Source organism: Artibeus jamaicensis, unplaced genomic scaffold (genome assembly GCF_021234435.1).
Source record: "Artibeus jamaicensis isolate MK-2021 breed Jamaican fruit bat unplaced genomic scaffold, CSHL_Jam_final contig_1410, whole genome shotgun sequence".
NCBI classification, from domain to species: Eukaryota; Metazoa; Chordata; class Mammalia; order Chiroptera; family Phyllostomidae; genus Artibeus; species Artibeus jamaicensis.
The window spans coordinates 2,032,194-2,104,282 of NW_026521281.1; the positions used below are offsets into that span (position 1 = coordinate 2,032,194).

Genomic DNA, 72,089 nt, shown 5'->3' on the forward strand with positions numbered 1-72,089 from the left:
GATTCTTAGTTCCCCACTCAGCATGCTGACATGAGGGTAAGAAAGAAGTGAAGTACTATTAGCCCTACCTCAGACAACCTCTTTCACTGATGCTAGATAAAAGTGAGGGTTCAGCTCTTCACCTGACCCTGCCGAAAGTGGTGGGAGTGTTGAGAGTACAACTTCTGACTAGCCCTGCATGACACTACCTATTTTAGTCTTCTAGCTGCTGAGAAGGTGTAGAAGTTCACCTCCTCATTGGACTTGCTGACACCATGGATGGGGGAAAAGTGGAATGCTGACTAACCCTGACTGAGACCACCCTGCTCAGAGTCATTTATGCACAGTGGAAGTGGAGTTTACCACTGAACCATGTTGACACAATCTTGGCCCAGGAATCAAAGCATCTCATAATTCTGCTGGGGGACAATCTAATATCAGATCTCTGCTTATACCTGCCAATCCAAACCTTGAAAGGTAATTGAAGAACCACCTGCTTCTGCTACTTACAGAATAGAAGATTAGCTCTCTGCCTCGCCTGCCAAAACCATCTGGCTCGGTAATCAGAGTGCTGACTGGTTCTGCAAGGGAATATAATATCAGTTTCTTAATTGTCTCTGCAATACCACCCGGAGAGAGAGAATAATGTCATCTGTGCCATGGGGAAGGAAGGAAGATCAGCCCCCCCCCCCACTTAATGCTGCTGAACCCACTGAGGAAGTGTGTCTGGCATGGGTGGTTGCCACTGGTTTTTGGATGAAGTAGGATGGTTATTGTCAAAAAGGTTTTCTGTGTGTGTGTGTGCACATACTTTAGGCCACACTTGTCTTAGGGATTTGGCTAGGGGAAATAGGATCTTCTTGGAGTTTAGTGTTATTATTGTTGTTTTTTCTCATCTCTGCCTGTTGATGGTTCCAGGTTGGAGGCTTCTGCAGAGCCCTGTTTGGTATGTGTGCTATGCAATAAGAAATCCCAGGGGGGAATTGGTACTATGTTATTCCTCAAGTCCTGAAGTCTCTGGAAATTCTATACCTTCTTGTTTCCACTTTTTTTGAGACTTCTAATGTCTGTTTGTTGTGTTCTTTCCAGGTTTTTTAAAGGGTATATATTGTAAGAAGGAAGAGAAGACCTATGAGGGATGTGGCCAGTATGTGGACAAAACCCAAAAAGTGCAATCTGTGTTTTAGCAATGCACCCAGAAGATTCTGATGCACATTAAAATTTGAGAACCACCATCATAGTCTAGAAAATGGGGCTTTTAGAGAGATGAAACACCTGAGTTAAGACAGAAATCTTATAGTCTATAGTCTATAAACTATAGACTAGTTCATAGATATTGAGGGAACAACCTGATGAGACTACAGGGTATAGAGTAAGGAGTCAGGGCAGGTACACTTCATTATAAATAATAACATATGGACAAAGAGATTAGGTTAGTTCTAGTGTTATAAAAAATAGGGCTCACTTGAAAAGTTGTAGGCAAGAACCTAGCATGCTGAGTATTTTGGTTAGATTCTAGTGCCAAATTTCCTCTGTTTAAATCCCAACTCCCCAGTTTTTAGCTGTAAGAACTTGGGCAAGTTATTTAGCTCATCTGAGCTTTTGTTTCCCAAACTATAAAACAAGGATAGTAAGGCCACCTACTTCAAAGTGTTGTGAGGATTACATGAGGCAGCAGATAAAATATTTATTCAAGCAATTTGCACATACTGTGTGGTCAATGCATGGTAGTTAATGTTTCAGGATTCATAAAGATGGTTCATTTGGATAGAATTCATATTCTTTAGCAATCAGTTCTGTGAATCTGTCTTCCAGAGGCAGGCTGTAGAAGTTGTGAAAGAGCTGTAGTGTTTGCTAAGGTGACCTTTCCATGTAAAATTTAACCAGCAGGTAGAACATTGTTCTGAGAAAAGATCTTTCGCAATTCTTTCTATACCTGACAGTTGAGTTTTATGTGTGATTTTGATTTTTTTGTTTTGTTTTGACTTGAGTTGAGGTATGGGTGGGGGAAGGGGGCAGTGTTAGGACAGCAAAGCATTATGTATCTCACCTATAGGAACATACGGTTTTTCCTCATGGAAAGCTAGGTAGGAAAGGAAAATCAGGAGATAAGCTATACATAAGCAGAGAGAATTAACATTGTTAGTAGATATATTAGGTCATTTAATCCTTATGAAAACCCATGAAGTAGATACTATTATTGACTCCAATTTGTATGTGAAGCTTAGAGGATTCACACAACTTGTTTATAGTCATAGAGGTACTAAATGATCTGGCCAAGATAGGACTTGAACTCAGGATTCTAACTCTAAAATTCATGTTTTGGTTTTTTTTTTTTTTGTACAATATCCTTCCTACAGGGAAACTTTCTCTTAATATCAGCCCTTCTTTATAAATCCTTCTTTTTCTCTACCTTCTGCAATTTTGTCCTCAAAGTGAACTGAGAGAAAATAAGAGAGAATGGATTTAAGAATTAAGATTTAGAAAGATGCTAAAAAGCATAAAATCCTACAAGACCAGAGAAAACACCTGCAGGGACTCCAAAAGTAACATCAGGGTTAATGGGATATGAGGATGGAAAGGGGGGAAATATATGATCAATACCAGTTATCAGTGAACAGATGATGGGATCCATATGCTATCTAATTTATTCCTGCACTCAACAGATATTGATTGACATACTATGTGTTAGGCTCTCTTCTAGGCATTGGTCACCTAGTGGAGGATGCAACAGAAAAGGTCCACATGGGTAGAACTTCCATTACAGTGGAAGAATACAAACAAAAAAGGCACATACTGTTAATTACTAACAAGAAATTCTAAAATAGTATAAGAGAACAGAGTGATAGGACAGGTTTTAGTTTAACTAGCGTGGTCGGAGGAAACCTCTCTGAGACATAATATCTAAGTAAAAAATTTGTAATATCTTAGAAAATTGATTCCTATTCAGTCCTCTGTTTGTCTAAGCCTTATTACCTCAACAGCACTTTAAAGTTTTAAGGAAGCTCAAGTGGCCTCAGCCATCCTTTGTTATTTTGGTTTGTCCAACAAGGCCACTAGTCAGCAATCCTTAAAGCTGCTGGACAAGATATTAACAGCCATTGGCCTATGTGACAAAAAAGTTCAGGGTTTACGTTTCATTTTTCCTGATGTTAGAGAAGCAAGCACTTTGGCAACATTATCAGGGACAATACTTCCCCTCCCACCAACAATATCACCAATGGTAACAAAAATGTCTATCTAGTCCACCTCTCCTAGGTCCCTCCAAGGCCACTGGCATCCAGGAGAAAATTTTGTTCAAAACTGAAGTAAACAGAACATGGCCTACTACCATTTGTTATTGAGACAGGTTACTAGCAAGTTACAAAAATTCCTTGGCAAGAGGAATAAGAAACTGAGACACGTAGCTGAACAAACTGGTCAAGCAATTTACAGCCAAGTGCATATGGTCACCAGGGTGGAAGGCCCCGAGTGCCTGACAGGGGGAAAAACTGGGGAAACAAGAACCTCACCCTCAGGGTAACCTCTCCTCCCCTGGCCTTTCCTCCCTGGAGATAACATCTAGGAGAAAACATCTAAGCTTCAGTTGTGTTTCAGCTCCCAGCCCAGAAAAGCTGCAAAACCAGGTGGGTGACGCCAGAACCCAGTGTGATGACTAATGATCTCCTACCCTGTCACTGACCAATCAATGGAAACCATGACCCTAAAAAGGCACACCTGGAGAACTGATTAATATTCTGTTGAAACCTTCCCCTGAGGCCTCCCCTAAGATTCCTGCCTTCAAGAAAGAGATAAAAGTCTCAAGATAAAGGTCTCAGCAGGTGTGCTCTCCCTCTGGGGAGCAGCTGCCTGTTCCCTTTCCCTTCTTCTTTCCCCACTTCTTTCTTCACAGGCATATGTCTCCTAAACTCTAAGGTAATTGGTAGTTTGCAGTTTGTCCCAGGCAAATTCCCTGAACCTGTCCACAAAGCCTCCTTTTCTCTGACTTCCCAGTGAGCTAAGGCAGCCCAGCCTAGGCTCTCCTGTTGCCTCTATGCTAAGCCCTTCCTTGTTTCATTGCCCTCCACTTTAATAAACATACCCTCATAGTCACCTGGATTCAAGTTGTATAATCTTTCGTACATGAAGTCAAGAACCCACATACTACCAGCTGTCCCTGGGCAGACTCACTCAAGGCCAGGACCCCAGTCCAGTAATATTGTCACCTGCCCTACATATTACAGGACTGACCTGGGTTTGGCCTCTGTTAGCTTTTAATGTATTTGAATAAAATTATTGAAAGATCCATATCTTATTCTAATATCTCTCATTCTTTCTTGATCTATACTTTAAAAATCATGCTCACCACATTTCCCTTGGATTAAATGTCTGAAATAAATAAGCTCCAGGAATCCACTAGTCTTGGTTGGCAGACTACAATTTTTACTTAGATATTATGTCTCAGAAAGGTTTCCTCTGACCATGCTAGTTAAACTAAAACCTGTCCTATCACTCTGTTCTCTTATACTACTTTAGAATTTCTTGTTAGTAATTAACAGTATGTGCCTTTTTTGTTTGTATTCTTCCACTGTAATGGAAGTTCTACCCATGTGGACCTTTTCTGTTGCATCCTCTACTAGGTGACCAATGCCTAGAAGAGAGCCTAACACATAGTATGTCAATCAATATCTGTTGAGTGCAGGAATAAATTAGATAGCATATGGATCCCATCATCTGTTCACTGATAACTGGTATTGATCATATATTTCCCCCCTTTCCATCCTCATATCCCATTAACCCTGATGTTACTTTTGGAGTCCCTGCAGGTGTTTTCTCTGGTCTTGTAGGATTTTATGCTTTTTAGCATTTTTCTAAATCTTAATTCTTAAATCCATTCTTTCTAAAGAATCACAATAGTGTATTCTTTAAAACAGTGAAGTATTGTGGAGTAGGAGTCATTGAGGGATGTAGGGGAAAGAAGAATATTAAAAAATGAAAGAGCTGGCTATACAATTTGATGGAGAAAACCCACACTTGAGTTCTGTACCTCTTTCTGTACAACATGCCAGCATGTTGCCAATGCCTGCATGTTCACAGCAGGGAAAGTAGCCTTCCAGGATGCTTGGTGGCCGTAGACGTGGCATAACATCTCCCAGTGTGTACTACTACCTCTGATATGCCCAGGGGCTCAGTCAGGTTGTTACTGTTTTTAGCTCTCAAATGTTCATGTGATTTCCAGGAAATTCATTGTAATAAAGATGATTCTACCTCATTTCAAGCCTCCTGCTGTCATTATAATGCAAAGTTAATCATTTTCTTTTTTTCAGAACTGGTAGGAGGTCCTGTTTTTTCCAACTGCACTCACAAACAGGTTTAATAAACATGTTAGAGTAGATTCCTAAAACAGTTAATCTCTTTAATAAATCTGTGGTCCATAAATATAGACCTATATTCATAGACCTATATCTCTATACTTACAATGCAGCATAGATAGGCATCTCTGGTTACATATGTATTAAATTATATAATGACAATGATCCAGGTGAAGTGGCTTTACTGAAATCCTGTATGGGTTTCTTTACTAATTAAATTTGCATAAACCGGCCCTGCTGGTGAGTCAGCAAATGACTTAAAGTAACAATTCCTCTTTAATCTCTAGATCTCTCAGCTTTTTGAAGATTCCCATATCTACACTTAGATGTGGAATTGTTAAAATAATTGTCACTCCTCGGGAGATTAGTTTTAAGTAAATAACAATTTAATCTCTGACTTCCTTGGCAACACATAATACTAGTAGCTTTTACTCTATATTTTGACCATTAAATTCTCATTGGGAATATTAAATATTCACGTGACAAGATAAGCCACAAAACAGAGAAAACAAGTACTATCTGTATGACTTTCAGAAGCCTCATAACCTCTCTAGCCAAGCTAGGAGAGAGTACATACCTACTGGACCTATGATTCATAAACAGGAAGGCTATGTGGTATCAGAGACTGAGTTCATTGGATAGTAATTCATTCATTCATTTACTTATTTCACTAATGCTCATTGAGCACCTACTACAAGCTGGATACTTTGCAATGTTCTGTGAACAAAATTATAAATTAGGTGACATCAGGCTTCAAAAATGTGTAGTCTAAGAGAGAGAGGGATAAATAGAAAAACAAGATCAATAATGAGTCACGGATGCCATTACAGAAATACATATGTAGCAATAATAAACTTATGGTTATGATTTATTACATTTTAGTATATAACAAGCATAGTGGAAATGCTAGCTGCTAAGGGTAATCATGTCAATAACTAAAACTTACTACATGCTATTAAATCTTCACCTCTGAATAAGTGTTATGATTATTTTTACTTATAGTTGAAAAAAACTGAATCACCAAAAAAGTTAAATAATTTTCCCTAGGTTGCAGAAATAATTTTAAGCTAAACATTGAGCTCTAGGGTCTGTGCATTTGACTGCTTACAATAGATTATAGTCTATCAGATAGTGTTTTTGAACACACTATGATTGTGGTAATTTGTTACAGTGGCGATACAAAACTGGTATGGATTCTTTGAAGTTTGCCCTGGATGAAGCAGAGAGAAAAGTAGTCATTTTCCCCTAGAATCTTGAGAGGAAATAAGACATAAAAGATCTTCTCTGAGTCTCTATGTTATTACTCTGGAAAATTATGGAGGTTGGATATTCTTAAAGATTCACTCCAGATTTAAAACCCAAATTGTTTAATTATATTCAATTTGAAATAGATTAACATATTGATGGCTTTATGTTGTTTTGGATTATTGAATCAGGATTTCAGAGCAATAGAAACCTTAAAGTTTATCTAAACCCTCCACAAATATAATTCTTGAATTCTCGCAGTAACTCCATTTGTTCATATATTCATTCTCTGGAGCTACTGCAATAAGTTAGGCCCTGTCGGTAAATGACTCCCTTCCCTTAATCAAATGGTATAACCTTTGAATACAGGGGCTGTCATGTTGAAGGTCTCTACAAAGTAATGAAAATCCGTATTGTAAGAATTTCTTGATATGAACAACAAATAGAATTCCTCTTTCCTTTCCTTGTGTACCAGGAATCAAATGCCTTCAGTGGCCAAGCGGATAATGTAAATGAGTGAAGAGGAGCAGGTACACTAAAAAAGGGAATGCTAAAGAACCCTGAGGCAAACAGGAGAACATATGTTGAATCTAAACAAGCAGATATTACCTATCTACAGTCAAATGTTGCCATGCAGATGTGAGCCCAGCATTAACCAAAGAGCAAAAATATAGCATGCATAAGAATGTAGGCTCTGAAGCCAGATTCTCTGATTTAATACCCGTGTGACCTCAGAACAGTCACTTAGCCTCTTTGTTTCAGTTTCCTCAATTCTAAAATAATAATAATAATAATAATAATGGTATGTTCCACATGGAGCTTATATGAAGCTTGAGTTAATTTGCACTAAAGGGCTTTAAAACGTAACTAGCACATTATAAATGTTCAATACATATGTTTAGAATTTTTGAGAGAAGCCAGAAACTCAAGTTTTCTTAAAACACCCCCAATTTTAAAATGTTTACAATTACCATGGCCCTGGCTGGTATAGCTCAGTGGATTGAGCACAAGCCTGCAAACCAAAGGATTGCGGTTCGATTCCCAGTCAGGGCACATATCTGGGTTTCAGGCCAGTTCCCAGCAGGGGCCAGCCCTCAGCAGGGGCCAGCCCTCAGCAAGGGCCAGTTCCCAGCAGGGGACACACAAGAAGCAACCATACATTGATATTTCGCTCCCTCTCTCCTTCCCTTCCCTTCTAAAGATAAATAAATAAAGTCTAAAAAATAAATAAATAAAATTTAAAAAATAAAATGTTTACAATTACCAATTTTTACCAAATTTCTGAAGGCCTAACAAAATATGTCAATATGCCAGATTAACTCCCTTAAGTTTTTACTTTGCACACTAAGTCCATTGGCTCTTTCCTATTTACATTGGATGATTATTCTATGCTACTGGACAATGAAAGTCTCCTATTTTGACATATCTCCCCACCATCTCCTTTCTTCTACATCAGATAGGGCATATTTCCCTTCTCCAACATCAACCTCCTATACATTGTCCTTTGCTTTTTACACCTCACCCTTCCATCTCAGATAGTCATTGCCCCATGTATAACATATCATGAAGGTGTCCTGTATGCACAGCCATGGAAGTAGTACCACTTATCTTTAACCCTCTTACTTCTTTATGTGAATCCATAATGTCTTACCAATTTATCTTGAGAAAATCTTCTGTTCTCTAATCTTCAACATCACATGGGAAGCATAAACTAGAACTGGTAAGTAAATAGTACTTATTGAAAAATATTGCCGATATTAGATCAAGAAAATGTAAGTTTTAAGATAAAATTATTCAGGCACCTAGTTCTTCCCAATGAAGGTAAGACACAGAAAGTACAGTCTTTTATACTCAACATTACATTTGGAGATAATGTGGAAATAATTTGGACATTATATTTGGAGATTAACAATAGAATAAAATAGTTATACTCCATAATAAAGTAAAAAGAGAAAAAGGACTCATGGACATGGACAACAGTGTGGTGCTTGCTGGGGGAAGGAGGGTATTAGGGGACTAATTGGTAATGGAAAAAATACAATAAAGATTAAATTTAAAAAGAAAATAAGTAAAATATTTATATTTCATAATAAAGTAAAAACATAAATACCAACTCAGAAAATATAAATAAAATCCAAAGAATAAAATCCAGAACTACATTAAAAGAATAATATTCCATGACCAAATGGGCTTAGTTTTCTACTTGTAAATAACATCATACAATTAAAATCACAAATCTCAAACTGGCACTCAACACTGCCTGGCATCTTGTTATGTTTCCCAGTAAGTTAGCTTACCCACTTTTCTCAAAGCTACTATATTCCTTCCTACTCATTATTAGCTTAGGCTACCTCATATTTCATTGAGAAAATTAAAATACTAACACATAAGATTTTCCTTATTCTCCTCAAATTGGATCTCTAAACCTATTATGCCCATCTCCTATTTCTTCTTCTACCAAAGACTAGTCCCACACTTGTATTCTGAATCCTATACACTTTCATCTTCTCAAGGACTTCACTTTACAAACTGACAAACAAACTGGAAATAGGGATGGACACATGGAACAGACTAACAGCTGTGAGAGGGGAGGGAGAGAGGAGGCTTGATGGAAGGAGGTCAAGGGATTAGCTAAAGAACACATATGCATGATTCATAGACACAGACAACAGTGTGATAATGACCAGAGGGAAGAGGACACAGAGGCTGGGTGAAGGTAGGCAAAGGAGGAATAAATGGGGCCATCTGTAATAGTGCCAACAATAAAAATAAAGTAAAAGAAAAGGGCTTCACTTTTTAAATTAATCTCCCTCTTTCTGAAATCACTATTCTGTTTCTCTCTCCTACATCATTACAAATATGACTTAACATTTCTTATCTTACCAAAAAGTAATTTTCTTCCAACTGCACAAAGTACTTTAGCTTCCATTCTATTTCTTTAAATATGAGAGAATTATTTCTACTACCTGTTCCACTTCATTGCCATAGATTCACTCTTCAGCCCACTCCAATCTGATTTCCTTGCTAATTATTCTACTCAAACCATTCTGGGCAAGGTCATTGATGACCTCTATATTGCCAAACATATTGGTGAAGCTCTTTCTTCATCTTACATGATTAGAAAACTTTCTTATAGTGCTCGCTCTCTGATTCTCAATCTTTCCTCTTTTGATTTCTGTAATAACTTACTTTACTGGTTTTCTTCCTGCCACCCTGGCGATTGCTCAGTCAGTGCTAACTCTCCTTCCTCTTCCAGACCTCTTACAATGTCCCAGGACTCAGTCCTGTGGAGTTACTTCTCTTCTATCTTCTTTACTCTCTCTCATTTTCTCCCCTTTCCTCTATATTCTTTTTCTAGGTGATCCTATCCAGTTCTATGCCTTTCGAATATTATCTACATGCTGATGCCGTCAGAGAGCAGAGAGGGGAGAATGGATGAAAAAGGTGAAGGGATTAGCTAAAGATCATACATGCATTACTCATAGACATAGAAAACAGTGTGGTGATGGCCAAAAGGAAGTGGGGGATGGGGGCTAGGTGAAAGTGGGCAAAGGAGGCGAGCTCCAGATTTGTGTATCCAAGTAGCCATAAGACTTAAATGTCTAAGAATTTAACATTCGGAATGACCATACAAAACTCTTCATTCTCACACTGTCTTCACTTTCATGTAACACCTGACATTGTATTCCTCATCTTCCTAAATCATACCATTATAAATTCAGTTACTTAGGAGTTACTCTTAATATTTTTTCATTTTCCCTTGACTCTGTATCCAATCTGTCAGTAATTCCTATCAATTTCCACCAACCTTTTAGGTTGAAAATTCAAACCTATAAAAATATCAAAAAATATAAAAAAATACACCCTGGCTGGTGTAGCTCAGTGGATTGAGTGCAGGCCTGCGAATCAGACAATCATGGTTTCATTCCCAGTCAGGGCACATGCCTGGGTTGCAGGCCAGTTCCCAGCAGGGGATACACAAAAGGCAACCATACATTGATGTTTCTCTCCCTCTCTCCTTCCCTTCCCCCCTAAAAAAAATAAAATCTTTTAAAAATATCAAAAGAATGATAAAATGAACACTTATACACTCTTTATTTAGAATTATCAATTGTTAATTTGAAATCAATTTAAAAAGGTGTGTCCAAGATGGTTGTGTAAGAGGACACTTAGCTTGTCCTCTCCCAACAACACATCAACTGTACACCTATATGAAGAGTGATTCCTCCTGAGAGACAACTGAGGGCCAACTGAACAACTTATATACAGCAAGCAAGAGGGAAACACCACTTAGAGAAAGTTGAGGAACTGTGAGAGCTCTTCAGGTGCTGAGAGAACTCTCCAGGACCAGAGAAATTGGTGAGCATCCATTGTTTACATTTCCTTGCACTTGGATGGTGGAAAGAAACACTACCCAGGTTCTCTGGCCAACCTGCAGGGATGCTATGATATGCTCCTAGCCACCCCTCATGGAGCTGGTTCCAACAGGAACAGGAAAGCATTGTACAAGTGGTTCCTCCATGCAGAGATTAATCCAGTGGGCACAACAGGAAGCTGTTGCGTATGCCCAAAGGGCTGCACAAGCATTTGGAGCTCTCCTACCCAGAGAGAATGTAAAACTATCAAAACATTGTGGTACCCACACTACAAATGCCCCATTTAGAAAAAGTGTGGAAATAGCAAGGTAGTGCACTGCATACCCACAGGGCTGCCCCATACTGAGAAATTGTAGAGATAGTGTGGTGCTGTTTTATCTATGTTTGCCTAACTTGAAGAAGGTACAGAACAGGAGGGGCACTGCTACATAAACATGTAAGGCTACCAGGTCTACAGAAAATGTGGAACTAGCAAAGTGTTACGGAGCCTGCACATAGGGCTGCACCATCTGTAGAAAGTATGGAACTAGTAGGGTGCTGTAACATGCACATGCCAGGCAGTCCCATGTAGATCAGAAGGGTTAGAAAGCATGCCCTATCATACTACAATGCCCCAAATCTATTCTGGCTGTGGACAGCCAGAACAACAGAATGCTACTGCACACACATGCATACCGGGCTGCCCCATTCAGAACCCACTCCTCTGGCTAGGCAGCACACCAGGCAATGAGTGCACCCACCCTACTACAACTGGCTTGTCAAAACCACGTGGATTACAGTCAACAGATATCTTTTACAAGACTGGAAAAGATGGCTATTTTATCTAAGAGACAAACACAGAAAGTCAAACAAAATGTACAGACATAATAGTCTTCAAATGAAGGAAGAAGAAAAACCTTGGAGAAAAACTCTAATGAAACTGAGATAAGTAACTTGCCTGATGAAGAATTCAAAGAAATGGTCATAAGGATGCTCAACATGTTGAGACTAGAATAGAGGAACTCAAGGAGAACTTCAAGAAAGAATTAGAAAATAATAAAATACAATGGACAAAATTGATAGCAGAGTAGTTAATACAGAAGCCTGTATTAGTGACTTGGAAAACAAAATAATAAAATCACTTGATCAGAACAGCAAAATGAAAAAAATTAAAAATGGGAATAGTATAAGGTACCTCTGAAACAATATCAAATGCTCTAACATTCACATTACAGAGATTCCAGGAGGGGAAGAGAGAGATAGAGAGGCAGAAAATATATATAATGAGGCCATTTTTAACAAATGGTGTTGGGAGAACTGGACAGCTACATGCAAAAAAATGAAACTCGAGCACCAACTTACACCATCACAAAAATAAATTAAAGGTAGATAAAAGATTTAAATATAAGTTGTGACACCATTAAAGTCCTAGAGGAGAATATAGGCAGGAAAATCTCAGATATTTCACGCAGCAACATTTTTACTAATAAGTTTCCTAGAACAAGGGAAATAAAGAAAAGAATAAACAAGTGGGATCTCATCAAAATAAAAAGCTTGTGCACGGCTAAAGAAAACAGTGTTAAAATAAAAAGAGAATCAACTGTATGGGAAAACATATTTGCCAATGATACCTCAGATGAGGGTTTAATCTCCAAAATATACAAAGAACTTAAACAACTCCACTCCAAGAAGACAAGCAATCCAATTAAAAAATGGGCAAAGGACTTGAACAGACACTTTTCCAAGGAAGACGTACCGAAGATCCAGAGACACATGAAAAGATGCTCAGTATTGCTAGCTACCAGAGAGATGCAAATTAAAACCACAATAAGATACCACTTCACACTGGTCAGAATGGCCATCATAAACAAAGCAACAAACAACAAGTGTTGGAGAAGATGTGTAGAAAAGGGAACCCTAGTGCACTGTTGGTGGGATTGCAGACTGGTGAAGCCACTGTGGAAAACAGTAGAGAATCTTCTCAAAAAACTAAAAATGGATCTGCCTTCTGACCCAGCAATTCTACTGCTAGGATTATATCCTAAGAACACTGAAACACCAATCCGAAAGAACCTATGCACACCAATGTTCATAGCAGCACAATTACAATAAATAGCCAAGTGCTGGAAGCAACCTAAGTGCCCATCAGTATATGAATGGATCCAAAAACTATGGTACATTTACACAATGGAATTCTATGCAGCAGAAAGAAAGAAGGAGCTCCTACCCTTTGCGATAGCATCAGTGGAACTGGAGAGCATTATGCTAAGTGCTATAAGCCAGGTGGTGAAAGACAAATACCAGATGATCTCACCTTTAACAGGAACCTAAACAGCAACACAAACAAACAAGCAAAATATAACCAAAGATACTGAAATAGGGAACAGGCTGACAGGGACCAGAGGGGAGAAGGGAGGGAATTTCAGGGGAAAAGGGGAAGGGTTTACAGGAAAAAGTATAAAGGACACATGGACAAAAACTAGGGGGGCTGGAAATGGGAGGGAGGTGTGAAGGGTGGTCTGGGATGGGAGTAAAAGACAGAAACCTGTACTTGAACAACAATTAAAATAAAAATATATATAAAGAAAGAAAGTATATAGAGAGAAATAATAGCCGAAAACTTTCCTTATCTGGAGAAGGAAACAGACATCTAGGTCCAGAAAGCACAGAATGTTCCAAACAATATGAATGCGAAGAGACCCACACCAAGACACATTGTAATTAAAATGGCAAAGTTAAGAATAAAGGAACAGTCTCAAAGGCAGAAAAAAAAGTCACATATTGGGAAACTCCATAAAGCTATCAGCTGTTTCCTTAGCAGCATCTTCACAGTCCAAAAAGGAGTGGCAGGTAATATTTAAAGTGCTGAAAGAATGGAACATATAATCTACAATCCTATGTGTGTAAAGGTTATCAATTCAGAATTGAAGGAGAGATAGTTTCCCAGAAAAGCAAAAACTAAAAAATAGCCCTGGCTGGTGTAGCTCAGTAGATTGAGCACGGGCCTGTGAACCAGAGGGTCGCGGTTTCATTCCCAGTCAGGGCACATGTCTGGGTTGCAGGCCAGTTCCCAGCAGGGGAGCCCCAAGATGCAACCATACATTGATATTCTCTCCCTCTCTCCTTCCCTTCCCCTCTAAAGATAAATAAATAAAATCTTTTAAAAAAACAGTAAAAAATGCTCACCACAATTCACCAGCTTTACAAGAAATGTTAAAGGGTCTTCCTTATGTAGAAAAGGCCATAACCAAAAAAGAAAACATAGAAGAGGAAAAAACCTCACTGGTAAAATGAATCCACCACTTAAAAAGTTAATATGAAAACTAAAATACAAAAGTAGCAAAATTAACTACAATAAATAGTCAAGGACATACAACACAAAGACTACAAAAAATGACACCCTCCCCAAAAAAAAACCATAAGGAATGGAGCAGGTAGTAAAAACACAGGGTTTTTAAAATGCATTTGAATGTAAATGCCTATCAGCTTAAAATAAACTGCTGTAGATATAGATGGCTATATATGAACCTCATGGTAACCACAAATCAAAACTTTGTAAAATTACATAAAGAATGAAGAGATAAAAACAAAATGCTAAAGAAAATCAGAAAATCAAAAGAGTCAAAAGAAGAAGAAAGGCACAGAGAACAAAAATAACCAAAAACAACAAAATGGCAATAAGCACATATGTATCAATAATTAATTTAAATGTAAATGGACTAAATGGTCCACTGAAAAGACATAGGGTTAGGGTGACTGAATGGATAAAAGAACAAGACTTATCTATAAGCTGCCTACAAGAGACTCACTTTAGATAAAAAAAAACACACACACAGACAGAAAGTGAAATGATAGTAAAAGATATTCATGTGCACAGAAATTTTTTAAAAGCTGAGGTGACAATAATTATATTACACAAAACAGACTTTAAAACAAGCTGTAGCAAGAGACAAAGAAGGGCATTTTATAATGATAAAGAGATCAGTCAGTAAAAAGGATATAACAATTGTAAATATCTATGTGTCCAACAAAAGAGTACCTGAGTATGTAAAGCAACTATTAATAGACATAAATGAAGAAATTTGCAGTAATAAAACAATCGTTGGAGACTTTAATATCCCACTTACCTCAGTGGATAGATCATCCAGACAAAAAATTAATAAGAAAATGACCTTAAAGGTCACAGTAGAACAGATTGACTTAATAAACATTTATAGAACATTTCATACCCAAACTACAGAATATACATTTTTATCAATTTTAAGACCCAAGAAGTTGTTTTGCAAAATAATCCAAAATTTGGATTAGTCTGATTATTTCACCATGTTTAGATAATCTTGTCAGTTGTACCTCCAGCATATATCTCAAATTTGTCCACTAAATTTTGTCTCCACCTCTATTATCCGAGCCCAAAACCCAGTTATTTATGATCTGAACTGATATGAAAACTTTCCAACTATTTTTTCCACTTCAACCTATTTTCCCAACAGCAGCCGATGATCTTTTTTTTTTATGAGCAAAAATCATTTTAGAAGAAGATAAAAAACTATGAACAATAAAATGACAATAAACTCATAACTATCAGCAACTGAACCTAAAAAAATGAAAAACTAAGCAAACGACTAGAACAGGAACAAAATCACAGAAATGGAGGGTTATCAATGGGGAGGGGGAGGGGGAGGATGAGGGGAAAGGAATAAGAAGCATAATTTGTAGGTATAAAAACCAGAGTGATCTTTTAAAAATGCAAATTTGATCATATCATTCCTATACTTAAAGCCCATGAACAGCTTCTATTTCTCCCTTTAGAAATAGCAAACTAAAAGGACAGCTAGATCAGGAGTGGAAACATAGAAATGAAGATTTCAAGGAGGGTTAGCAACAGGGGAGTGGGAGGAGGAGAAGGGGGGAGAAGGTACAGAAAATAAGTAGCATAGACAGTAGATAGAAAATAGAAGGGGGGGCAAGAATAGCATGGGAAATATAGAGTCTAAAGAACTTGAGACACATGGTCATAAACTAAAGGGGCGGTAATGGTGGGGACGGGGGGGTAGGGTGGAGGGGAATGAAGGGGGCGACTAGGACAACTGTAACAGCATAATCAATAAAAAAATAAATTAAAAATAAATAAATAAACATTCAAATTTTTTACCCTGGCCTTCAGGGGTCTGCATAATGTATAATTTCTCTGACTTTATATTTCATTGCCTTCCACAATCACTATATACATTTTACATAACTCTCTTCCTGGGGCTCTTGACATTTTGAGATATACCAGTTTATCTGCTTTGAGACCTTTTTATGTACTGTACATTTCTTCTGGAATGTTCATCCTCCTGTTTTTTTACCTGACTCTCCTACATAACATTCATACCTAGCCTTAAACATCATATCTTTAGAGAAGACTTTTGTAACCACTTATTGCAAAATAGGTATGCCCTGTGGCTCATTTTCATAGCCTGTTCCTTTTCTTGATACCTTATTGTAATTTATAATTCTGTTTTTATTTGTGTAATTATTTATTTAATATGTATTCCATGAAGGCAAAATATGTGGGTTTTTTGGTGATTTTTATTTATTTATTTTTAGTTATTTTATTGTTGTTCAATTACAGTTGTCTGTATTTTCTCCCCACCCCCTCCAAACCCACCTCCCTCCCTTGCTTCTACTCCCACCCCTTGGTTTTTCCCATGTGTCCCTTATAGTAGTTCCTGAAAATCAAGATACGTGTTTTATTCACTATTGTACTCCCATGGTTAAGCACTGCTTAAGACATAGTAGTCAATTCAGTAAATATCCGTGGAAAGAAAGATTCCTGGGATAGTTTATGGACCCTCAGACTACATTTAAATATACATTTACGGTTATGCATGTCATTCAATTCATCCATCAGGCAGAACTGTTTGAAGAATCTTGTTCACATGTTTAGACTTTTTTATTACACGCTCTCTTTTTTATTAACTCAGCACCCCATTTACTATTGTGATCTTAAAGACTTACTTGGGTTGTATCTACATTTTTCTTTCTTTCTTTCTTTCTTTCTTTCTTTCTTTCTTTCTTTCTTTCTTTCTTTCTTTCTTTCTTTCTTTCTTTCTTTCTCTCTCTCTCTCTCTCTCTCTCTCTCTTTCTTTCTTTCTTTCTTTCTTTCTTTCTTTCTTTGTTGTTCAATTACAGTTGTCCCCATTCCCCCTCCCCCATTGTTTTTCGAACCTTTTTATGTGACCTGCAGACTTTCTAGGGTGGTGTCCCTCAATCTTAAATAATGTATGGATGCTTCTTTAAAGGAAAACATGTTGGAGGGGGTGGGGAGGGAGACGAAGGAGAAGAAGGGGAAGGGGCAAGTCAAGGAACATGAGTAGAGGATTCATGGGCACAGATAATGGGAGGGGATAGACTGTGAGAGTTGGGGCCCACATGGGGTAGGGGAGATCAAGGGGAAAAAGGTGGGATAACTATAACTGAACAATAATAAAAAACTAAATTAAAAAGTAAAATAACAGCAATTTTTGTCACAAATAATTTACCACTTGTAACATTAATATATTACTGACTGTTTTGATGCACCTTATTTAAATGTTCGTGCCTATACCACTGTGCACTTTGAGATGCAATTCTCTCACATTGCTCTATTCCAGCTACTACAGAACCATTATGTGTATAGCCTGCCATGATGTTATTTAGCCTTCTCTTCAAAAGAATACATTATTTACATATTAATTTCACTGTCATTCTCTTTTTATGCTACTCTAATTAAACTAGTGACATATATAAATAAAATAATGTTTAACAGAGGATCCAAAATTAATGAAAGTACTCAGTTAATGGCATTTTCAATGAGATTATTGATAATGTGATTTTATTAAGTTATTATCAAAATGAAAAGACACAAAGATGCCCTGGCTGGTGCGGGTCAGTGAATTGAGTGCTGGCCTGCAAACCAGTGTCGCCCATTCCATTTCTAGTCAGGGAACATGCCTGGGTTGTGGGTCAGGCCCCCAGTGGGGGACACACAAAAGGCAACCACATACTGATGTTTCTCTCCCTCTCTTTCTCCCTCCCTTCCCTTCCCTTCTGTCTAAAAATAAATAAATAATCTTTTAAGAAAAGACACAAAGGTGAAATTATTATAGAGAACTTGCTGTTACCTGAGACTATGTTCATGGTTCTCCAGGGGGTTCTAGAATCTCAGAGAAATTAGAAAATTCTTGTCATGTAGAACATATAAAGCTCAGAGATTACATTATCCAAATGTAACATATTAATTCCTAAACGTATATTTTTGAAAAGAAATTGTTTTTACTATCAAACAGGTAAGTTTTGATGATGAATTGAGCATTTGGGCTTTAGTTATAGTAATTACAATATGACTACCAATTTAGTGATCATTTACAATGTGTTAGGTCTTGTACTAGGCTCATTTAAAAAATATTTTATTTATTTATTTTTAGAGAAAAGGGAAGGAAGAGAGAAAGAGGGAGAGAAACATCAATGTCTGGTTGCCTCTCATGTGTCCCCCACTGGGGGCCTGGCCCACAACCCAGGCATGTGCCCTGGCTGGGAATTGAACCAGTGACCTTTTTTTTCTTAGGCCAGCACTCAGTCCACTGAGCCACACCAGCCAGGGCAGGCCATGTACTAAGCAGGCCATGTACATCATCTCATATGATCATTAGCATCTCATTATATCTTCACACAGTCCTTTTGTAGAGTAATATCCTCACTATTCATTTGAAGAAACTGAAGCACAGACATATTAAGGGAATAGTCCAAGACTACAGAGTCAGTGCAGGCTGACTGTTATTTGACTAACTTCAAAATTTATATTTTACTACTATGTTCTACGGCTAATTGACTGACTATATCTAAATTGTCCTGCTATTTTGGTGGATACATATAGTTCAGCCAATATAAGTTACCTGTATGATTTTATTTATTCATGTTTATTGAGGTATAATTGACATATAACATTAGTTTTAGGTGTATAATATAATTACTCAGTATTTGTATATATTACGAAATGATCACCACAGTTAACCCAGTTTCCATCCATCACCGCACATAATCACAAATTTTTTTTCTTGTGATGAGGACTCTTAGGATTTACTCTCTTAGCAACTTTCAAATGTGCAATACAGTATTGGTGACTACAATAGTTACTATTGTTAATAATATTGTCAATATTATATCCCCATGACTTCTTTATTTTATAACTGGAAGTTTGAACCTTTTGGCCCCCTTCACCCATTTTGCCCATCCCCATCTCCTCCTCTCCGGCAGCCACCAATCTGTTCTCTGTAGGTATGAGCTTATTTTTTTCATCACTTACGTGATTTTTAAAAAGAATTTTATTTATTTCTTTTTTGTAATTATTTTAAATTAATTTTTAAAAAGAATTTTAAAAAGTATTCCTTTCTTTCAATGAAAAGTCATGAACTTCTGCTACATAAGGTAACAGGGATGAATCTTACAAATATAATGTTGAGCAAAAGAAGCTAATTTCATACTGATTTCACTAGGTAAGTCATACTGGTTGGTTTTATTTACATAGCTAAAAATAGATACAACAAGTTTATTGTTTTAGAAGTCAAAATAATGGTTATCTTTGGAAAGAGTTGCAACTGAAAGGAACATGAAGGCCACTATTTAGAAACCTTGTTTCTAAATCTGGGTGCTGGTTACACAGCTGAGTTTTAGACACATGATTTGTACATATTCTGTATTATTCTTTTTAATTTAACTATATGGCTGGGTGTGAATTTACATCTTGTTTAGGTCAATGTTCCTGTTATTTGACTACTGCATAGTCCTAGTTCTAATCAATAGCCACAAACAAATATAGCCCCACTCATTTTACTGAAACATGGGCCTCCAGAACCCTAGTCTGAGCCCCTTTCTATGCAAGACTGACTAGGTTTGAATCCAAGATGTACTGCTTACTAGATGTGTGACCTTGGGCAAGTGATTTAACACCTCTGCACCTCATTTTCCTCATTCATCAAAAGGGAATAATGCTATTTGTGAGAATGAAATAAATTAAATGCCATCCCTTAACTAATAATCACCAGGGCATCATATTTATTCTCATAATTATTTACATGATTCTATTTGCATTAAAACAATTGCTCTCACCAGACATATCTTCAAGTTCCTGAATGGACAGTCATAAATGTCTTCCAGGAAGTAGTGCACAATGTTTCAAAATTCCTGGAAGCACAGCTACAGGAAAATCTCTAGGTTTTAAATCAGTGTTGTCTGCATAATTGTTTCTTAAACTAATTTCTAGAGAAAGTTGTGAATGGGATTATCCAAAAAATGTATTCATACCCATAAATTTTTGGCACCAAGGAGCTTTCTTTTTACTAAAGTACTCTCTTATATACTACCAGTAATCATGCTTGTCCATGTCACCAAGGATATCCTCTTATTTCTTGCCCTCATCACTTTACTCTGAGACATAATTAAAGTTTACTCTCAAAAAAACCTTGATTTTCCATGTGTCCAGTTGAATAACTTAATACCTGGATTAGCTTTTCTCTCCCCATGTCTGCTTCATTTTATGAGGCATATCATTTAAAAAATGTATTATGCCCTCTCCTATACACATCAAAAATCACTTAGGTCTGTTTTTTATTCTTATTTTTTATCTGTTGAGCAAAAGCAATAAAAAACTTTGAAAAATCCAACGACAAACAAAAATTGAGTTGTTCTTGCCCTGGCCAGCATGGCTCAGTTGGTTGCAGGATTATCCTGCAAACCGAAAGTTTGTGGGTTCTATCCCTGGTCTGGGTGCTTACGATCCCCAGTCTGGGAGCATACAGGAGGCAAATAGTGTTTCTCTCTCACATTGATGTTTCTCTCTTTCCCTTCCTCTCTCTCTAAAATCAATGAAAAAAAATGTCCTCAGGTGAAGATTAAAAATTTTTTGAGTTGTTTTCTTCACCTAATGATCAGTAGAAAATACCCCCAACTCAGAACTTGGTAGAAAATTGTGTAACCTATTTGTGTTAAACCTGGTTTCTTGCATCAGAGCTAAACTCATTTCCTCTTCTCAGAATCCTAAAGGTCTCTCTCAATCTAGAATCTTTGTTCTGGTCATATCATGCTTCAGGATTTGTATTATTTCTCTTCTAAGAATTTGAGTCTTATTTATAAGTTAATTTACAATGGGACTACCATTAAAATATTCTTTGTCTTATTTTCCATTTCATGACTTTTGGTATTTGTTTCCCACCCCTATCTGCCTATGTCATCATCCAATATAGTTGTTTCCTTATGTAATTTCCTGAGATGCATTTTCCCATTGAAACTTGAATTTCCAATCTTCTCTTTTTGGTCCTTCATAGTTTTTCCTGTTGTAGCCAGATTTATACCCTCTTCTATTTTCTTTCCAACTTCTATGTTACAGTTTTTCTCTCTGATTACTTATATACCATATATTCTGAGTGACTGTTATACCATACACTAAATTGTCACCTACCTAGAGTGAGTCTATTATATGACTACGTATTCCATCTCACAACATAATCCTATGAACTTCTACAATAATACGTTTCCAATTTATTAATTTTAATTGGAAAATACTGTACTTAGTTATTTCATTACCATTAGTTACTCTTCCTGAGCAGGATTGTCAGTACTAGAGATTACAATGAGCTTCCTTTCCACTCTATCCTACCTAAAAACTACAAAAGGATGAGTGTTCAATTGCCTTTTGATAATTAAATTGTAAAATCTGGACATCAAAGAAAAGTGGTGCAAAAACATCTGAGGAGACAGAATGACTCTCAGACCCCTAAAGCATAAGTCTACTATGACCTGATTGACTGTATTAGCATCTTAAGAAAGGACAAGTTGAATATGAAAGGACTGGAGAGGTTGGTCAGCCACAAAAGCATAGGGAAGTGAATCACTGTTGTCCATTGTTGGTACCCAATGAATAAAAGATGGTTTAGCCATTAGGTGTCCAGTATTTTAATCCCATGAGCAAAACTATCTCTGTTGAAGATGGATATATAGCACTAGTGTGGATTTATGTCAGTCAATATTTGGTTTATGATCTTAAAAATCACAGTTTACCTAATAACCATCTTATAACATCCCATCACATATCATTAGATGATTTTTGCCTATGACTTTTCTGTTTAATGATGCGCTGGGCTTACAATTTATACTCAAAGGACAACCAACAATCCCTCATTTTCTTGTTCTGATTTTTATTTAGATTTCCAGTTAGTTTTGCAGAGGGGAAATATGCAGAATGCATAAATTTGAGTGGTTCTAGTAAATGTGAAAGTGCTATTTCTCACTGAAAATTAATGAATTGATGTTCTGATGTCTATCTCAATATCAATCTACTTTCTCATCTTTGTGAGTCAGTCTCTAAGGGCCTTAACCATTCTGGATGCTGACAAGGATGAGTTTTTGGGCTTGCAAAGCAGATGACGAAAAGTAGAAGGCAGCCTTTAAATCAGAAATTTTCAAGCATTTTTGCTTATTTACTACTACTATAACAGAATTTTGAACCACTGCTGTGTACACTTGACATATATTTAAGTTGACTTCTAAAGTTCGTCATAATATATTTAAATAATGGTAAAAATGTAATTTCTGAAGTATTATGCATGTTGATGTTATATCCACCGGATGCAAGAATAATTTTCGAAGACCTTTCAGGGTTTTGATCTTATTTTATTGGCCAAGCTTAACCTGCGCAGGGGCGAACTCTCGGGGTGTCCAGAGGCACGGTGCCCAAAAGGGCTGCAGATGAGAGTCGCGCTGAGCACTTACAGCTAAGTCCTTATATAGGGGCGCGCAAGCAAGTGTGGAACAGAAGCAGACGTGGCAGTTAGCTGTTTGCTGACAGAGACCGAGTGCGGGAACAGGGTGGGGTTTCAAAATTCAAAGCTAAGCAGATTACAATCAGCCTGTTTTGCTGTAGTCAGGCTATGTTCTCAATTTCCCAGATCTCAACAGTTGACATTTTGAAAGAAATTGTTACTATTCTCAAAAATGTCCAACAGGATCTAAATACTGTAGCAATTTGAAATCCACTATCATTTGTTTTTAAAATACATTAACAGACTCCTCTTTAACAATTGCATAATTTATATTTTCTTTTTACCTTTTATGTATATTTTCATTTATTATAAACACAAAAGTTTTGTCTTAATTTTATATATTTTTATGTTTAGAAGCCTTTTATTGATTACCTTATCATACTTCCCTACCACAAAATTATATTAATAAAATTAATTTTAAGGGTTAAAAGTTGTTCTGTATTCTTATCATTATAATTATTGTTGTTACAGAATGGATCAAAATAATATAAATACATCACCAACTTTGATAAATAGTAAATATAAAAAGGTAAAATTTCATTGGAAATTTGAGGGATTTACCCCCCACACACAATTAGTTTATTGATCCAAGCATCAATACTACTTATTGCTGGCAAGTCTTTTCTTTTTATTTGTTATTATAAATATATAAATAGATGGGAGTAGAAGGACTTTGTGATAGTAATCTTTTTCCATCTTTGAGTTCCTTCCAAATAATATGCCAAAAATCACATATGTCTTTATAAATTATCTTAATGACTTATCATCTGACAATTCAATTAGGTCCTCCTCAAAAAATTGGCAATTACAGACTTGCAAAATGATTTGTTACTTACTCATTAGAATCATTCAGTTTCTGAAGCTGGACACCAATATACAACTTATATTTGAAACTGACCCTTTGTTGACTTAAGGTTTTTAAACCTTGAGTCAATGCAACATACTAAAATCTTGAATGTGTGACAGAAGTATAACTTTATTTTGTAAAGTGGGTAAATCTCAATTGCAAAAGGGTATGCCTTGACTTCACGGATATTTTCTGAAAGATCAATTTTCGGAGAGAAGATACATGGAAATCAAGTAGCTAGAAATTGATTCCCTTTAAACTGTTTTTTAATCCTCCAACTGTTTGAAGAGACTTTGTGTAGACAAACACAAGTTTGAAGACTTTCCTGATATACGGTAATACCACAACAATTTCTTGATCTTCTGCAGCAAGTAATATTTGCCATCAACAATAGACACTACCTTTGCAAGAATTTGACCTTTCCTTACTCTAGTATCTTTGTCTGACCCTCCATTTTCTACAGAACATGAGACTTCCTGTAAACATTGCATTATCACTTGATTTGTACTTGGGCATTTTCAATGTCTAATTGGTTTGGACCGCAATATCACAATTCAACAATAGATGCCATCAGTAAATGTCAATCTGAGGACTTCAGGCTATTAAAAGTAAATACCAACTGTCCTATCTATCTAATATGCAGATTTGCCAATGAAGCAGTTACTTTGGAAAAAGATTTGTTTTTCAACTCCTTCTATTTCCTTGTTGCCATTGGAGATTTCTGAGTACTGATACTACAGTCTTGGGAATCCACGTGCAAATCCATGTGGAAGAAATATTTCCTCCTACTGCTGCCAGGGGTATTTCTGTCGGTATTCTGATTTGCATGTTGGAAGCAGTTTTTGCATACAATGTTTTTAATGATAACACATTCCTATATAATGCAGCTAACTTCAACTCTTAACCATGCTGCAAATTAAATAGGCTTCATTGAGTTATCTTGGAAATGTAACCTCTCTTTTATTTGAATCTTTACGTAATTGTATCAGTCCCAGAGTATTTTTAATGCCTATAATATCTCCATGGCCAACATTCTATCTTAAAGAGGTTAAACTTAGATGGCCTCTAAAGTCATAGGTTCAGTTTCTCCTGACACTTCCACTTTGTCATCAGGTCTATCTTATTGATATGAATGAGATTGAGAGTAGCAGTTGTTATGTCTACATCGACAATAGATGATGAAATAAATACTCTTGCTTTCTTTTTTCATTTTGTCCTCTATATTATTTTTAATTACAGCTGAGTATCTTTCTCTAACCTCTAATTTTCCTTTTCCTTCCAAATTCCTTTGAAAAGAATTCGTAAAATGCAACTTATGCCATAGTTTATAACATAAAATCTCATGAAACCCAGCACAGTGGGACAGACTTTCTTTCACTCCTATCTTATGTCCTTCTCAAGGCCCACTTTTTAGATGCAAATTCCTCAATGTCATAGAACTTTGATGGTAAAAAGCATGGAAAGATAAATGGAAGAAAAAGTATTAGCTGCTATCATCATCATCATTAACATCATCAGAAAGAGAGCGTTTTCCCCAGCTTTTTTACCCACTCATCTACTGACAGGGTCTTAGGCTGTTTCTGAATTCTGACTATTGTAAATAGTGCTGCTATAAACATGGTGGTGCTTTTTTTTTTTTTGCATTGGTGTTTTGAGATCCTTGGGGTATATTCCTAGAGGTAGAATCGCTGGGTCAAAAGAGAGTTCCATTTTTAATATTTAAAGGATATTCCATATTGTTTTCCACAGGGGCTGTACCAGGCTGCATTCCCACTAACAGTGCATGAGGGTTCCCTTTTCTCCACACCCTCGCCAGTAATTGTTGTTTACTGATTTATTGATAATAGCCATTCTGGCAGGTGTGAGGTGATATCTCATTGAGGTTTTAATTTGCATCTCTCTGATGATGAATGGTGTTGAGCATTTTGTCATATGTCTGCAGGCCCTCTGTATGTCCTTTTTGGAGAAGTGTCGATTCGGGTGTTTTGTCCATTTCTTAATTGAGTTGTGTGCTTTCTGGACATTGAGTTATATTAGTTTTTGTATATTTTGGAGATTAACCCCTAGTCACATGTATCATTGGCAAAAATGTTCTCCCATTCGGTGAGTTCCCTACTCATGTTGCTCATGGTTTCTTTAGTTACACAGAAAAGCTGTAGTACAGTCACACAATGGAATACTATGCAGCAGTAAAAAGAAGAAACTCTTAAATTTTGCAACGGCATGGATGGACCTGGAAAAAATTATGCTAAATGAATTAAGTGAAAGAAAACTATCATGTGACCTTACTTATATGTAGAATCTAATGAACACAGTAAACTAACAAACAAAATAGTAACAGAAACTTATATACATGGAACAAACTGACAACTTCCAGAGGGGAAGGGAGGGGACAGGATAAAAGATGGTGATAGGATTAACCAAGGAACATTTGTGCAGAATTCATGAACACAGACAACAATATGGGGACTAGCTTAGGGAGGGGAGAGTGTGCAGCTGGGTGGAGATGGGGCAAGGGAGAAAAGTGGGAACTATAACAGCATAAACAATAAAAATAAAATGAAAAAGGGTGTGTTTGCCTCCATACAAACATACTTATATTCTCCCTAGAGTGAATACTCCACCTTTTAATAAAGTGACTCAAGTGTATTATTTGTCTTTTCCAACTCACTTTAGTGCTTCAGTGTTCCTACTCTTTAGTAGATAGGGTGAGGGTGGGGAAAGCTAGAACTTCTTCATCAAAGGTCAGAAACTCTAATGCCTATGGAACCAACTAGATAATAAAATGAATGGAGTGAACCTCGTAGAATCAGAATGCATACCTTGTCTAAAGTGTACAGCCACTACTCAGTTCCAGTCAAAGCGTGGTCCTCCTAGTGTATGAGTCCAATGTAGCCAGATCATCCAGTTTTTTAAGAGAAGTTTAAAATCTAGATTTGCATGAGAAAGTTGTTAAGTTTTAGTTGTTGGAAGACCAAAGCCAGCCCATGAGTTGCCAGTTTGTAATTTATGTACTAGAGGCTAAAATGTGCATCTAGCACTTGAATTTCTGGACAATCAAAAAAGCCTCATTTGTACTTTCTTTCTCTATAGGCAAAATATGTGAAAAATAAAAGTTATTAGAAGATTATAGGGAGCATGGTGTCAGAACAAAAATGATATATAATTTGAACATACATTTCTAAGGCAGAATATATCTGCCAGGTATACTGCATCTGCTCTGATCCTTTACTGTATTTTTTATTTCATAGTCTAACTTACCAATGATTATTTCATTTGTTTCATTTTTGGAGAAGAGGGGATGTCAGAGGAATTAATGTCTCTCTTGTGTATTTACTGACTATAACTACAACCATGAAGTGTATGCATATTGGCCCTATTTTAATTAATAAAGAAACTGAGGTTCAGAGAAATGAAATGAAGTACAGTAATGTCATATAGTCGTAAATGATCAAGCTGGAGTTGAAATCGGTCCTTTTGGCTCAAGTCTATGGTCTTACCACTATATCACTCTGCTTTCTCTCTAGTTCTGACTGTATTATTTGTCCCTCTATGCATCAGTAGGAATAGGGAATAATAATGGACTTTCCCTCATGCTACCCAGGATGACATACATTTAAAGTAGGACAATCACATCAACACCTCAACAACCTGGAATTGCTTCCTTAAAGATAAATTCCTAAATAAAAATTGCTCAGTAAAATTGTCCATATGCTTTATTAATCAAGCATTTGATGTTTATTAGCAAATTGTCCTTTATATGTTGTACTTACCGAGTAACCTAATTTCCAGTGAAGTAGGAAGTATCTGTCTTTTCTAATAATGATAACAACAATATTACTCATATAGTACTTAATATCAAGAGGGCACAGTTCAAAATGCTTGAAATATTTTAATTTATTTGATTCCCGAACAACCTTTTACTTCAGAGATAAAGAATACTGTGGAGTGAAAGAGGTATGTAAATGTTAAGTTACTTGCTCCATATCATGCAGCTTATTAGTGGAAGTAGTGGAGCCAAAATTTGTACCAGATTGACTAGGTCAAGACTAGCTATTATAACAGTCTCTTCAATTTTATCCACAAAAAATATTTCATTACTTTAATTTGTATTTTTCATTTAAAGAAGATACACTATTTTATTCCCTCCCTCCTTCGCTTCCTCCCTTCCTTTCATTCTTCATTATCTTTGAATATTTTTCCCCTTTAGTAACATTAATGTATTAGTTAATGTCCTTTGTCCATTTTTCCCTTTGAATGCTTATTTTGAAAAATTGGTTTGTAAAAAGTATGTTATGCTAAAGATGCTAAGACCCAATGTTATAAATGTTGCAAAAATTTAGTTTAACTTTAAGCTTTTGATTTTTATTGTATTTTTAGCATATAGAAAATTTTGTTCTTATTTAATGAAATATATCAATCTTTCCATTATAGTTTCTCTTTGTTGTTTTAGAAAAGTCGTTACCATTATGTAAATATTTGCTCTAATATTTTAATGCAAATTTTATGATTTCATTTTTCATCTATAGTTTATTTTGGTATTTAACATGGTATTTTTCCATCCGTGGAAAAATACCATGTTAAATACCATCCAATGGTATTGGATGGTAAATACTATCCAATGGTATTGCGTGGTAAAAATACCATCCATTGGATGGTATTTTTCCACTGCTGCAACACTGTTAGGTATTCATTATTATTCTCATGTCATTTCAATTAATTCAATGAATTTGGTAAAGAGAGAAAGTAAAAGCATGAGCTCAGCCACAACCCAAGAAAGACGATTATTAAAATAGCTAATTATTTCATTTTTATTCTTTTTTTACAAGTGTCTTACATAATCTGTTAAGGTTTTCTACTTCTCGAATATATTTTGCTCATGTATATCTTTCTAGAAAAGTTATAAAATCATCCATTTTTCTTTGTTATTAGCAAAGGCTTTTCCAAAATATTTTCAATGAAGTAGTACTCAGCCATCAGAAAAGATGAAATACTGCCACTTGAGGCAACATGGATGCATCTTGAGAATATCATGCTAAGGGAAATAAATCAGATGGAAAAAGTCAAGAACCATTTAATTTCACTCATATGTATGATATGAAACTGAAAGCTACAAATGAAAAAACAAGTCAAACAAACAAGAACTCATGGACACAGACAACAGTATGGAGGTTACCAGAGGGAAGGGGTCGGGGTACTCCACCCCTTACTCACAGGGGTTGCTCAAAGGAGGAGATGTGACTTTGGGTGGTAAACACAAAATAAATATACAGATGATGTTTCATAGAATTAAATACATACTTGAGACCTACACAGTTTAATTAACCAATGTCACCCTAATAAATTTAATTAAAAATAAAATTTAAAAATTCCCTTTGCCCTGGCTGGGCAGCTAAGTTGATTGCAGTGTCATCCCATACACCAAAATGGTTGCAGGTTCAATTCCCAGTCAGAGCACATACCTAGGTTGCAGATTCAGTCCCAGTTGGGGTATTTATGGGAGGCAACCATTGATGGATGTCTCTCTCTCTCTCTCTCTCTTTCTCTCCCTCTTTTCCTCCCTCTCTAAAATCAGTAAACATATCCTTGGGTAGAGGTTTAAAAAATTCATTTTAACTAAAAATTCCCTTCATTTGTGATTAAATTTACCAGTGGAATCCCAGTTTTTATGTATTTATCTCATTACTCTTTTTTAATCAGAAAATTATATTTATTTATGTATTTACTTTTTTTCCATTACCATTTATCTCCCTTTTACTCTCTTCCACCTCCATTCCCCGCTGACCCCTGCAATCACCATGCTGTTGTCTGTGTCCATGAGTTCTTTCTCTTTTTTTCATTTTTGCTGAGTCCCTCCACCCACCTCCCAACCCTACCCAGAGCTGTCGGCCCATCTATGATTCTGTCTCTTCTGTCTGTATTTTGCTTCTTAGTTCTGTTTGTTCATTAGATTCCACACATGAGTAAAATTTTATGGTATTTGTCTTTCTTTAACTGGCTTAGTTCACTTAGCATAATGTTTTCCAGGTCCATCAATGCTGTCCCAAAGGGCAAAGTTTTCTTTCTTTCTTTTTTTTTTTTACAGCTGAGTAGAATTCCATTGTGTAAATGTTCCATAGTTGTTTTACCCACTCATGTACTGATAGTCACTGAGGCTGCTTCCAAATCTTGTCAGTTGTAATGAAAATAGAAGTGCTTATATATATTTTTTGATTTAGTGTTTTGATTTTCTTCGGATAAATTCTAAGAAGTGGAATTGCTGGGTCATAAGGCAGTTCCGTATTTAATTTTTTAAGGTATCTCCATACTGCTTTCCACAGCAACTGCACCAGTTTGCATTCCCACCAACAGTGCAAAAGGGTTCCTCTTTCTCCACATCCTCCCCAGCACTTGTCATTTGCTGATTTATGGATAGTGGTCATTCTGACAGGTGTGAAGTGATATCTCATTGTAGTTTTCATACAACTTTTTAAAAAAATTAAAAATTCCTTTCATCTGCAATTAATCTACTCATTCAACCTCAGTTTTTATGTATTTATCTTGTTGGTCTTTTCTTAAATCTTGAGATTGAAATCAAGCTATTGATGTTGTGCTTCTCCCTAATAAAGACATCTTCATTCAACCACTGAAATGCTAATTTTATGTGGTTGTAAGAAATTTAAAACATTAAAGTGGATATATTTATTTTGCAATGAAGTGCAAAAAATCACATTACTTATAAAGTCAAGGACAAACACTTAAAATTGCTAAGAGAATATATTGTAAATTTTCTCTCCACAAAAAATAAATGGTTGTTATGTGATGTGATGGAGGTATATCAAATCAATAAGTAGTACACTTTAAATTTACAAAATGTTATATGACAATTACCTATATATCTCAATAAACCTGGGGGGATGGAGAAAAACAAAAAAGGCTAAAATTACATTACATCTCTCACACTGTCTACTGAACCCAAACTAGGGTCCCCCATTAGAAGATGTGCTTTGACAAGTCTTTTAGTTCCTTAGAAACTACCCTTCTATGTATGGAGAGACTCCAGGATGATTGCTATTCATTCTTACTTCTGCTCTGTAATAAAGAGTTTATACTAGAAAAAAACACTGCTTTCAGGAGACCAGGAAGAAGGTGATTCTCTGCCATGTTCTTTGGTGAGGGACTCATAATAAAATCACCCAAGTGGGTTGGCCAAAACATTTGGTATTTTTCTAAGGTGATTCTCTAGCAGTGCTTAGTTGTCTTTAGATTATAGTATGACAACTGTCATATCAGTGTGCTTTTAAAAAGCTTCTCAAAATTGGTGAATTTTTGTGTAGCCATTTTAATATTGATGATGGAAGAAAATAAGCAACATTTTCAGCATATTATGCTTTATTATTTCAAGAAAGGTTAAAACTCAACTGAAAGACAAAAAAAGATTTGTGCAGTGTATGGAGAAAGTACTGTGATTGATCACATGTGCCAAAAGTTGTTCATGAAGTTTTGTGCCAGAGATTTCCTGTTGGACGATGTACTACAGACAGGTAGACCAGTTGACGTTGATAGCAATCAAATTGAAACATTAATTGAGAATGATCAATGTTATACCACAGGAGATAGCCAACATACTCAAAATATCCAAATCAATAAAGTTGTTGGTGAAAATAAAAAAGGTGTCTTTTACAGAGAAAAACTATACAGACTTTTTGGCCAAACCGATAGTAATGGTTTATCTGTTTAACTTGCTTCTCTAAATAACTTCTTATATTTGCTCAATAAATTTTAGTTTTTCTATCTGTTAAATCATTAACATTTGCTTTTGTATATTTTGTAGAGAGCACCTGCTTCCCTCTTTTCTGTTGTCCTATGTATTTGAAAGCCTAATTCATTTATTTTTACTTTTTATTTTTTGACAGATCCTGCCTCATGTTTAGTTGTACAAATAGCACAGAAGGACACCAGCCATGTTCAAACAGCAACCCAGGGATCACACCAGTACTTCCATCTTCACATTGATAGACTTCAACCTCTACTCTGGAGCCTCCATGGGGACCAGGATACTTTTGGGAGCCTGAACTGGACCTGCAGCCGCAGCTGTAGCCTGGGCCTTGGCTTGAGCCTTGGTCTTAGATTTGGACCAGTACAGTAGAGCCTGAGACCCTTGGTGATGTGGGACCCGCACATTTACCAAGCTTGGGGTGAGTAATATAAGAAAGTTGACTGAATTTGCAGCTGCTGCCCTTTGGGATCTTGGGTTTGATCTCCTTGAGCTTTACAAGGCCTTGGTAGCCTTGGCACGTGCACCCATGGCCTTGGCCTTGGTGGCCTGTATCTTCTTCAGGCCCTTCTTGTTCTGGTTCTTGGCAAAGCACATGTTGTTCAGGAACTTGGAATCTACTCCCTTAAGAAATTTGTATCTTTGTGACCAGCATATCTTCATGCGATTTCTGTGCCATTTTCAGGACTAGTTGTGCACGGTATGTTTCTTGAACTTAACCATATGTACACTGAAGTGCCTGGGACTGGAAGAGCTATTTTCATTTTGAATTGTTTGGTATTTAAGGTCTTTGGTATATAAATTTGACTATGAGTTTGTTCATATAGTATCCAGTAAATCAAGTATAATTAAACTAACTGGCACTTGATAAGAATGCAGATTCCTGAGCACCACAATATATTGGTAGGTTTGTGGTGGAGCCTCAAAGAGTGTGTTATTTAAACAAGATCTTCAGACCACACAGAGGGAAATCCCATGATAATTATTGATATATACATCCTCATTATCATTATTTTTCTAAAGCACTCTAATAAAAAATTTTATTAGTACTTTGTCCCTAAAGTGTGTGATTCTGTTCTAATTTCCAAGCAATTGAGGTTTTCACTCATGCTTTCACTATAAATATCTAGGTTTGTTCTATTGAGACTAAATAATATGATGTGATATTTATTTAATTTATTTAATTTATTTAAATATATTTTATTGATTATGCCATTACAGTTCTATTCCCCCCTTCATTCCCCTCCACCCTGCACACCCCTCCCCCACCATTCCCCCCTTTAGTTTATGACCACGTGTCTCAAGTTCTTTAGATTCTATATTTCCTATACTATTCTTGCCCTCCCCCCTACCTATTTTCTACCTACCGTCTATGCTACTTATTTTCTGTACCTTCTCCCCCCTTCTCCTTCTCCCCCTCCCCTGTTGCTAACCCTCCATGTGATCTTCATTTCTATGGTTCTGCTCCTGATCTAACTGTCCTTTTAATTTGCTTTTATTTTAGGTGTGATTGTTAATAACTGTGAGTTTGCTGTCCTTTCACTGTTCATCTTTTTTATCTTCTTTTCTTAGGTAAGTCCCTTTAACATTTCATACAATAAGGGCTTGGTGATGATGAACTCCTTGAATTTGATCTTATCTGAGAAACACTTTATCTGCCCTTCCATTCTAAATGAAAGCTTTGCTGGATAGATCAATCTTGGTTGTAGGTCTTTGGTTTTCATGACTTGGAATACTTCTTTCCAGCCCCTTCTTGCCTGCAAGGTCTCTTTTGAGAAATCAGCTGACAGTCTGATGGAAACTCCTTTGTAGGTGACTGTCCCCTTATCTCTTGCTGCTTCTAGAATTCTCTCTTTCATTTTAATCTTCGGTAATGTAATTATGATGTGCCTTGGTGTGTTCCTTCTTGGGTCCAACTTCTTTGGGACTCTCTGAGCTTCCTGGATTTCCTGGAAGTTATTACCTTTGCCGGATTGGGGAAATTCTCCTTTATTATTTGTTCAAATAAGTTTTCCACTCGTGGCTGTTCCTCTTCCCCTTCTGGTACCCCTATAATTCAGCTGTTGGAGCATTTAAAGATGTCCTGGAGGTTCCTAAGACTCTCCTCATTTTTTGAATTCTTGTTTCTTCATCATTTTCTGTTTGGTCATTTTTTTCCTCTTTCTCATCCACTCCTTTGAGTCTCAGTTTCCTTTCCATTACTATTGGTTTTCTGTGCATTTCCATTCATTTCAATTAGTTTAGCCTTCATATGTTTCTCTAATTTGTGACTATAACCAACCAGTTCTGTGAGCATCCTGATCACCAGTGTTTTGAACTGTGCATCTGAAAGTTTGGCAATTTCTTGTTCGCTTAGATTTATCAGCTCTGGGGCTCTGAGTTGTTCTTGAGCCATGTTTTGATCTGTTCGTGCCTGTTATGTACGAGGAGTGGAGCCTTAGTTGTTTACCAGGGCGGGGCCACCCAGGTCACTGGTTTGTGATGCTGTAAGTGGGGGTGGGGTCAGAGAGGGACAATGGTGGTCCCCTCTGCGACTTTCCACCACTGGGATCTGCACAGTTTGTCTCACCGCTTCGCTCCTTTACCGGTTTATCTGCGCTCGAATGTGTGACTATGGTCAGCCCTCAGTGAGTCCACCGCCTTGCGCCCTCAGTGGGTCCGCCTGCTACTCCACACCTGGGATCCACCTATGGCTGTTGGTGTGCCTGGGTTGCACGCCTGGTTGCACACCCGGGTAGGTCCGGTGGATCTTTCCTGCCGGACCCTGCTCTGCTGCTGGCTCTGCCCCTCTTACTGGTTTGGCTGAAGGGTTCGTTATTGTCAGACTTCTGTGTAGTTTAATTTTCTGTGGTTTGGCTGCGTTTTTGTTGCTAACACTTTATTGTTTTTAAACTTGGTTGTGTGAGAAGGTGCAGTGCTTCCATCTATGCCTCCATCTTGGTGGAAGTCCCTAATTTATTTTATTTTTTGAGAGAATTAAAAATCCCCCCAAATACAACAGTAGTGTAAAAATACTCATATTCCCACCATCTAGAATTAACTATTGCTATTTTACCATATTTGCTTCCATTTTAAATATATATTAATTTTCACAGATTTAATTTAATCTTTTTTTATTCACTGTCTTGTGAGCTATTCCATTTCCTCTTCCTCGTAGGTGCAAGTTTAGTCTTAATAGCTTTAACATATTGCCAATACTTTTAAATACATATGAATGCATCTATGAACACCAAGGAGAGTTTTGCAAATTAATTAGATTTTTGAGATCTATACATATAAATATATTTATATCTGATTCATTCCTTTATCTTTTGTATTCTAATAATCATATTAACCATACTATTTTAATCTACTCCCCTATTGATAGACATCACATACTCACCTTTTTTTCTTATCTTGGTATTTATTAAGGTATTTGTGGCTTAAGGACATTCAAATACTGTTAAATGATGGCTGGATACTAGGGGGGAAGAAGTATTTTCTGTATAGTAAGAGTTAGAAATTTATATATAAATTAAAAATTATTTGTTCTATTATTCAAGTGCTACATGTTTATTTTTCCTACTTATTGGTAACTAAATTTACTAAATATGTTAATGTTGGAGAATACTATTGTGTGTCTGTCAATATCTACCTATCACCTCCCTCCAAAATGCCTTCTGATTTTTAAAAATGTTATAAATCCAAGAAGTTAAAGATCTGTACTCAGAAATCTACACAACACTGAACAAAGAAATTAAGGAAGACACAAATAAATGGAAGCACATACCATGTTTATGGATTGGAAGAATTAACATCATCAAAATGTTCATACTACCCAAAGCAATTTACAGATTCAATGCAATCCTTATTACAGTACCAATGACGTATTTCACAGATATAGAACAAATATTCCAAAAATTTATGGAACCCAAAATGACCCTGAGTAGCCTCAGCAATCTTGAGAAAGAAGAACAAAGTTGGAGGAATCACAATACCTGATATCAAACTATATTAAAAAGCCACTGTAATCAAAACAGTCTGGTACTGGCATAAGAACAGACGCATAGAGCAATGGAACAGAATAGAGAGCCCAGAAATAAACCCATATCTCTATGGTCAATTAATATTCAACAAAGGGGATAGAAGCATAAAATGAAGTAAGGATAGCCTCTTCAACAAATGGTATTGGGAGATCTGTACAGCTTCATGCAAAAAAAAAATGAAACTTGAGCACTAACTTATCCCATACACCAAAATAAACTCTAGATGGATAAAAGGCTTAAATATAAGTTACCACGCCATAAAAGTTCTAGAGGAGAACATAGGCATGAAAATTTCAGAGACCTCACATAGCAATATTTTCACTGATATGTCCCTTAGAGCAAGGGATATAAAGGAAAGATACAAACGGGACTTTATCAAAATTAAGAGGTTTTGCATGGCTAAACAAAACATCAGCAAAATGAAAAGGGAGCAAACCATATAGAAAAAATATATTTGCCAATGATACCTCTGACAAGGGTTTTTATCTCCAAAATATATAAAGAACTTATACAACTCCACTTCAGGAAGACAAACAACCCAATTAAAAATTGGGGCCCTGGCTGGTGTAGCTCAGTGGATCGAGGGCCTGCAAACCAGAGGATAGCAGTTCAATGCCCAGTCAGGGCACATGCCTGGGTTGCGGGCCAGTTCCCAGCAGGGGATACACGAGAGGCAACCATACATTTCTCTCCGTCTATCTTTCCCTTTCCCTCTAAAGATAAATAAATAAAATATTTAAAAAAAAATAGGACAAAGGACCTAAACACACACTTTTCCAAGGAGGACATACAGAGGACCCACAGGCATATGAAAGGATGGTCAGCATCACTAGCCATCAGACAGATGCAAAGCCACAGTGAGATACAACTTCTCACTGATCAGAATGGTCATCATTAATAAATCAACAAACAAGTAGTGGCGAGATTGTAGAGAAAAGGGAACCCTAGTGCACTGTTGGTGGGAATGCAGACTGGCGCAGCCACTATAGAAAACAGTATGAAATTTCCTCAAAAAACTAAAATGAAGCTGCGTTTTGACCCAGAAATTCCACTGCTGGCATTATTCCTTAAGAATCCTGAAACAGCCCTGGCTGGTATGGCTCAGTGGATTGATTGCTGGCTTGTGGACCAAAGTGTGGCCAGTTCAATTCCCAGTCAGGGCACATACCTGCATTTCAGGCCAGGTCCTGAGTAGGGGGTGTACTAGAGGCCACCACACACTGATGTTTCTCTCCTCTTTCTCCCTCCTTACCCCTCTCTAAATATAAAAATAAATTAAATCTTTTAAAAAAGAATCCTTGAACATTAATTTGAAATAACCTATAAAACCCAATGTTCATAGCAATGCAATTTACAGTAGCTAGGTGCTGGAAACAGCTTAAGTGCCCATCTGTAAATGATGGATAAAAAAACTATGGTACATTTACACAATGGAATGTAACACACAGCAGAAAGAAGGAGTCTTTGCCACGGCATGGATGGAAATGGAGAGCATTATGCTAAGTGCAGTAAGCCAGGTGGCAAAAGACAAATGCCTTATGATTTCATGTATAAGTGGAACCTAATCAACAAAACAAACAAGTGAGCAAAATAGAACTAGAGACATGGAAATAAAGAACAAACTGACAGTAACTAGAGGGGAGGGGGAAAAAGGGAAGGACATAACGGGGAAAGAAGGGGAAGAGTCAAGTCAGGGAACCCGTATAAAGGACCCATGGACAAGGACAAAGCGGGGGTGAGGACTGAATGTGGAAGCAGGGTGTGGGCAAGGCAGGGGAGAGTAATAGGGGAACAACGGGACAACTGTAATAAAACAACGATAAAAAATTTTAAGGTATTACAAATGCAGTGCATACTTATAAAAGCCATAAGAAAATTTTAATATAAAAGGACAAAGAATAATTATTCATAATTTCAACACTAAGTAATAATCACTATTAACATACTAATATGCAGTATTCCAGATTTTTTACACATAAAGACAATTATATAAACTAAAAATAGTTTTAAAATAAAAAGATATTTATTGCATTTTTGGTATTAACACATACAGGCTTTTATAATTTTTACTATTCATAAATATATAAATATAGCTGAAAGTAAAAACATTCTGATTTCTTTACAATTACTGTTTATTTCATGTATACCTTTAAAGATAATTTATATAATATAAATTAACCATTTTTTAAAACATAGTGCATAGTTTTATTGTTTGGCTATATCATAACATAGTTGACCAATTGTGTTTAAATAGAAGCTGATTACTGTTTAGAATAATTTTTTAAAAAATCCTGCATTGCATATACATTTTATACATATATTTTGCAATTATTTTCATAGGTGAGGTCCCTAAATGAGGCATTTCTAAAGAAAAGTGGAGATATTTAAAATGTTGGTATATGTATTTTCAAGTTGTCTTTTGATTACAATAATTTACACTTCACTTGGCACGAAAGTGCATTTTGTCAACTCTCAGTAGGGTTTATCATTTTTCATTTTTGCATTATAATAAGGTAGAAGTAGAATCTCATTGTTTTCATTTGGATTTTTTGATTACTGGTGAGCTTAATAATCCTTTTGTATGCCAATTGGCCATTTGCACTTCTTTGGTAAAACATAAGCTTCTGCCAGTGTTTTCCTATTCTTCTACTGGGGATATTAATCTTTTTGCTTCGTCAGAGTTCTTTATTTTTTATTTTCGTCCTTTACATGGGGTCAGTTTGATTCATCCTTTCATCTTTCACTGCTTTATGGATTTCAAATATATAAATACATATAACCCCCTCCTCATTGTTTTTTTAATGTCTTCCTACAGAAGCTGGCTCCCTTTCTCTTCTCCCTCCCTCCTTCTCTGTCTTTTTTCTATTCTCTCGGTGTTTCTTCCCCTCTCTGTTTCTCTCCCTCGCTTTTTTTCGGTACAGAAGTTTTTTATTTTCACCGAGTCGCAGCTATCATTCTGGGCCTGGCGCCGCGTCAGCATAGGGGGGAGGGGCGGCGCGCGAGGCACTGGGGGAGGGGAAGGGGCGGGGAGGAACGAGGAGAGCGTCTGCGGGAGTTGCTGGGAGTGCGCGCGGTGGGATCACACGGCGGTGGCGGTGGCTGTGGCGGTGGCGGAGGCCCAGAGACCTGAACGCTGAGATCTCGGCCCGCGGCCTACGGGAGCCATCTCTCTCCACTGGAGGATCAGAAAACCGCAGTCTTCATTACAGAGGTACTGTGTTCCGCGCTCCCCGCCCGACCCGGCCCAGCCTGCTGCGGCGGCGTCTCCTTTTTCCTCCTTCCCTCGCTCTCTCTCGCCAGTCCGCCCGCGCCTTCCCTGTCTGCCTGCGTCACCGCGGCCGCCATGGCTGAGAACGGCGAGAGCAGCGGCCCCCCGCGCCCTTCCCGCGGCCCTGCTGCGGCCCAAGGCTCTGCGTCTGCCGAGGCCGAGCCTAAAATTATCAAAGTCACTGTCAAGACCCCCAAAGAGAAAGAGGAGTTCGCGGTGCCCGAGAATAGCTCAGTGCAGCAGTTTAAGGAAGCGATTTCAAAACGCTTCAAATCTCAAACAGATCAGCTAGTGCTGATTTTTGCCGGAAAAATCTTAAAAGATCAAGATACCTTGATCCAGCACGGCATTCATGATGGACTGACTGTTCACCTTGTCATCAAAAGCCAGAACCGACCTCAGGGCCAGTCCACACAGCCCAGCACTGCCGCGGGAACTAATACTACTACCGCGTCGACTCCCAGGAGTAACTCCACACCTATTTCCACAAATAGCAACCCGTTTGGGTTGGGGAGCCTGGGAGGACTTGCAGGCCTTAGCAGCCTGGGTTTGAGCTCATCCAACTTCTCTGAGCTCCAGAACCAGATGCAGCAGCAGCTCCTGTCCAGCCCTGAGATGATGATCCAAATCATGGAAAATCCCTTTGTTCAGAGCATGCTTTCGAATCCCGATCTGATGAGGCAGCTCATTATGGCCAATCCGCAGATGCAACAATTGATTCAGAGAAACCCAGAGATCAGTCACCTGCTCAACAACCCAGATATAATGAGGCAGACCCTCGAAATCGCCAGGAATCCAGCCATGATGCAAGAGATGATGAGAAATCAAGACCTGGCTCTCAGTAATCTCGAAAGCATCCCAGGTGGCTATAATGCCCTACGGCGCATGTACACTGACATTCAAGAACCTATGCTGAATGCTGCACAAGAGCAGTTTGGGGGTAATCCCTTTGCCTCCGTGGGGAGCAGTTCCTCCTCCGGGGAAGGTACGCAGCCTTCCCGCACCGAAAATCGAGATCCGCTACCCAATCCTTGGGCACCGCCACCGGCTACTCAGAGTTCTGCACCCACAGGCACAACCACGAGCAGTGGCAGTGGGTCTAGCAGTAGCTCCAGTAGTGCTACTGGAAACACTGTGGCTGCAGCCAATTATGTTGCAAGCGTCTTCAGTACCCCAGGAATGCAGAGCTTGCTGCAACAGATAACCGAAAACCCCCAGCTGATTCAGAATATGCTGTCTGCGCCCTACATGAGAAGCATGATGCAGTCGCTGACCCAGAATCCAGATTTGGCTGCACAGATGATGCTGAATAGCCCGGTGTTTACTGCAAATCCTCAGCTGCAGGAGCAGATGCGTCCACAGCTCCCTGCTTTTGTGCAGCAGATGCAGAATCCAGACACACTGTCAGCTATGTCAAACCCAAGAGCAATGCAGGCTTTGATGCAGATCCAGCAGGGGCTACAGACATTAGCCACTGAAGCGCCTGGCCTCATTCCAAGCTTCACTCCAGGTGTGGGGGTGGGGGTGCTGGGAACCGCAATAGGCCCTGTAGGCCCAGTCACACCCATAGGTCCCATAGGCCCCATTGTCCCGTTTACCCCCATAGGGCCCATTGGGCCCATAGGACCTACTGGCCCTGCAGGTCCACCTGGCTCCGCTGGTTCTGGCACCACCCCTGGGCCCACCATGTCTAGCTCTGCACCCAGTGAAACCACGAGCCCAACATCAGAATCTGGACCTAACCAGCAATTCATTCAGCAAATGGTGCAGGCCCTGGCTGGAGCAAATCCTCCACAGCTGCCAAATCCAGAAGTCAGATTTCAGCAGCAACTGGAACAGCTCAACGCAATGGGGTTCTTAAACCGTGAAGCAAACTTGCAGGCTCTAATAGCAACAGGAGGCGACATCAATGCAGCCATTGAGAGGCTGCTGGGCTCCCAGCCATCATAATTCATTTCTGTACCTTGAAAAAATGTATCTTATTTTTGATAATGGCTCAAATCTTTAAACACACAAACCATGCTTTACTTTCATTTTGATTCTTTTAAATCTGTCTAGTTATAAGTCCAATATGATACATTTTAAGGTAGAGTCCATACCTACCTACTTCCTCCCTCCCTCTCTCTTCCCTCCCTCCCTCCCTCCCTCCTCCTTCCTTCCCTCTCTCCCTCCTTCCCTCCCTCCCTCCTTCCCTGCTCTCCCTCTCTCCCTTACTCCCTCTCCACTTCCATTTCCTTGTCTGTTTTGAATGGTGGGAATCAATACTGTTTTACTGAAAAGTGTTGCATGCAAACACTTCTCTTTATTCTGCATTTATTGTGGTTTTTGGAAACAGGTATCAAACTTCACAGTTGGGTGAACAAGTTTTCTTCTACAAATGTCCAATTTGTTTGCATTTTAAACATTAGCCTATGATAGTAATTTAATGTAGAATGGAAATATTAAAACCAGAAGCAAATTATTTGAAGCGCTCTAATTTGTGGTACAATATTGCTTATTGTGACTTTGGCATGTATTTTTGCTAGCAAAATGCTGTAAGATTTATATCATTCGTTAACGTTTTTGCTATATTTGTATACAGTACAGTAAGCACAATTGGAACTGTACATCTAGAAATATTACAACAATTCTGAGCAGAACATGTGTAATCAAAATGAGAAAGAATATAAGAAATATTTCTGGAGCTAGGAATGTAACAATTTTGTAGAATCTTACAGCATCTTTGATCAACTTCTCAGTGAAAATGTTGGCTAGACAAGTTCAGTTAAATATAGTAGAAATGTTTATCCTGGTATTTCTAAGTATACATTTAATTGTATAGAAAACTTACTGTGTGAAATTGTGTCAACATTTGCCGATTGACTGTATATGACCTTAATCTTTGTGCAGCCTGAAGGATCAGTGTAGTAATGCCAGGAAAGTGCTTTTTACCTAAGATTTCCTTCTCAGCTTCTCTCATAAAGAAACCCTTATTATACACATTTTGATTTGTAATTGGAAATGTAACTTTCACTGAAAGTGTCATGTGATGTTTGCATTACTTTTAACTGCTATGTGTAAAGGAAACTGTATCTTTTGACTCTATCAGTTATTTCTCTTATGCACAGGGAAAAATGCATTAAAATGACTAAAAAAAATAAAAAATAATAAAAATTGGATAAATGTTTTCCTTTTTGCCTTCTAGCACTAGGATAATGTTTAGAAGGATTGCTCTACCCCAAGATTATATAAATCGTATTGTATATTGCTCTAATTTTAATTGTTTTGCTAAAAGAATATTCATTTGTTCTTCTGCAATTATTTTGATGTATAGATTTAGAATTCTAATTTTTTCTACCCAAAAAGGTTAGCCAGTTGTTAGCTGGTATTTATCTCTTGTGCACCCCTCATTTGAAATGTCATATATATTCATATATATGTGTATACATACACATACACACACACACTTTATTTTGCATTTTTAATTCTTTTTAGTATCACTAAAAATTGTAGCCTCAGTATACCAGTTACTGAGTTAGAAGTATGGCTTCATAGCTGTTAGGACAACTCCTCCCATTGATCTTTTTTATTTTTATTTTCCATGATTTTCTGATGATTCCGACATATTTATTTTACCAGGTGAATTTTACAGTTAATTGGCTTCCCCAAAAGTAAATTGCGAAATCAGTTGGGACTGTCTTAAGTTGATATGATAGAACTACAGAATTGCAGTGCCTTCCAGAAATATGACATAATGCCTCATTTTATGAAAAAATTTTTTTATATAGTCTCATTTATTTGATTTTTCTTTTTTTAATATTAAATTTTATTTAATTACTTTTCAAGTACATGTGAAAAAAATTTTAAAGTTTTTCTTTATTTTTGATGAAGGGGAAGGGAGGCAGAGAAACATGTGTGTGGATGCCTCTCGCACTCCCCCTACTGGGAATCTGGCCCACAACTCAGGCATGTGCCCTGACTGGGATTCCATTGGGGATCCTTTGGTTTGCAGGCTGGCATTCAATCCACTCAGCCATACCAGCCAGGGTATAATGCCTCAATTTTTAAAAAGCTTTTTACATCCTTCAAAGGAGTTTTATTTATTAAAGCCCTGTACAATTTGTGATAAATATATTCCTAGGTAATATACACATGCAGGAAAAAATACTGCAAATGGGACCTCATACTCAGTTTGTTATCTGTGTGGTCATTTTTGCTATATAGGGTAAGTATGTACATTCATAGAATGATTTTAAATTGGCAATTTCCTGAATTCTATTTTAGAGATATTCATGTGATGTTTTTGAGTTCTTCCTGGTAAGCAATCATATAAATAAGTCTAATAATATGTGCTTCTTTTCAAAATTTATAATATAGTTTCTGACTGCATGGGTTAAACACTTCTAGAACAGTCTAAATAATAAAAGTGGCATTCTTGTTTTTTATTTGAACCAAACTATGTTCACTATAATCCTCAATATCATTCTTGAAAAAAAATATTCCTCTGGGAAATTGTCAAATAAGTTTACAAAATGCAGTATACTATAGCCCCTCTTGAAGAGTCATAGTGCAGTAAATATTGACTATTTTTTAAAAGAAGTATATTCTTCATTTCAAAGAATAAAAACTATTTGACTTTAATTCAGCACTTCTAAAACTTTATTTGAGGAAAGAACCACTTTTCTTTTAAACACACCTAATAACATTTGGTCTCAGTGTTCTTCAGAAAACCACGTTAGGAAATGTGATTTATCATGCCACTGCTATATGATGTTGGGTATTTGAGATCATTAGAAAGACAAAGTCTGCCATAAATATTTAAAATTTTAATGAATGATATGGATAATTTCATAGGGAAATATATACTAAAATAAGCTAGTGACATGGAAAACAGCAATAAATCAGCAGCCACAGGAAATACTGGATGCTGTCTGAGGCCTGACTCAGTTTAGCAGGTAAATTTCTTTCAAACATTTGAGGAACACAATTCCTTAATTAATCTTGTCAAATTGTTTATCTATTTTTAAAAGTATTTTATTTATTTATCTTTAGAGGGGAAGGGAAGGAGAGAGGGAGAGAAACATCAATGTATGGTTGCCTTTCATGCGTCCCCTGCTGGGAACTGGCCTGCAGGGAACTGGTCTGCAACCCAGGCATGTGCCCTGACTGGGAATCAAACCTCGATTGTCTGGTTCACAGGCCCGAGCTCAACTCACTGAGCTACACCAGCCAGGGCTGTTTATCTATTTTTTGATACATTTTATTTTGTCCCTGAAAAGATTTGGGGTTTTATTAACTTTATTGGGGTTATTTTTGGCTTTTTAGTTTGTTTTTATAATTCATCCATTTATTCAACATTGAATCAAGAAGGGTATATTCTGACCTGGGATCCCATTCCCCAAGTAAAAGGGACAATTCTTACATGCTTTCACTGTTTACTTGGTTGTCATCCCCTCCCTAAGCTTACACTGGACTGCTGGAGGGTGTAAGTTTATATTCCTGGCACTGTGATCCAGCAGGATGAAGTAGTGGTGAGGGAGCTAGAGTCGTGGGCAACTCCAGCAGTTCACCTTAAGACGGCATTTCTTGTTTGCTCTTTTGACCTCTACTTCAGATATGTCGTAGGTATTATATGTATTCTCACCACTTGTGTGGGTATGTGGTGGTGAGGGTATTGGATAGACAACATTAAAACAAGCCCTCTTGGCTCATTAAAGAGGATTCATACCAGGTTTAGACCCCCATGTTTATTGCAAAACCACCATCAGATACACTTACTTGCCCTCTCAGAGCAATCAGCCTGCTCTAAATTCTGTTTATCTGAAGTGTCAAAATAGTAGCAAATGGAGTAATTCTAGTCAGGGCCTTGCTCAGAGATTGGGTTTAAGGTGTCAGGAGAGCCATCTGGTTTGTGTCCCACATTCACTAAGGGATTCAAATTTAGAATTCTGACATTATCCTCAAATGAATTGATTACTGCAGTCACAGAGCCAGACTGACTTGACAGAAAATGCTCATCGTACTGCTTAACTTAAGAAATGTAAGATTTTTTAAAGGTTTTATTTTTTTATTTCTTTGTAGAGAGAGGAAGGGAGGAAGAGAGGGAAAGAAACATCGGTGTGTGGTTGCCTCTTGCACACCCCAAACTGAGGATGTGGCCCATAACCTAGGTATGTGCTCTGACTGGGAATTGAACCAGTGACCCTTTGGTTCTTAGGCTGGTACTCAATCCACTGAGCCACACCAGTCAGGGCAATAAATGTACAGTTTTTAAACTATGTGGCAATTTTGATATTCCTAATTTGGCATTCTTTATTTAAAAATATACTCAGAAGCTTAAATAAAATGGAAGTTACTCAGGCTTCCCTCAGCTTGTGAGACATTCTCATAACAGTCTTTTTCACTGATAGCTCCTATCTCTAGTCCCTCTCTCTGTCTGTCTCTCTCTCTCTGTCTGTCTCTCTCTGTCTCTGTCTCTCTCTGTCTCTGTCTCTCTCTCTGTCTCTCTCTCTGTCTCTCTCTCTCTCTCTCTCTCTCTCTATATATATATATATATATATATATATATATATATATATATATATATATATATATATATAATGATATCTTTGACAAACATGGCATTTATTTTTGGAGAGTATTATGCTGAATGAAATAAGCCAGTCAGAGAAGGACAAATAAATACCATATGATTTCACTTACATGTGGAATCTAATGAACAAAATAAAATAGAAACAGACTCATAGATACAGAGAACAGACTGACAGCTGTTAGAGAGGAGGGGCTTGGGGAGCTGGGTGAAAAAGGTGAAGGGATTTTGTAAAAAAAAAAATGTCATAGACACAGTCCTTGCTTTTTTTTAAACTAGAGGTTTACTGCTAGGGTTTTCTTGATTTGTCAGTATAGCAGTGCTTCAGATTGGTGATATGCTTTGGTATGACCCGATCAGCATCATGTTTTACAGAAATTTCCTGAGGGTTGATGCCCTCATTGTTAGCATAGGTGTTGCTCATTTTTTTGTTTCCCTGTGATCATTTCTGTTGGTTTGTGGGAGAAAGGGAAGAACTGGGGACCTATTCTAATGCTACGATTTTCCCAGAAGTCTGTTATGAGACCTAGAGGGAAAGCAATTTTTTTTAATTAGAAAGGAGAAGCATGATTTGGAAGATATTAGACAGGTGCCACCCCCAAAAGAAACTTCATCAGATGCTGTACATGCTTACTAGGCTTTAGATACTTTAATGATAGGTAAAAACCCTCTGGCAAAAGCTGCTCTACACCAACAAACTGAAAAGTTTGGGTAAACCACCCTCGAATAAGAGGTTGATTGCCCTGACATTCATGGGCAATGGTATTTATCGAATGGAAGTCTATCGAAGCATCAGTGCAGATTTAAGTTCCCTATGATAGTACTTTCAAAATCCAACTTCAGAACTTCTTGGCCCAATGTTTAGATTAGCAAATTTAGGGTAATTTCAAGAAAGATAGTATAATTCATTATTAAATAATTGTTGATCAGCATGAAAGAAAATAAATGATGATTACTCCACCCTAACATGGATTTCATAAGAGTGTGTTAGATTGGGATAACACTAGTAGCTAATGTATTCACGGTTATGTTCAATTTTCATAACAACCCTGTAAAATAGTACTATCGTTATCTTCCGCAGTTTGCATATAAGGGAATAAGCTAAAAGGGATTTAGTAATTTTGTAGGGTCACACTGCTATTAAGCAACAGTCAAAATTTAAACTTCTGACATTCCAGAGTGTACACTACGAACAGTTCACATTCTGCTTCCCCTTAAGTCTATTAAATGATACTAGTCTATCATAGAAGTTTAATAATAAAGTATATATGAGCTGGCCTCCTGGGTGTTGTTGAGGAGACCCATCAGCTTTTGTTAAATAAATGCATTATTGCTTCTGTTTACCCTGAAACAGGTTGCATAAAAATGCATGATAGGATCAATTCTGTTACAATCAATAACTGTAATTTCAGCTTTGCCTTTCTGACTTTTAAGTTGTGGCTAATATTGAAACTGCCCTTCAATACATCTGTTCACAGTGGCCTAATACATATGGTATGTCTCCAAATTGGCAATCACATGGGCCACTTGTGCTTCAGCTGCTCTGGGGGATGCCTGTCTGTTTGTTGAGCTGCCTCCCAGAGACCTCAGAAGGCAATAAACATTGTGAACCTCACCACAGCATTTGGCAGCTTCTCAAAATGTCCTTGAGAATAAAATGGAGTAATACGAGCTGGATGATAATGACAGGACAGTAAATAGATTAGTAATTTGAAATGACAGTGTTCGATGGTGTGTCAGTTCTATCCCATCCAAGTTATTTATTTTTCAATGACCAGCATGAAAACATAAAATACCTTGCCTATCCCATTGCCAATAGTGTAGTATTAGAAGATAGAGTAAATGCACTGGATGTCACTAGCAAGATCCAATGTCCTTACTAGGCTAAAGAAAAAAAAAACCAAATCTAGCAGGATTAAAATTTTTAAAAAAGCCAAAACAACCTAGACATGGACCCAGAACTTCCAGAAATTAATCCCGAACAAAGAGATGGTCCCAAGAGTATTTGTTGAATAATTTTTTTTATTTGGAATAGTATCCCAAATTTTTTTAATGTAGGAAAAATTATACAGTAAACTGTTGACAGTGAAAAAAATGAATAAAATCAAATATGAAGTCCTGTACTTGTTTCAACAGTTCAGTCACCAAAGGTAAGTGGTTGGTTATATGGCTTAAAAAAATAGCATATGTAAAGAACATCCAGTTGTTTCCATTTACTCTAACTTTTACATGAGCCAACCATATGAGTTTATAATGCACACACATGTAATGAAATCTTTGTTTCCATTATAGAGGCTTGGTGTTCAGAACAAGGAAATTCTTCATATAGTTTTATTTTGTACTTGATCATTTATCTTGGGAGGTTTGTATTATTTCAGAGTGCCACAATCAATATGGACACAAGAAACCTGGGAAGTTACCAAATGGTGACTCATTTACAAATAAACACAAAATTATGAAAAGGATACTTGAACAACAATAACAGTTGCTACACCCATAGCCAGATTAATTAGGGGATTAAAAGAAGAATGCTTTAGTCTAAAGACAGGGGCTTGTGGATATTTCCTTCAAATAATTAAAGGCCTTGTCAGATAGGGGAAAGGTAATATTTATCAGAATAGCTCCAGAGGGCAGATTGATTCAGATTTTATAAGAAGTCAGGATTTTGGCTTACTGTTAGGAACTTTCTAGTAATTAATTGACTAACCCTCATCACTGGAACTGTTTAAACAGAAGCACATTTGGCAGAAATGTTTAAGAATGGTTTTATCCACCAAGTAGAACTTTGAATATTCTACTTGAAAGTCTTAGAAGACTTTCAAAACTTCCTTCCAAAGCTAATAATTTTCCCATAGACTTTGGTACTTCTTACTGAAGTTGCATCATCTGGGATTAAAGTTGTTCCAGAATAAAGTCATGTTAAAGACTTCTATCTTCTATTTCCTAGTTTAATAAACAGCAACTCAGAAGTAGACTACACACCTTTGTTGATGTGAAGTCTAGCTAAATTCAATACTCATTTTATTTCTCGATGCTACAGATAGGAAAAACTCAAACTAGGAGGTCTTAAACTGAATGTCACAGAGTCCTAAAAGCAGGGATGTCAAGCTTATTTTCACCAGGGGCCACATCAGCCTTGAGGTCGCCTTCAAAGGGCCAAATATAATTTTAGGACTGTATAAATGTAACTACTCCCTAACAGTTAATCGAGAGCTCGGTGCTGCCTCAGAGTAGAAACAAGGTGCCAGGCTGGATAAAACAAGGTGGAGGGAGGGCTGGATTTGGCCCACTGGCCTTGTGTTTGCCACCTGTGGCTAAGAGCTTTGGAAGAGGAAATAGGAGCAGGTGCCTGAGGTCAAAGGACTCTGGTTTGGTGTTTAAGGTTACAGGGCTACCCTGACCTGTTTCTCTTGATAATATTTTCCTACCTTCTGTGTTTCCACAGTGGTGGTTAAAGTGGTGGAAGGAACCTGAAACTCAAGAGAGAAATGTGTAAGATATGATGGCAGAGTATATATATATATGGTGGGGCAAAAGTAGGTTTACAGTTGTGAGTATGCAAAACAGTTTATTCTTGTATTAATTATTGTATTATTTTCCATAGGAACAACTATAAACCTACTCTGCCCCACCCTTTATGTATGTATGTGTATGTGTCTGCATGTGTGTGTATTTTAAAAATATGTGTTACAAGGTTTGTGCAGAAAAAGTCCAGCCATTGTTAAAATGATGAGGGTAGTTTGCATGATATTGATGTAACCTGACAGCCAAGGAGAGTGGACTGGAATGTGCATGCATAAAAAATGACGACTTCATTGTACTAGGTAGTGGGAGCTATAGACACTGTTGCGTGAGTATGTGTACTGTGTGGCTGTTGCATTCAAAATGACTAGAGCAAGTAGAGCAATGAATCTGCATTAGATGTGTGAACTTTGAACGTTCCTCCATGGAAACTATTTGGATGATTCAGAAGGCCACAGCTATGGGCAACTGGTGATTGGCAGCTTCATCACAGCAATATATGTCTGCTCGTGCATCATGTCTCTTTTGGAGTTTTTTGGCCAAACATCAAATCACCCAGGTGACTCATCCCCCCTACAGCCCAGATTTGGTGCCCTGTGACTTCTAGCTTTTCCAAAAACTAAAATCACCTTTGAAAGGGAAGATATTTTAGACCTTTGATGAGATTCAGGGAAACACGGCAGGGCAGCTGATGGCGATTGGGAGAACTGTGTGAGGTCCCAAGGGGACTTTGTAGGGGACTGAGGCATTGTGCTATGTACAATGTTTCTTGTATCTTGTATCTTCAATAAATGTCTCTATTTTTCATATTACATGGCTGGATACCTTCTGGACAGGCCTCATAATTTATTATATATGATTATTATATATCCCATTTTGCTATCATGGCATTTTTAGATATAATATAAATTTTTCAAAGAAAAAGATTTACTTTTATCATTAGTGTTTTTATGTTCCCCTTATTTAAAAAATATCTCAAATTTATTTTTTATTTACTGTTTCTCTTTTTTTTTAAATTAATACTTACACCAAACAATGAGGAAAAGTTTGATCTTGTTCCAAAATGAAGTTGGGTATCAGGACACTCCATTGCCTGAAGGAACTAATTATCAAACAAATTCTGTCCATAATCTTTCTGAATTTTAACCTTTATTGCCTTTTATGCATTTAGAAACTGGAGCAGTATGTACTAAAATGCTGTTTCACCTTTTGCAAGAGAGCAAATGTTCACTAAGTCTGGTGTCTTCTGCTGCTCTGGAATAGCATGCTTTTCATTGCAACCAAGAGCCTGGCATGGTTTGTATGTTGAAAATGAATGTATTTTGTTGAATTTCACGGTACTTTTATTATAATTTTAAAGGGAGTGGAAATCAAAGAATCTTTCTTTGTTTTAAAATGTTGTTCCAAGGTCCAAAACTCAGTTTTCTTGTCCTTCACCATTTGTTTCTCTATCTGGTGGTATTGACAAGTTCACAGCGCTAAATGGCCAATTCTTATTCATTTCTGGAACCTCCTTATTTTTCCTGGGAATAGGGAGCTTTTTGAAATCTCTAAGTTTCTTCTGACACTCTGGAGGTGAAAGAATCAAAAGAGAAGAATTTGGCTCACATTGGCTTTTATGTTCCATATACTTGATCAGAATAAATGCCCAATTTTCCATAAGAATTGATCAACACCTGACCTATTTCCTAGTCATTTCCTAGGTGATTATGTAGACGTGAAGTGCAGCCAAAAGATTGATGAATGATCTAAGCCATAAATAAAATCATGATGCTAAAGGATGCCATTCCTATTCTTTTTTTTAAAAGTTATTTTATTGTTGTTCAGTTACAGTTGTCTGTACTTACCACCCACCACTCCCCCACTAGCCAGCACCACCTCCCTCCCCCAATTCCAGCCCCGCCTTGGTTTTGGCCATGTGTCCTTTACAGTTGTACCTGAAAACCCTTCCCCCTTCACCCCATTATCCTCTCCCACCTCCCCTCTGGTTACTGTTAGATTGTTCTTAATTTCAACGTCTCTGGTTACATTTTGCTTGTTTCTTGATTATGTTCCACCTATTGATTAGGTTTATTGAAAGGTGAGATCATATGGTATTTGTCTGTATTCTTTCTAATACTCTCTCACACCAAGGACACCATGGCTGAGACATGGTCCCTTCTCTAATTCCCAACTGCATGACATGGGTAGTGTTTCATATCAGTCTTGCCATGACAAAATATGCTGTGTGGGCTTTTTTTTGAGTTTCTGGTAAAGATCTTCCATGAAGCCTTGGTTTTTCTCCCCATTTCATCCATGACCCAAGCCACTGGGAAGGTCAAAATCCAAGCTGGACCCCACCAAGAACCTAAAAAAAAACCCCAGACAAATTGCAACATTTCTTCAGTTCTTTTAAGTGCACATTTCATTAAAACCACTTTTTGTACTTTAAATACTTGTAATGTTTATATAATTGGCTCTTTTCTAGAACAGTTATCACTCAGGTACTTTTAAATAGGTGTCAGAAAACTCTATGGTGCTCTTAATATGTGTTTGACATTTATACTTCGGGCTGTTAATGTACAGAAGTGGCTTTTACGCTAGACGGATGCATTGTCTTTTCTGCATAAATGTCCACAGTGGTATCTGACAATAGTAACATGATGAAGCAGCTGCATTTTGAACATCAGTTTATCAATGGTGCTTTAAAAATACCTCATGACACTCCTGGGCCCTTAGGTAAATCCTCAGACTTCAGGCTTAAAAAAATGAATCACATGTGTGCCTTTCTCTATGATGCAATCTGCATTGGTCATAGCTGTTCTATTATGTTCCACAATCTTCCTTAGCTTTGGCTCTTTTTTCCAGAGATGATGTGATTCACTCTTATAGCACACCAAGCTATTTGGCTTGATAGATTTTTATTTCTATGATCCCATTCCCAACTTGTCCTGCTCCCTAGGTTGAGGGTCTGGTCCCAGCTGGGGTGCATATGGGAGGCAACCGATTGGTGTTTCTCTCAGATTCTCTTTCCCTTTTCTCTCTTTTCCATATGTAAGTCAATGTACTTTTAAGTGTGTCACTTCATGAGAGTTTTTCTTCTTAATTTCTTTTACCTCCACTCCCTTGTTCTCATGTGCCTTCCAGCCAGCCCACTACCAAACCAACTTTTTAAAAAATTTACTGTTGACAGACAATATTATATTAGTTTCTGGTGTACAACATAGTGATTAGATGTTTATATACCTTACAAAATGATCACCTGATATTCTAGTGCCCATCAGACACCATACATAGTTATAATAATATTATTGACTTCCCTACGCTGTACTTTATATCTTGTGATTATTTTTGTAAACTGACAATTTGTATTTCTTAATACCTTCTAATGTTTTCACCCATCCCCAACCCCAGTCCCATCTGGCAACCATCAGTTTGTTCTCTGTGGCTATAAGTATGTTTGTATTTTGTTTATGTTATTTTTTAGATTCCACATGTAAGTGCAATTAATTGTATGGTAACTTTGTCTGATTTATTTCACTTAGCATGATATCCTCTACATCCATCTATGTTGTTGCAAATGGCAAGATTTCATTTTGTTTTGTGACTAATATTCCATTGTATATAAAATACCACATTTTCTTTGTCCATTCACCTATCTGTGGCTACGTGAGTTTCATCCATATCTTGGCTATTGTACAATAATAATGCTGCAATGAACATAGGGATACATATATCTTTCCAAATTAGTGTTTTGGATTTCTTCAGATAAATACCCAGAACTAGAATTGCTGGGTCATATAGTAGGTTTAGTGTTAATTTTTTGAGTAAACTCCATACTGTTTTACATAATGGCTGCTCCAATTTACGATCACACACCAACAAAGCATGGGATTCCCTTTTCTTCACATCCTCATCAACACATGTTTTTTTGAAAATATATTTTATTGATTATGCTATAACAGTTCTCCCATTCCCCCCCTTCATTCCCCTCTGCCCTGTACCCCCTCCCACCATCATTCCCCCTCCTTAGTTCATGTCCATGGTCATACATATAAGTTCTTTGGCTTCTCCATGTCCTATACTGTTCTTAACCTCCCCTTGTTTATTTTGTACCTACCAATTACACTCCTTATTCCCTGTACCTTTTCCCCCATTCTCCCCTCTCCCCTTCCCACTGATAACCCTCCATGTGATCTCCATTTCTGTGAGTCTATTCCTGTTCTAGTTGTTTGCTTAGTTTGTTTTTTTGTTTATTTTTTTAGATTCAGTTGTTCATAGTTGTGAGTTTGTTGTCATTTTACTGTTCATATTTTTTATCTTTTTCTTAGATAAGTCCCTTTAACATTTCATATAATAAGGACTTGGTGATGATGAACCCCTTTTACTTGACTTTATCTGGGAAGCACTTTATCTGCCCTTCCATTCTAAATGAAAGCTTTGCTGGATAGAGCAATCTTGGATGTAGGTCCTTTCATGACTTGGAATACGTCTTTCCAGCCCCTTCTTTCCTGTAAGGTCTCTTGAGAAATCAGCTGATACACTTACAGGAACTCCTTTGTAGGTAGCTGTCTCCTCTTCTCTTGCTCCTTTTAAGATTTTCTACTTCTCTTTAATCTTCGCTGATGTAATTATGATGTGCCTTGGTGTGTGTTTCCTTGGTTCCAAGTTTTTTTGTACTCTCTGGGCTTCCTGAACTTCCTGGAAGTTTATTTCCTTTGTCAGATTAGAGGAGTTCTCCTTCATTATGTTTTTAAATAAGTTTTTAATTTCTTGCTCTTCCTCTTTTCCTTCTGGCACGCCTATGATTCAGATGTTGGAATATTTAAAGTTGTCCTGGAGGTTCCTAAGCCTCTCCTCATTTTTCGAATTCTGGTTTCTTCATTCTGTTCTGATTGAATGTTTGTTTATTCCTTCTGATCCAAACCATTGACCTGAGTCCTGGTTTCCTTCCAGTCACTGTTGGTTCCCTGTATATTTTCATTTATTTCACTTTGTGTAGCCTTTACTTCTTCCTCTGTTTCGAAACCACACTCAACCATTTCTGTGAGCATCCTGATTACCAGTGTTTTTTAAAAAATAATTTATTTATTATACATATATATTTTTAGAGAGGGGAATGGAAGGAGAAAGAGAGGAAGCAAAATATCAATGTGTGGTTGCCTCCTGCACACCCTCTACTGAGGACCCAGCCTGCAACCCAGGCATGTGCCCTGACTGGGAATCAAACCAGTTACCCTTTGGTTGACATGCCCATGCTCAATCCACTGAGCTACACCAGCCAGGGCTGATTACCAGTTTTGAACTCTACATCTGATAGGTTGGCTATGTCTTCATCTCTTAGTTGTATTTTTTCTGGAGCTTTGATCTGTTCTTTCATTTGGGTCATATTTTTTAGTGTCGGTGCACCTGTAATGTAGTAAGGGGTGGAGCCTTACATATTTGCTAGGGTGGGCAACCCACAGTGCTGTGTTCTGGTGCTGTATGTGGGGAAGGGGTCAGAGAGGGAATAATGCAGCTTGCTTGGCTCTTGGCTGGCTCTCAGTCACTTCCCCTGCTACCCACAAGCAAATTGGGCCCTTGTGGTGCTGATTCCCAGGTGGGTGGGTTTGTGTACATTCCAGGACCCTGTGGGTCTTTCTAATGAACTCTCCTGTGAGGTTGGGAATTTGTCCTGCTGCTTCAACCCCCACAGGTTTTTTCAGTCAGAGGTTTTGAGGCTTTATTTCCTTATGTTGGAACCCTGGGTTTTGCCATCTGTCTCACCCCACATTTGTTCTTCCTGGTTTATCTGCGTGCAAGTGTGGTACCACCCACTCTGCCAGTTGCCACCTCTCCTGGCCCACCAGCTGCCGCCTTGCCTTGGGTCCTCTCCATCCCAGCTACCCATCTCCGCCCCTTCATACTGGTCTAGATGAATGTTTCTTTAACTCCTTGGTTGTTGGACTTCCATACAGTTTGATTTTCTGGCAGTTCTGGTTATTTTTTGCTTTAAAATTTGTTGTTGTCCTTCCTTTGGTTGTGTGAGGAAGCACAGTATATCTACCTACGCCTCCATCTTGGATGGAAGTCAACACATGTTGTTTGTTGATTTATTGATAATAGCCATTTCTGACAGATGTGAGGTGATATCTCATTGTGTTTCTAATATACATTTTCTTGATGATTAGTGATGTTGAGCTTCTTTTCATATGTCTTTCTGGCCATCTGTATGTCCTCTATGGAGAAATGTTTATTCATGTCCTCTAGCTATTTTTAATTGGATTTTTTCGGCGTGACTTTGGTGTTGAGTTGTATAAGCTCTTCATATATTGTCAACATTAACCCATTGTCACATATATTGTTTATAAATATCTTTTCCCATCCAGCAGGTAGCTTTTCTGCTTTGTTGATGGTCTCTTTTGCTATACAAAAGCTTTTTAGTTTGACATTGTCCCATTTACCTGAAGAGACATATCCAAAAAAATACTGCTAAAACTGATGTCAGAGAGTTTATGGGCTATGTTTTCTTCAGGGGTTTTATGGTTTTATATCTTATATTTAAGGCTATAGTCATTTTTGAATTTTTTTACTGTTATTAAAGACATATCATGAAAGACAGTGGTCCAGATTCATCTTTTTTGCAGGTATTTGTCTAGTTTTATTAACACCACTTATTAAAGAGACTGTTTTCCTCTCCCAACTGTATATCCTCCCTCCTTTGTTTTTAGATTGAGTATATAAGATGGGTTAGTTCTTTGGCTTTCAATTCAATTCCATTTATCTGTATGTCTGTTTTTGTGCCATAGCCATACTGTTTTGATTATTAAACTTTTGTGTTATAATTTGAAGTCAGGGAATTTGATAATTCCAGCGGTGTTCTTCTTTCTAAAGATTGCTTTGACTATTCATGGCCTTTTGTGGTACCTTAGAAAATTTAGGATTATTTGTCCTAGTTTAGTAAAATATGTCAATGATACTGTGTTAGGAATTACATTGAATCTGTAATTGCTTTGGGTAGTATAAACATTTTAATGATATTACTTCTTCTCACCAATGAGTGCAGTATATCCTCCCATATGTTTGTATCTTCAATTATTTTTCTTCAATGTCTTACAGTTTTCAGAGTACAGAGTAGAAGTATTTTTTACCTTCCTGCTTAAATTTTTCCCATGTGTTTTATTATTTTTGATGCAGTTGTAAATGGGACTGTTTACTTAATTTTTATTTCTGATAGTTATTAGTGTATAAAATGCTACAGATTTCTGTACATTAATTTTTTACCCTGTAACTTTACTGAATTCATTTATTACTTCTATTAATTTTTTTGATGGAGTCTTTAGGATTTTTTACATGTAGTATCATGACATCTGCAAATAATGACAGTTTTACTTCTTTCTTTCCAGTTGCATGCTTAGTTTTTTCTTGTGTGCTTGCTGTGGCTAGGTATTCCAAATACAGTTTTGAAGAAAAGTGTCAAGAGTGGGCATCCTTGTCTTGTTCTGTATATTAAGGAAAAGTTTTCAGATTTTTACACTGAGTATGATGTTGGCTGTGGGTTTTGTTATAAGTGGTCTTTATTATGTTAAGTTATTTCACTCCATACCCACTTTGTTGAGAGTTTTTATCATACATGAATGTTGAATTTTGTCAAATGTTTTTTTAATCTATTGAGATGATCAAAATTTTTATTCTTTGTTAATGTGGTAAATAATAATTGATTTGCAGATAGTGTATCATCATTGCATCTGTGAAATAAATCCCAATTTATTACAATGCATGTGCCTTTTAATGTATTTGTTGAATTTTGTTTGCTGATATTTTGTTGAGAATTTTTGCATCTATGTTCAACTGGCTTATAATTTTCTCTTTTTTGTTGTGTCTTTTGTTTTGGTACTGGGTAATGCTGGCCTTGTAGATGAGTTTGGAAGCTTTCATGGTTTTGGAATAGTTCGTGAAGTAGAGGTACTAATTCTTTGAATGTTTAGTAGAATTCTCCTGGAAGCCATCTAATTCTGAACTTTTGTTTATAGGGAGGTTTTTTAGTTAGTGAACCAATTTCATTGTTAGTAACCTGTCTGTTTCTATTTTGTATTTCTTCCTGATTTAGTCCTCAAAGATTGTATTTTTCTTAAAACATACTCATTTCTTCTAGTTATCCAATGTGTTGAAGTATAATTGTTCATAGTATTTTCTTATGATTCTTTTTATTTCTGTAGTGTCAGTTATCACTAATCCTCTTTCTTTTCTCATTTGATTTATTAAAGCTCTCTCTTTTATTCTTGATTTGTCTGACTAAAGGATTTTTAATTTTGTTTATCTTTGTAAAGAACCACATCTTAGTTTTAGAAATCTTGTCTATTTTTGTCTATTTTATTTTTTCCAATCTGATCTTTATTATTTCCTTCCTTCTATGAACTTTGGGTTTGGTTTGTTTTTTGTTGTCTAGTTTATTTAGGGGTAAGGTTAGATAATTTGTGATTTTTCTTGTTTCTTAAGGTGGTCCTATATTGCTGTGCTTCCCTCCTAGAACTGCTTTTGCCATGTTCTGTAGATTTTGGAATGCTCTGTTTCTATTTTCATTTATGTGAAATTATTTTAGGGTTTCCTCTTTAATTTCATTTTTTAATTTTTAAATTTTAATTGTTCAAGTACAGTTTTCTGTCTTTTACTCCCATCCCACCCAACCCACCCAGCCCTTCCCCACTCTCTCCCATCTCCACCTCCCCTAGGTTTTGTCCATGTGTCTTTTATACTTGTTCCTGTAAATCCTTCTCCTTTTCCCCTGAAATTCCTTCCCCTCTCCCCTCTGGACACTGCCCCCCTGTTCTCTATTTCAGTGTCTTTGGTTATATTTTGCTTGTTTGTTTGTTTTGTTCTTTAGGTTCCTGTTAAAGGTGAGATCATATGGTATTTGTCTTTCACCACCTGGATTATTTCACTCAGCATAATGCTTTTCAGTTCCATCCATGTTGTTGCAAAGGTTAGGAGCTCCTTTTTTCTCTCTGCTGCATAGAATTCCATTGTTTAAATGTACCATGGTTTTTGGATCCATTCATTTACTGATGAACATTTAGGTTGCTTCCAGCACTTGGTTATTGTAATTGTGCTGCTCTGAACATTGGTGTACATAGGTTCTTTTGGATTGGTGTTTCAGGGTTCTTAGGGTATACTCCTAACAGTGGAATTTCTGGGTCAAAAGGCATATTCATTTTTAGTTTTCTTAGAAAATTCCATACTGTTTTCCATAGTGGTTGTACCAGTCTGCAATCCCACTAACAGTGCACTAGGGTTCCCTTTTCTCCACAACCTCTCCAACACTTGTTGTTTGTTAATCCATTGGTTGTTTATTATCATGTTTAACCTCCATGTGTTTATGTTTTCTCCAGTGTTGTTCTTGTAATTGATTTTTGGTTTTCTAGCATTGCCTTCAGAAAAGGTGCCTAATAAAATTTCAGTTTTCTTTTAAATTTATTGAGAATTGCTTTGTGGCCTGACATGGGATCTATTGTGGAGATTTACCATGTGCACCTGAAAAGACTGTTTTTGGACAGAATGTCCACTAAATATCTATTAAGTTCTTCTGATTTAATGTGCCCTTTAAGGCCTATGATTTTTTTTTGTTGATTTTCTGTCTGATCTATTTATTAATGTAACTAGAGTATCAAAGTCCCATACTAGTCTTACATTAATGTAATTTTCTCCCTTTATGTCTGTTAATATTTTATTTATTTAGATGCTGCCATGTTAGGTGCATAGATGTTTATAAATAAGTACAATATCCCAATCGCTAGATTGATCACTTTATATTACATAACACCCTTCTTTGTATTTTGTTACAGTCTTTGTTTTAAAGTCTATTTTGTCTGATATAAGCATTGTTTCTACAGCTCTTCATTTGCATTTGCATAAAATGTCTTTTTCCTTCCCTTTCCTATCAGTTGATGTTCTTTAGAGCTCATTGAGTATCTTATAAGCAGTATATGTAAGGGTGTTGTTTTTAAAAATCCACTTAGCCAGTCTATGTCCTGATTGAACATTTAGTCCATTTACAGTTAAACTATTGATATGTATGTAGTTATTGTCATTTTATTCTTTGCAGTTTGTTATAGTAGTTTTTCTCTTTTCTTTCTTGCTCACTTCCCTTGTGCATCAGTAACTTTTTTAGTGCTATTTTTATTCCTTTTATGGTTTATCTATCACAGATTCTTATTTGTTATAACAATAATATTCATATGTAACAGCATATGATTATAGCAGTGTATTTTGAGTTGATGGTTGCATAAATTCTAATGGTTTCTTAAACCCCTATATTTTTACTCACCCTCCCATGTTTTGTGTTTCTGGCATCATATTTTATATCTTTTTGTGTTTGTGTATCTTTTAATTATTATTATAGATAGAGATGATTTTACTTTTGTCTTTTAACCTTCATACTAGCTTTATAAGTGGTTGATCCACTACTTTACCAGTGAGACTTTTTCCTTATATTCTTTTATTTTTCATTTTGGCCTTTTTTTTCTCTTAAGGAAGTTCCTTTAGAATTTCTTGTAGTGTTAGTGCAGGGTTGATGAACTCCTTTAACTTCCTCTTGTCTTAGAATCTCTTTTTCTCCTTCAATTCTGAGTGATAACCTTCCCAGGTAGAGTATCTGTGGTTGGAGGGTTTTTTTGCTCCCTTGTCTTTTAAATATATAGTGTTACTTTCTTCTGGTCTGCAGTTTGTACTGAAAAATCAGTTCATGGGCTTATGAGCATTCCCTTGCATATAACTATTTGTTTTTCTCTTGCTGCTTGTAAGATCCTCTTTTTAACCTTTGATATTTTAATAATGATATGTCTAGATATGGGTCTGTTTAAGTTGATCTTGTTTGGGATTCTCTGTGCTTCTTGGACTTGGATGTCTGTTTTCTTCACTATGTTACAGAAGTTTTCAGCCATTATTTCTTCAAATACATTTTCTGTCCCTTTCTCTCTTTCTCTTTTCTCCTTATGGTACAACTATGATTTCAGTATTAGTACTCTTAATATTGTCCCAAACAGAATTGGCCCCTTCAACTACCCTCAATTTTTCATTTCTTTTTTTCCTGCCTTCATTGGGTGATTTTAACTACCTTTCAAATTATTGAATTATTTGCTTGCATCATCTAATCTGCCATTGATTTCCTCTAGTGCAGTGGTCCCCAAGCTTTTTGGCACCAAGGACTGGTTTTGTGGAAGACAATTTTTCCATGGTTAGTGGAGGTGCAGCTCAGGTGAGCTTGGGTGAAGGACAGGAGGTGGAGCTCAAGCTGTCATCCTCTGCTGTGGACAAGGAGGTGGGCTAAAGAGGAGGCAGAGCTCAGACAAGCTTTGCTAGAGGCCCAGTTCCTAACAGGCTGCTGACTGGTATCAGTCAGTGGACCCAGAGATTGGGGACCCATACTCTACTGTAAAATTTCATTAATATGTTCAGTTCATTTATTTGTTTGTTTTATTGTTCAAGTACAGTTGTCTCCATTTTCATACCACCACATTTCCCCACACCAGCCATCTCCACCTCCCACCCTCAATCCTACCCCTCTTTGGCTTTGTCCATGTGTCCTTTATATGTATTCCTTGACTTTGATTGCTTTTTCTTTATTCTCTAGATCTTCATTGAAGTACTCACTGAGTTCTGTTCTTCTCCCAAGTTCATTGAGCATCATAATCATTATTCTGAATTCTTTTTCTGGCACATTGCTTATCTTTGTTTTGATGTTTTTTCTGTTCTTTTTTGGACCACATTGCTTTGTATCCTCATTTTGCTTTTCTCTCAGTGTTAATTTCTGTGTATGAGGTACATTAGTAGGTCTCCTGGTCTTCAGAGTGGCTTTATGTAGAAGATGCCCAGTGGAGCCAAGTGGTACAGTCCTCCCTGGTCACTATAGCCATGTACTATATGGAGTATATTCCATGCAGGTTGTCTGGACCCTGCTGTTGTAGTTCAGCTGTGATTGCTACAGGTGCACTGGTGCATGGATTTGGCCCTCTATGCCACTGGCTGTAAGGACCTGTCATGACTGCTTTGAAAGATCTGATTTGTGTGGGCTGTCCCCCAGAAGTAAGATCTGCTGTGGAGAGATTTCAGAGATAGCCAAGACTGCCCACTGGAAGTTTTATGCTAGAGATGTTTAGGAAGGACTCCAGTGCTGGCCAAGGAAGCCCACCATGTCTAGAGGGTATTAGAAGGGGTTCTGGGATGGATCATTGCTGGCCAACATGTGTGCCAGTGTTGGAGCCACATGGCAAAGGCTCCGAGGTGAAATGAGCCTGACCTTCAAGTGTGCTACAGTTGGTGCTGCTTGGGTGGGTCTCTGACCTGGGCAGGCAGAATGGGTGGGGTGGGACCACAGGGGAATACCAGAACAGGATAAACAGTGTTAACCAGGTAGATGGAGAGTGTCAGAAGTGCCACCCCCCTGTGCTGGGCCAGCTAGGTGGAAGAAAAATAAAAGGAACAAAGAATCAATGGCACTTGCCAGCAGTCCCATCTCCAGAGTAGGTTCCCACTTATTCCTGCCCCTTTGGCACTCACCCTGAAGTTACCTAAAGTAATTTTTAACTTATGATCCAGGCACTTTTAAAACTGCTCATCTGTACTAGATTTTGGAGTGAGTGAGTATGTGGGATACCTATAATGGTGCTGTCTCACTTTCCTACGCCCTCAAGTCTCTCAGATGTAAGCCTTGCTGAGTTTCAAAGTCTGATGTTATGTAAGCTCCTCTTCCCAGTGCTGGTACCTTGGATTGGGAAGGCTGTTGTGGGACTCGGTCCACTTGGTTCTGAGGGGGGCCACTTCGGTTGTGATGTTCTTGCCACATGAGATGTGTGGATTGTGACTGGATCATGTCTTTGCCACTACTACTCATCTTAATGTGGCTTTTAAAATATCATTAGTTATAGAAAATCTGTTCAGCTAGTCTTCAGGTTGTTTACAGTGATGGTTGCTCTATATTTAGTTGTAGTTTTGTTATGTCTGTTGGGAGAAGGTCCCTGTACACTCTAATACTTGCCAGCACTTGTTTGTTGATTTGCTTATGATGGCCATTCTGACCAGTGTGAAGTGGTATCTCATCCAGGTTTTAATTTGCATCTCTCTGATGGCTAGTGATGCTGAGCATTGTTTCATATGTCTCTGGGCCCTTTGTATGTCCTCCTTGGAGAAGTGTCTGTTCAGGTCCTTTGCCCATTTTTAAAATATATATATATATATATATATATATATATATATATATATATATATATATATATTTTAGTATTTTAGCATTTACTCTCTTTTTTTAAAATTTTATTTAGTTATTTTTCAAGTACAGTTTTTTGTCTATTTTTCCCATCCCAGCCTCCCTCGCCCCTTGCTCCCCACCTCCCTTCCATTTCCACCCCCCTTAGTTCTTGTCCCTGTGTCCTTCCTATTTGTTCCTCCAAATCCCTGCCCCTTTTTCCCCTTAACTTCCCTTCCCTCTCCCCTCTGGTCACTGTCCCCTTGTTCTCTATTTCAGTGTCTTTGTTTTTTTTTTTTTTCTGCTTGCTTGTTTGTTTCGTTGTTTAGCTTCCTGTTAAAGGTGAGATCATACGGTATTTCAACACCTGGCCTATTTCACTCAGCATAATGCTCTCCAGTGCCATCCATGTTGTTGCAAAGGGTAGTAGCTCCTTCTTTCTCTCTGCTGCATAGAATTCCATTGTGTATATGTACCACAATTTTTTGATCCATTCGTTTACTGATGGGCACCTGGGTTGCTTCCAACTCTTGGCTATTGTAAATTGTGCTGCTATGAACATTGTGGTGCATAGGTTCTTTGGTATTGATGTTTTAGGATTCTTAGGATATAATCCCAGCAGTGGAATTGCTGGGTCAAAAGGCAGGTTGATTTTTATTTTTCTGAGAAAATTCTATACTGTTTTCCATAATGGTTGTACCAGTCTGCACTCCCACCAATAGTGAACTAAGGACCCCTTTTCCCCACAACCTCTCCAACATTTGTTGTTTGTTGCTTATGATGGCCATCCTGACTGGTGTAAAGTGGTATCTCATTGTGGTTTTAATTTGCATCTCTCTGATAGCTTAGTGATATTGAGCATCTTTTCATGTGTCCCTGGATCTTCTGTATGTTCTCCTTGGAGAAACGTCTGTTCAAGTCCTTTGCCCACTTTTTAACTGGGTTGCTTGTCTTCTTAGAGTTGTGTAAGTTCTTTGTATATTTTGGAGATTAAACCCTTGTCTGAGGTATCATTGGCAAATATGTTTTCCCATACAGTTGGTTGTCTTTTTAAAATACTGTTTTCTTTAGCCGTGCAGAAGCTTTTTATTTTGATGAGATGCCATTTGTTTATTCTTTCCTTTATGTCCCTTGCTCTAGGGGACATATCAGTAAAAATGTTGCTGTGTGAAATATCTTAGATTTTCCTGCCTATGTTCTCCTCTAGGACTTTAATGGTGTCATGGCTTATAGTTGAATCTTTTATCCACCTTGAATTTATTTTTCTGTATTTTATAAGTTGGTTGTCAAGTTTCTTTCTTTCTTTTTTTCATGTGTCTCAAGTTCTTTAGATTCTATATTTCCCATAATGTTCTTGTTCCCCTATTTATTTTCTGCGTACTGTCTATGCTACTTTTTTTCTGTACCTTCTCCCCCCTTGTCCTCCTCCCACTCCCGTGTTGTTAACCCTCCTTGAGATCTTCATTTCTGTGTTTCTGCTCCTGATCTAGCTGTCCTTTTAGTTTTCTATTGTTTTAGGTGTGGTTGTTAATAACTGTGAGTTTGCTGTCCTTTCCCCGTTCATATTTTTTATCTTCTTTTTCTTAGATAAGTCCCTTTAACATTTCATATAATAAAGGCTTGGTGATGATGAACTCCTTGAATTTGATCTTATCTGAGAAGCACTTTATCTGCCCTTCTTTCCCTCTGGCTATCACCACACTGTTGTCAGTGTGTGTGTGTGTGTGTGTGTGTGTGTGTATTTTTGCTTAATCCTTTCACCTTCTTTCATCCAGCACCCCAATCCTCTTTCCCTGTGACATCTGATAGTCTGTTCCATGTACCCATGCCTCTGTTTCTATTTTGTTCATCAGTTGACTTTGTTCATTACATTTCACATATAAATGAGATTTATGTGGGATTTGTCTTTCTCTGATTATGTCATTTCACTTAGCATAATAATCTCCGGGTCCATTCATGCTGTTGCAGGAAGAAAGACTTACTTCTTTTTATGACTGCGTAGTATTCCATTGCGTAAATGTATCACAGGTGGGGTGTTTTGTTTTGTTTTTTTTTGTATCACAGTTTTTTTTTTATCCTTTCATCTACCGATGGGCACTTTGGCTGCTTCCAGACCTTGCCTATTGTAAATAAGGCTGCTATGAACATTGGGGTGCATAGGTTCTTTTGGATTGCTGTTTCAGGTTATTTTAGTACATTGGCCAAAGTGGAACAGTTGGGTCATATGGCAGTATGACTTTTTGAGGTTATCTCCATACTGCTTTCCAAAGTGGCTGCATCAATGTCCATTCCCACCAATAGTTCACAGAGGTTCCCTTTTTTCCACATCCTTACCAGCACTTGATGTTTGTCGATTTACTGATGATAGCCACTCGAACAGGTGTGAGGTGTTATCTCATTGCGGTTTTAATTTGCATCTCTCTGATGGCTAGTGACACTGAGCATCCTTTCATATTTCTCTGGGCCCTCTGGATGTCCTCTTTACAGAAGTGTCTATTCAGGTTCTTTGTCTACTTCTTAATTTGGATGTTTGTCTTCTTGGTGTTGAGTTGCTTAAGTTCTGTATATATTTTTGGAAAATTAACCCCTTATCAGATGTATCATTGGAAAATATGTTCTATCATTCAGTACATTTCACTTTTGTTTTGTTAATGGGTTTTTTTGCTGTGCAGAACTTTTAGTTTGATGTACTTTCATGTGTTTATTTTTTCTATCATTCCCCTTGTATGTTTCTGTAATGACAAAGTCTTGAATTTTATCAGATGTTTATTTTGCAACAATTGAGATGGCCATATTTTCCCCATTATTCATCTATTACTGTGGTTCATTACATTGATTCATTTAGTATTTAAACTGTCATTGCATTGATAGTATTTTGTTAATTAATTACTAATATAAGTTTTATTGTTCTCTAAGTCTTTTCTTCTGATGTTTATTTGGCTTTGTTATTAGAGTATTGTCCTTATAGAATGAGTTAGGAAGTCTTCCTTTCTCTTCTATTTTTTGGAAGAATTTGAGAAGAAAGAATTAATGTAAATTATTTAAATTTTGGTAGAGTTCACAGGTGAAACCGTTAGTCCCTGAGTTTTTCTTTGTTTGGAGGTTTTCAATTACTGACTCAATCTCTTGTTAGATGTTTGTTTGCATTTACTATTTCTTCTTAAGTCAACTGTGTACTTTTTATGTTTTTTATTGTTGTTCAAGTACACTTGTCTCCATTTTTGCCCAACCCATCCCCACCTCCCACCCTCCAACCTACCCCCTGTGGCTTTGTCCATGTGTCCTTTATACATGTTCCTTGATGGCCCTTCCTTATTGTCCCCCATTATCCCTCTCCCCCCTGTACTTTTTGTGTTTTAAGAAATTTGTCTGTTCACTTATGTTATTTAATATAATGGTGTACAATTTTATAGCATTTTTCATAAACCTTTATTTAAGATGTATAGTAATGTTCCTACACTCATTTCTGATTTTAGTAATTTGAGTCTTCTCTGTTTTTTTCTTGGTCAATATAGCTAAAGGTTTGTCAGTTGTTGTTTTTTGGTTTTTTTTATCTTTTAAGAAACCAAGTGTTAGTTTAGTTGTTTCTGTCTACCTTTTTTCTAGAATTCATTTATTTCCACACTGATTTTTTCATGCTGATAATTTTGGTTTTAGCTTGATCTTCTTTTTCTAGTTCTTTTAAGGTGTAACTTCAGTTATTCAGTTGAACATTTCTTCTTTTTCTATGTAGAAATTACAGCTGTAAAATTTCCTCTCAGCACTGGTTTTCCTGCATTTCAGAATTTTTTATTATTATGTTACTTCATTTTCATTCAACTTGAAGTATTTCAAATTACCCTGCTTATTTCTACTGTAATCCATTTGTTGTTCAGAATATTTTCTTCTGTTAAAGATTTCTAGTTTCATTCCACTGGGGTCAGGAAAGTTACTTTGTATGAATCATTTTTTTACAAAAAATTATAAAAACCCTTTGTGGCAGAACATTCTTGGATAATGTTTCATGTTCACTTGGAAAAAAACCTGTTTCCCATTGTAGTTGGGTGCAGTGTTCATTAGGCTTGAGTGGTTTGTGATGCTCATCCTCTCCTTTGTTAATGATCATCTGTCTAGTTGTTTTGTCCATTATTATAAATGGGTTATTAAGTCCCTGTTATTTTAGAATAGCTATTTCTACTTTCAGTTCTGTCAGTGTGTGCTTTATGTAATTTGGGTTTCTGATATTTGCTGTAATATATATTTGTAATTGTTATATATTTTGGGTAAGTTGACCCTTCAATCAATATGTAATGTACTTTGCCTTTTGTGACAATTTTTTACTTCAAGTCCATTTTGTATAGTATTAGTATAGACCCTTGAGCTTCTTGTGCTTACTATTTACATGGACTATATATTCCTAATTTTCCCTTTTAACCTATTTGTGTCTTTAAATTTATTTATTTATTTATTTATTTATTTAAAAGATTTTATTTATTTATCTTTAGAGGGGAAGGGAAGGGAAGGAGAGAGGGAGAGAAACATCAATGTATGGTTGCCTTTCATGAGTCCCCTGCTGGGAACTGGCCTGCAACCCAGGCATGTGCCCTGACTGGGAATCAAACCATGATCCTCTGGTTCACAGGCCCATGCTCAATCCACTGAGCTACACCAGCCAGGGCTGTGTCTTTAAATTTAAAGTGAGTCTTCAGGTGCCCTAACTGGAGTGGGTTAGTTGCTTGGACATCATCCTGCAAAGCAAAAGTTTGCTGTTTCCATTCCTGTTCAGGGCACATGCCTAGGTTGTGGGTTCCAGGAAGGGGTGCATATGAGAGGCAACCAATCTGTGTTTCTTTCTCACATCAATGTTTTTCTTCTTCTCTCTCTCCCTTTCTTCCCCTCTCTCTAAAAATAAATAAATGAAAACTTCCAAAAACTAAAGTGAGTCTCTCATAGATAACATACAGTTTAATAGTGTTTTTCTAATTCCACTTTGCTAATCTATTCCTTTTGAGTGGTTGGAATAGTCCATTTATATTTATTGTAATTACTGACAACTAAAAAGTCTGGCATTTCCTATTTGTGGGGTTTTTTTTTTTTATGTCTCAGGGTTTTTTTTACTCTTTATTTCCTCAATTTCTACTTTCTGTTGTGATTAGTTGAATTTTTGTGCTCACGCATTTTAATTTTTCTCATTTCCTTTGTCTATATTTTTAGATATATTCTATTTTTTAAAGAATATATTTTTTAATTTGTTGTTCAAGTACAGTTGTCTCCTTTTCTTCCCCCTACTCCCCCCCACGCCAGTCATCCCCATCTCCCACCCCTGATCCCTCTCCTCCTTGGTTTTGTCCCTGTGTCCTTTATAGATGTTCCTGAAAACTCTTCCCCTTTCCCCCCATTATTCCTAGCTCTTCTCTGGTTACTGTCTTTGTGATTACCATGAGGATTACATATCCTACAGTTGTAACTGTCTAACTTCAATCAATAACATTTTAACTTCAGTTAAATAATTGTTTTAAAACCCATCTTCTTCTGCTAAATGATGTGATAAATTACAGCTTTATTATACATTGCTTGCCAAATAACATTGATTTGTAATTAATTTTTCTGCATTTATCTTTTAAATCTTGTCATAAATAAAATCAAGTTACAAATCAAGATTTAATAATACTTATATATTTGCTCATTTACTTACCTTTACTAGACATGTTTCTGGCATTTTTATTTCAATCTGAATTAATTCCTTTAGCATTTCTCATAGAGCAAGTCTTGCAATAACTAAATCCCTTAAGTTTTGTTTTTCTGGGAATGTCTTAATTTTGCCAGATATAGAATTCTCAGTTTAAAAGTTTTGTTTTTGTTTTTCAGTACTTAAATATATCACCCCATTGCCTTCTGGCCTCTAATATTTCTGATAAGAAATCAGCTTATAATTATATCAAGGATTCCTTGTATATGACAATTTGCTTATTTTGTGCTGCTTTCAAGATTATCTTTGTTTTTCAATCATTAGATCTTAATAATTCAGTTTGTGTCTTTGGTTTTGTCCTACTTGGGGTTCATTGAGCTTTTTGAATTTGTATGTGCATGTATTTCATCCAATTTGGAATGTTCAGCCAACATCAATTGACCTAATTCTCTGCCATTTTCTCTCTTCTCTTTTTGGGACTCATAATGAATATTATAGGCCCATTTGTTGGTGTGCCGTAAATATCCTATGCTTTGTTTACTTTTCTTCAACCTTTGTTTTCTTTCTGCTCCTTCGACTTGATTGTTTAATTGATTTATTTTCCAGTTTATGGATTCTTTCTGTTGCCTGCTCAAATCAGAAAGAAACTCTGTAGGGAAATTTTTATTTCAGTTATTGTAATTTTCAGGTTGCTAATTTCTGTTTGGTTCTTTATATAATTTTAATCTCTTCATTGATATTTTTATTATATTCAAATATCATTTTTCTGACTTGTTTGGTTCTTCATCCACTTTTTTTCCCATGGCTCTTTGAGCATATTTAAGACAGTTATTTAAAATTTTTTTTCAACTAATTCCAATGGCTGGACTTCATCAGGGAAGTGTCTTGTCTCATTCCTTTGGATGAGCCATGTTTTCCAGGTTTTTTTGTATATCTTTTGATGTTTTGAGTAAATTGGAAATTTGATTATTGTAATTTTATAACTATAGTAATAACATTCTTCCCATTTCCATGATTTGCTGTTTATGGATTCATTGATTAATTGAATAAATGATAAATGCTCTAGTACTCTTTTTTGACACCTTTTAAAACTATTTTTGAAAAAATTATTTCTTGTTGGGTGTGCTCACTGAAGTGTCTCTTACCTTAAGTCATGTTCAGCTAACATTTTCACAAATATTTTCATATTTTCTCGAATCTGAAAACATAACCAAACAAAAAATAGTACAAAATAAAAGAGAAAACTGCCACTTTTCTAAATTTTTTGTAGGCTGGCTCTGCACTGGTGCAGTTCTCCACTGACTATTGAATCTTCCACTGAGCTCAGGGATTAGCATGAGGTGAAAGCTTAAGGCATTCTCGGTTTTTCTCATTGTTCCTTCTGCCTAGATATGTGTTTGGCTTTCTAAATTCTTCAATAAAGTTTGTATTCTCTGCCATTTGTGGCCACTGAAGTCTGTGTTTTATTGGCTTAGTTGTCAGTGTTTTGACAATTTCCTTAAATAGGTGGAGCCAAAAAGAAGTAAAAAGAAAACCATAAAGATAAAAGAAAAAGGAAAAAATATTTTTTCAGTCCTTGCAGATTGGGTATGTGTTTTTTGGCACTCCTTTAACATTTACCTTGTCATTTTAAAATTTTGAGTTAGCCTTCACACCCTTCATGCTTAGAGCATAAAGTTACCCAGAGGTAAAAGATGACAATTCCTCAGGTATTTCCTGAACATGCATGCAGCCCTGGGCATGTGCATGACTTTGTGATTCCCCAGTATACGAGAAGCTTTTAAAAGTCCTTAATTCTCCACATATGCCCATTCCCAACCTCTTTCTTCCCAGGTCTTTGATTGTTGTTGTGCTCCTTGTGACTGTGATCCTAAGTTTTACTGTGTGGCCAGTATTTTTGCCTTTAAAAACTTTCAGCAAATGCCACTTCGGAAGAATGCGTAGAATGAGATAAAACAAAGCAAGCTCTACCACTGTTCTTTCCAACAGACAGGCCAAGACAGCAACCACGATTCTCTAAGAATAATGTTTGATTGTGTTCTTTAGCACTAGCAACTTGCACCAGGAGTGTAGGTTGCTAACTCAATAGGCACCTCCCATCCGAGGTTGAAGTATGGCTGGAAGGCAACTTCGAATACCATAGTGCTCACTTATGACAGTGCAGCCACTATGTCTTTATTAAGCTTTCTCATGGTTATAAGTTTTTGGCCCTATGCAAGAACTCTGAAAAAATTGATTTTGACAGTTTTTTTTTCAGTTTCTTAATTGGTGTTTTTGCTACTCTGTTATTTTGGAAAACATCACCTTCCTGAAATTCACTGCCTTTTATAATAGATTTAATTATTGAGAAGTTCTTCCTCAGGTTAAGCTTAAGTCATTTCATAGATTCCCATAGTGTATCCCAGTTATGCTATTTAGGTAATATAAAATAAATCATATTTCTTTTCCTTTGGCTGGTAGTTCTTCTGGTATATGAAATTTGAAATTCTCTCCATGCAAAAATATCTTTATAGGCTTGGCCAATCCCACTCCCTTTTACTGTAGCTTCTAATGCTGTGGTTTCAAATATATTTCTGTCCTGTTTGATTTCTTATTTTACTTAGGTCTGACACCTGAAAGAAAAAAATAGAATATAACAGCTATGGTTGACAAGCAGAAGAGGACCTTCCACAACTTTTGTGGAGTAACTTAAGATCACATTAACTTTTTTGGCAGCAACATTACACTGTTGGTTTACATTAAACTGAATAAACTAAACCCCTATGTGTGATTCACACATGTTGTTAAATTTGGTCCCACTCCTATTGCCTATCAGCTCAAATATCACTTAACTGGTTTCATCTGAATTCCCTTATATTAAAAACAGGGACATTTTTGGTCAAGATGGAGTCATAGGTAAACATGCTTTGCCTCCTTGCACAACTACAGCAAAAATTACAACTACACTACAAAACAAATATCACCCAATCCATTAGATACTTGACCATTATGGGAGTCCCCAAACCAAAGATTTGAAGAAGCTACATATATCCAGTTGGGAAGGAGGGGCAAAGACATGGAGATGTGCAGAGAGGCATGATGCAATGGTGGAACGGGCAGTCCCACATTCATGTGTGGTGGATGAAAATCAGTAGAGATAGCTCAGGAGCAAGGGATCCCAACCCCAGACCATACCACACAGCCCAGGGTTCTAGCACCAGTAGATAAGTCCACATAACTTTTGGCTCAAAAAACCAGTGGGGGTTGGAGCAGCAGAAGAAAATACAGGATTTTCAGGAGACTCCTCTTAAAGGGTGTACAAAGGTCTTAGGACTTACAGAGACCCTCCCCTCTGGGATTTAGCACCAGGGCAACAGCTGGAAGGGCACCAGTGGCACACAGTGGGAAAGTGAAGTGACTGCAACAGGGTGAGTGCTGGGACACAGCTTCCTCCCAGAAAAATCCCCAGAGATCAGACAATAGCATTATCCCTTCTATGAGCCCTTCCCCACACAGAGCCATAAAGCAGTGAAATGGATTGTCCTACCCTGGCTATTACCTAAGGCTCTGCCCCATATAATTTACAAGTGCACTTTCCTGCAATAGACCATACCACTAACACAGGGAGTTAAAGCAGCTCTACCTAATACACAGAAACAAACAGAGGGAGGCTACTCAATAGAGGAAACAAAAAACATGCCCCAAATGAAAGAAAAGAACAAAACTTCAGAAAAACAACTAAATGAAATGAAGATAACCAACCTATCAGATACAAAGTTCAAACCTCTGGCTATTGGGATGCTCAAAGAATGAATTGAGTTCTGCTGTAACAGCATAAAAAAGACCCAGGCAGAAATGAAAGTTGCATTAAGTGAAATAAATAAAAATCTATAGAACCAGCAGAGGAAGTGGCGAAGCCGAGAATCAAATCAACCATTTAGAACATAAGGAAGGAAAAGCATTCAGTCAGAACAGCAAGAAAAAAAAAAGAATTTAAGAAAAAAACGAGCATAGACAAAGGAGCCTGTATTGCAGCCTTTCAAGGCCAGGAGGTTCACTTGGGATTTGGGTAGATGGAAGAAAATTCAGAGAGCCATAGGAATGCCTGACATGCCTTTATTCAAAGGTGGGGCAATCCATGCTTGCTGCAAGCCACGTGTCACACCAGCAAGGACTCCCAACTCCCTTATATACTACATGTACATAAAGCCAGGAAGGTGCTAAGATATTATACAATAAAGTGTGATTCTGTGCATGTAGGCCCTTAAAGGTTATGGGAATACTGTTTCTCTTAGTTGCCTACACATCTGGATGAGGGAGCCTGACTGACTTCATTTGCCCTACAATCCACCCCATCAGGGTTCCTCACTGCACAGTCTACCTGAGGTTGTCTTCTGCAAGGGTTCCTTGGGGAGGAAGGCAGAGCCCTGCATCTAGCCACCACAGTAGCAATACAAGTTGTAGCAGCAAGCAACAAATAAGGCCACCCCT

At 37.2% G+C, this 72,089-nt stretch overlaps 1 protein-coding gene across 1 annotated transcript; it reads left to right on the forward strand.

Moving 5' to 3' along the window:
• Positions 1–38,429: 38,429 nt before the first annotated feature.
• On the forward strand, positions 38,430–41,818 carry UBQLN2 (ubiquilin 2). Its single transcript, XM_037153767.2, has one exon. It carries the CDS (start codon positions 38,739–38,741, stop codon positions 40,611–40,613), a length of 1,875 nt encoding a protein of 624 aa, XP_037009662.1. The 5' UTR covers positions 38,430–38,738; the 3' UTR covers positions 40,614–41,818.
• Positions 41,819–72,089: the final 30,271 nt, after the last annotated feature.

Coding starts and splice junctions, on each gene's coding strand:
- UBQLN2 (XM_037153767.2), top strand. CDS start 38,739: ATGGCTGAGAACGGCGAGAGCAGCGGCCCCCCGCGCCCTTCCCGCGGC.